At 37.8% G+C, this 56388-nt stretch overlaps 4 protein-coding genes across 14 annotated transcripts; 1 reads left to right on the top strand and 3 right to left on the bottom strand.

Annotated features, from left to right (window-relative positions):
- Nucleotides 1-486: 486 nt before the first annotated feature.
- LOC140631154 (olfactory receptor 6M1-like) lies at nt 487-43401 on the bottom strand. Of its 6 annotated transcripts, XR_012028801.1 has the most exons (5): nt 43263-43401; nt 41848-42034; nt 39631-39757; nt 38750-38987; nt 30193-33089 (listed from the first exon to the last, which is right to left on the bottom strand). XR_012028801.1 is itself a non-coding variant. In XM_072822461.1 (4 exons), exon 4 carries the CDS (start codon nt 1603-1605, stop codon nt 658-660), a length of 948 nt encoding a protein of 315 aa, XP_072678562.1. In that variant the 5' UTR covers nt 1606-1635; nt 1852-1963; nt 16785-16984; nt 39631-39757; the 3' UTR covers nt 487-657. The 6 variants fall into 6 exon arrangements, 5 of the variants coding, with proteins under 5 accessions (XP_072678562.1, XP_072678561.1, XP_072678564.1 ...); XM_072822461.1 differs by lacking the exons at nt 30193-33089; nt 38750-38987; nt 41848-42034; nt 43263-43401 and adding exons at nt 487-1635; nt 1852-1963; nt 16785-16984; XM_072822460.1 differs by lacking the exons at nt 30193-33089; nt 39631-39757; nt 41848-42034; nt 43263-43401 and adding exons at nt 487-1635; nt 1852-1963; nt 16785-16984 and having other exon boundaries at nt 38750-38846.
- On the bottom strand, nt 18533-19989 carry LOC140625323 (olfactory receptor 6M1-like). Its single transcript, XM_072812602.1, has one exon. The coding sequence runs from the start codon at nt 19911-19913 to the stop codon at nt 18966-18968; it is 948 nt and encodes a 315-aa protein (XP_072668703.1). The 5' UTR covers nt 19914-19989; the 3' UTR covers nt 18533-18965.
- Nucleotides 28484-39761, bottom strand: OR8D4 (olfactory receptor family 8 subfamily D member 4). Of its 4 annotated transcripts, none has more exons than XM_072822467.1 (3): nt 38750-38886; nt 30106-30183; nt 28484-29673 (listed from the first exon to the last, which is right to left on the bottom strand). In XM_072822467.1, the coding sequence occupies exon 3, from the start codon at nt 29656-29658 to the stop codon at nt 28723-28725; it is 936 nt and encodes a 311-aa protein (XP_072678568.1). In that variant the 5' UTR covers nt 29659-29673; nt 30106-30183; nt 38750-38886; the 3' UTR covers nt 28484-28722. The 4 variants fall into 4 exon arrangements, with proteins under 4 accessions (XP_072678568.1, XP_072678569.1, XP_072678570.1 ...); XM_072822468.1 differs by having other exon boundaries at nt 30106-30186; nt 38750-38851; XM_072822469.1 differs by lacking the exons at nt 30106-30183; nt 38750-38886 and adding an exon at nt 39631-39761 and having other exon boundaries at nt 28487-29673.
- TMEM225 (transmembrane protein 225) lies at nt 42619-46924 on the top strand. 3 transcript variants are annotated; one of them, XM_072822470.1, is made up of 4 exons: nt 42619-42919; nt 45185-45331; nt 45585-45719; nt 46451-46924. In XM_072822470.1, exons 1-4 carry the CDS (start codon nt 42688-42690, stop codon nt 46675-46677), a joined length of 741 nt encoding a protein of 246 aa, XP_072678571.1. In that variant the 5' UTR covers nt 42619-42687; the 3' UTR covers nt 46678-46924. The 3 variants fall into 3 exon arrangements, with proteins under 3 accessions (XP_072678571.1, XP_072678572.1, XP_072678573.1); XM_072822471.1 differs by lacking the exon at nt 42619-42919 and adding an exon at nt 44166-44576; XM_072822472.1 differs by lacking the exon at nt 42619-42919 and adding an exon at nt 44413-44576 and having other exon boundaries at nt 45168-45331.
- Nucleotides 46925-56388: the final 9464 nt, after the last annotated feature.

Raw genomic sequence — 56388 nt, forward strand, 5'->3', positions numbered from 1 at the left:
GGCAACTATATTAATCTTTATCTAACAATGACCTAAATAAAAACAAACATTGGATATGTTACTGCTCTTCCTTGTTTTGTTATTATTATTATTATTATTATTAGTAGTAGTAGTAGTAGCAGTAATAATAGAGTATTTTTTGTGGTATTTAGTTTTCTAGAATGAAGCCAATCATGTTGCATCATCATAATACCTAGAAGAAGCATTAACTTATAATTATCTGTGGCTGGATTTCTTAGACCATTTAGATTAAGCCTATAATAAGAAAAAGAGAAAGGAAAAGTGTAAAATATTTCCTACTTTGCCAATGAGAAAACAAAAGTTCAGATAGTGTAAATGTCATATGATAAAAAACTAGTATATCCAGGCATAAAATGCATGTTCTGTGTCTTTACTTAAGTATTTTAAATTAATTCATGATATTCTGTGTGTGATATGGTCCATTCATAGATTTAAAATGTATTATTTTCTCTATGCTTGAATTGCTTCCTCTGGATCTTGACTAAAATACTTTATATCTGATGCGGCATGAAGCCTTTTTATATCTTCCCACAAATTTTTTTTTTTTTCTTCTTCCCACAAATTTTATGGTCTTCAAGCATGCTGTTATTCACATGGAGTCCAGGGTTAAAAATAGCCTTTTTAGGAAAAAAACTTTCAAGTTCTCTTGTGCCATAAGGACATAATTTTGAAGATTGCTTCTCTCAAAACTTCCTTTACCTTTTCATTCCTTAGACTATAAATGAAGGGATTCAGAAGAGGGGTCACCATTATGGTCATGACAGCTGTCACTTTGTCAAACTCCAGTGAATGGCTCTGGCTGGGCCTCACATACATGAAGATGTTGCTCCCATAGGCAATGGACACAACCGTGATGTGAGAAGCACAGGTGGAAAAGGCCTTCTGACGTCCTTGGGCTGAGGGGATGCGCAGGATGGTAGAGATGATGTAGGTGTAGGACACAATGGTGAATACCAGTGAGGTCAGGAGGACAAAGGAGGACAAGAGGAAGTTTATCATCTCAATGAAATGAGTGTCTATGCAGGCTACCTGCAGTAAAGGGGCAATGTCACAGAAGAAATGACCAATTTCCCTATAACAGTAAGGCAGTCTGGAGACCACGATAATTGGGCACAGCACAGAAAAGAAAGCCCCTATCCAGCAGCCCAGAACCAGCAGGAGACAGACCCTGCTGTTCATGATAACGGTGTAGCGCAGAGGGTTACAGATGGCCACGTAGCGGTCAAAGGACATCACTGCCAGGAGGATAAACTCCACTGTCCCCAGGAAAAAAAAGAAGTATACTTGGGTCATGCAGCCAGCAAAAGATATGGTCTTCTTGTCCTCTAGGAGACAAGCTAACAGCTTTGGGGTAACTGAGGTAGTGTATAGAATGTCCAAAAATGACAAATTACTGAGAAAGAAGTACATTGGGGTTTGGAGGCGATTATCAGCCCATATTAAGGAAATGATGACAGTATTTCCTGTTAGAGTTAGCATGTAAGTAAACAGGAGGACCACAAAGAGGGAGATCTGAAGCTTCCGGATAACAGGGAAGGCAGTCAGTGTAAATTCAGTCACTCTGGTCTGATTTTGCACATCCATCACACGCAATAGCTACTGGGCAGCACGTCTCTGAAAAAAAAATTATAGAGATGAAAATGAGGTTCAGTAAGTTTTCAACTCTCCGATGTCAGTGCTGAAGATGAGGTAGTAAAACCTTTGGATGAAGAGTCAAGAGTGACTTCATGCTGCTACTCTCTCTCCTATACATAGGACCTTGGATAGATTACGTGACTTCCTCTAACCTCAGTATTCTCATTTTTAAAATTTTTGATTGAATGAAATTACCTCCACGGTCCCACTAAACTCTGCTCTTTGCAATGGTTTTTGTCTTTGAGCCAGTGCTTCTTCTCTTCTTTCTTTCTTCTCAATCTACTATTTTCCCAGCTAAGTTCTGTGCCTGAGAAGAGAGAATACTTAACTGAGAATCCAGCCAGTTGGTTTGCAAAATGGTGCAAGGGAATGTTAACAAAAGTTGAGTTCCTTTCCCCCCAAGTTATTTTGACCCTTCAGGTATTGTCCACATAAAAGAATAGAAACCAAGAAAGTCCAAAGAAAGGGAATCTGACCTGCATTTGTCTCCCCTCACTTTTATTATTGGGATTGTGTGAGTCTCAATGTGATATATGGCTGTACCCACATTGTTCGGATGTACTAATAATCAGTCTCTCATGAGGCTGGATAGGTTGTTCTTATTGCTTATACTGGTAAAAAGTTTTTGATGTCTACTCTGTTATGGAGCAAGTAGGTGTATGATGTTGGATCATAATTTACATAACCTATTTCATACATTTGAAAAACATCTTTTTGGAAAATAATCTTTGTTCCTTGCAATGTTGTGTGTATGGCAACATCCAGAAGAATAACAAATCTTTTCCCTCCCATTCCCTGATTGGGAATTCCTACAGATTCTCTTAAATAGGGCACTTTGCCTTATATTCTTTCAGCAATTTGGACATTTATTGTAAATGGTAGTCCAAGAAAGTGGATGCAGATGGATGGTGTTTGAAATGCTTCTCATGGAATACTGCTCAACTTTGGTGAATATCTACTACATGCCTGATTAATTCAATTGAAGTTCTGTCCTTTGGTATTTTATTTTGTGACTAATCTTTTAGTTTTATGTTAAAATGACTAATTTATGAACAAGAGCTAGGATCCCTACAGGCTTGGAGCCCGCGAGTTTCCTCTTGAAAGTAGGTCATTTACCTAATACTCTCTGAGAAAAGTAATTCATAGCAGCCTTTTTTGCCCTAAAGACTTTAAAAAAAAACTTCTCTGAATGGATTTCCATTTGAAAAGTTTGCTGTGACTTTTACGGTTCCCGTAGTTGCTCATTTTTTTTTTATTCATGATTCATTAATTCCAAAGATAAACTGCTTTTAAGTTATCGAAGGACCTCAAAAGGGTGATCTATTAAAATAGGGCCTTGGTACCAGTAGGTATGCTTCCATCATAAATATGATGATATTCACCCCTCCTCCCACTATCCTATACCCAGGTAATAAACCTCAAGACTAATTACTATAGCATAAAAAGGCATGACCATGTCTGGGTGGATACGTGTTAATGTTACTGAGATCTAACATAAAAATAGAATAGAGCATGATATGTGGACAAGTGGAAATGCTTTGAAATTCCCTTTCATTTTCCCCTCTCCCACCTTCCTTACTGACCATACTAGAGACTAGCAGGTGTTAAAGAGGACGAATGTGGATTCTCATGCAGCTGCCTGCCATCTATTCCAGTGTTGCTTCCATTTGTCTAGCCAATTGTTTCCCAACTTCCCTAAAGTCCTCCATTTTTCTTCTTGGGTATTTAGTTTCTGATTGTCCTGATAGGAGCTTGATTCCTTCCCGGTGTTGTAAAAGTTAGACAAGATGGGATCTGCAGAAGCACTGTGCCATTTTTCAGCAAGATTCCAAGATAGTTGAAGACAAATACAGTTACCGTTTGCCATGGTTGTCATTGGGTCACATATGAATGGGAAAAATGGCATCGAAAGCTTTCTATTCTGCTGTATTTGGGTCAAATAAACTCTGAGAAGAACTAGAGATGCAACATTGTTGTCTTTGGAGAGTCTCTTAACTTCATGATCCTGGAGAGCAAGCTGGCTTTGTGTTGGTCTTCTCCAGATGACCTCTCTAGAGCCCATCCTGTCCAGGGGGAAAGGTTCTGGATTATGACAATCTGTGTCTAAGAATTTAACTGTAACCTTGTCAAGTTAAGGCTTTCATTTTGCGGGAAGATTATTCTTCGTTACCATTTGTGGATCCTTGAAAAGTGGCATTAATGAGACTCCTAAACATCCTGTCCTAACCATCTGCTTTGTAAAATGCAGATAACGGCAGTGGCAGATTGAGGTCCTCAGCTCGGGCCTCTATATACCGTGATGTATGTATACTTAGTGTTTGGTACATGTTTGTTAAGAGCATTGAGATGGGGAAGGAGGAACAAAAAAGGACTAAGATGTGGTGGGGGTGGGGATAAGAGATAATTTGGGATCTTTGCCGCTGTCAGTAAAACGTGACAAAATTTAATTGCAACCAAAGTACATTAAGGACTTTCATTTACATACTTACAGTAAAGCTATCATACTTGACAGCTGCCATCACTGTCATTTCAGGGACATTAATTACACTTTAATTCATAAACTATACATGTAAACAAATTTAGGGAGACTCGGGCTGTTTAACATATAAATATGGATAATTGCATAATAAAGTATACTCACATCATACTGATTGTGGCACAGTTGGTATTTTCTCTATTCGAGTATGCGAGGAAACTGGAATGCTGGCTGTTTTTCCTGCTGCATTCCCTCTGTTATTCTTTCAATTCTGTGATGCTTCAGCCTTGAATTGTGTGTAAATCTCAGTCCTCATCTGAGACGGTTCCCCATGAGTAGCTAATCAAAACCACACCAAATGGTTATTCAGTTTTGGCTTCAGTGCTCCATCCTTCTTCCTCTGAATGAGAAATTGTCCTTCTTCATTACCTCTGTGGATTTTTCTCCATTCTTTTTGTATTTCCACAGGAAAAGCGAAGTCTCTATTTACACTAGGAATGAGTCCTAGTGTTATATTACCTTGTCATCTTTCATGTGACCGTGTATGTCAACCTGAGAATATTCCTCAGAGTTTCAAGTCCTATGGATTCTGGAGCACATTCTTGTTAAGAGGGACAGAATCGGGGGGGGGGGGGTTTGGTGGTGAATGCAGCAGTCACACACCTGTATCTAGCTAGAGCAGGTCCTCTGACTTCTATTTTGGATCTCTGCCAAAAGTGGCCCGGACTTCCCAAATCTCAGCTGGGTTTTTTTCTTTTTTTTAGTTGTGGGAATGTGACTTCTTATCTATTCAGTAAATTTCCATTTCTTCTGTGGATCCATCCTGATTGTCAGAAGATTTCATTTTTGCATTCCTTGAAACATCTGTCTAAACTCTCACCCTTGGTGAGAATTTTATTTACCTGGGTCACCCCTGTTCATTTATCAGGTATACTGTGACTTGATTTTACATATAACCGCCTTTATTTACTCTCTTCAGATAATAACATTACCCTGCCTATATTAAAATGATTACAATGGGATAAACTGAAATTTAATGAGATTTTGTGTTCTTCTTCAGAGATTTGGTTTACAATGGCACCTGGGACTATGGCATAAGAAAAGGTTAATTATTATTATTGCAATCACAGAACATTAGATTGGAAGTAACTAATCACATTATAAAAGTTAGGGTCTCCTGGGACATTCTCTTGGTTGTTTATTTTATTTATTTAAAGAGAAACTTAGAGAGCTGCTTTGAAGCCTCAGGGAACTAGAAACTTGGAAAACTTAAAACATGTTTTTTTCTGAAATAATCATTATGTATTAAAGTAAGCTTTAAGGTGATTTCCAGAGATTATTTACATAGATTTATATGTCTATGTACCTATTTTAAATCCATCTCTTTGATGTACGATGTATGGATAATATACAATTTAATTGTACAGTCGGTTGAGTTTCGACACATGGATCTGTTCACGAAGCCCCCAGCATCACTGTGATGGTTTATAATATTTCCATCATCTTAGAAACTGTCCTGTGCCCTTTTGAAGCAAATGCTCTCCTCTCCTTATCTCAGTCTCTGATAACCACTGAGGTGTTTTCCATCAGGGCAATTTGAATTTTGTAGAATTTTATATAAATGCTGTCTTACTGCATGTAGTATTTTGTGTTTTTTTTTTTTCACTTACTCAGATGCTTTGAAATTAATCCAAGTGTTTCAGGTATCAGTTATTTTTTCCTTTGTATCACTGAGGATTATCTATTATGCAGATTGTGCAGATCACAGTTTGTTTATTCATCAGATGATAGACACTTGAGTTGTTTTCAGTATTTGGCTCTTATGAATACAGTTCCTATGAACAGTTGAGTTCATGTTTTTATGTGAATATTTGTTTTCTTTTCTCTTGGATACATTCCTAGGAGTAGAATTACTATGTTTTATGGTAAGTATACGTTTAACTGTATAAGAAACAGTCATGGTATTTTCCAAATTTATTTTCATTTTTTTTCATCTTATTGTTTTTTGATTTTTTTATGGTTCCCTTACATCTTTCTTCCTCCCTTGTTGTCTTAATTTGTGAATTGATGATTTTCCACAGCAGTATGCTTTGATTCCCTTGTCTTTGTCTTTTGGATATCTACTGTTGGTTTTTGCTTTGCAGTTACCATGAATGAATTGCCCATAAAATCTTTTGTAGTTAGATCAGTCCATTTCATGCTGATAACAACTTAACTTTTATCACATACAAAAACTATCCTTCTATTCCCTGCTCATTCTCCCCACCTACATTTTATGGTTTTGATGTTGTAATGTACAATTGACCCTTGAACAACATGGGAGTTAGGGGCACTGGCCTCTTGCACAGTTAAAAGTTCATGCAAAACTTTTGACTCTCTCAAAACAGAAGTCTTCCCAATAGAGAGTTAATTACCACATATTTTCTTATGTATTATATACTGTAATGTCACAATAAACTAGAGGAAACCAAATGTTATTAAGAAAATCATAAGGGAGAGAAAATATGTTTACAGTACTGTATTTATGGAAAACTGTGTGTAAATGGACCTGTGTAGTTCAAACTTGGGTTGTTTGAGGGTTAACTTTATACTCCTTTTTATTGTATATCCATTAATAAGTTATTGTAGCTATAGGTTTTTTAAAAAAGTTTTTTTTGAAGATTTTATTTATTCATGATAGACACAGAGAGAGAGAGAGAGAGAGAGAGATAGAGAGGCAGAGACAGGCAGAGGGAGAGGCAGGCTCCATGTAGGGAGCCTGATTTGGGACTCCATCCTGGGACTCCAGAATCACGCTCTGGGCCGAACACAGGCGCTTAACCACTGAGCCACCCAGAGATCCCCTTAAAAAAGATTTTATTTATTTATTTGAGAGAGAGAGAGAAAGAGAGAGTGACTGCACAAGTGAGGGTAGAGGCAGAGGGAGGGAATCTCAAGCAGACACTGCACCAATGTGGAGTGAGGCTAGATTGCAAGATGCAAAAATCACAACCTGAGCTAAAACCATGAGTCAGAGGCTTGACCAACTGAGCCACCTGGGTGCCTCACTAAAGTTAGTTTTAATATTTTTTTTCTTTAACTTTTATACTCAAGTTCCAGTGATTAACTGGCCACCATATTTTAGTAACATTGCTTCCGTTTTCCTCCTGAACATGTCAAACTCATTCCCTTCTAAGATCTTTGGCTTTAGGTGTTACCTCATTTTGGAGGTCCTGAATTCTTTTTTCCAGATTTTTCCATGGCTAACTTGTCATTAAAGTTAAATGTTAGTATCTCAGAGGTGTTTTCTCTAACCGTTCAATCTGAAGCATCAGTCACTTTCAATCTGTTCACTCTGGTTCAATTCTCTGTGTAGCATTAATCACCACTTGATATTTTCTAATTTATTTGTGTAAGTCATCTAATTACTAGAATGCAAGCTTATTGAGAATGGACTGTTTCTTGTGTTCCCTGCTGAACCCCCAGTGCCTGGGAGCGTGCCTGGCACATTTAATGCTAAATGAATGTTTATTGATAGGATGATTGAATACATGTTCATTAAATGTAGCTAATTGATGTTCAGAACTAATGATACTGCAACACATTCAAGGAAATATCCACCTTCATGTAGTTCACAGGTGGATGATGAGAAGACTCAAGGACTATTGTGGGATTGATAGAGGGAGGAAAGTTTTATGGGATTGTTGGACAAGAATGGCAATGCAGAGGAGGTAACAACTCTTGAAGGACAAGGAATATATTTTTAGACAGACTAGTGGTAGTAGTGCTGGAGGGAAATATTTATGTCCAAATAAATAGAATTTTATAAAATTCTTTTATAAAAATTTTTATAAAGGACTGAAGGGCATGGAGCATCTGGGGACTTCAAGTTATTTGGTAAGTTAGGCACTTGGGAGGAGGAGCAATTGGTGAGGCTGACACAGGTGAGGGACAGATATGATGGTCTCATATGACATATTGGTTTTTTAAAAGATTTTATTTTTTTATGAGAGAGAGAGAGAGAGACAGAGAGAGAGAATGCACACAAGTAGGGAGAGCAGCAGAGGGAGATGGAGAGGGAGAAGCAGGCTCCCTGCTGAGCAGGGATCCTGAGGCAGGGCTTGATCTTAGGACCCTGGGCTCATGACCTGAGCTAAAGGTAGTGGTTTAACCCACTGAACCACCCACGCACCCTGCATATGGACATATTGTGAGAGGTCATTCAGAATCATTGAGAGAATGCTATTTGATCATCTTTGTATCTTAGAATGTTACTCTGGCAAACATATGGAGGGTTAATCTGATGGAGATAAGGCTAGAGATAGGGACATTGGTTAACCTGCCTTCCCAATAATCCCCTGATGCATAATAAGGCCTTGATTTTTGAAATGTAAGAATGATGAAGAGGAGAAATAGATATGAAGGCTAGGAAGCAGAATAAAGGGCTGACCAGTCCTTATGGGCACTGAGGAAGGAGTCTCTAATTTATTCCACTTTCTGACATGGATGGCCAGATAGCTTTTGGTGGCTTTTAAAATTATTCAGAAATTCTTGGTTAAACACACAATATGTCATATAGCTTCAAATTCTCTCTTGATGTGCTTCTTTTCACACAGAACCAAAATACATCAGATTGGGCTTTATAAATAATCACAAATAACAAATTCTTTCAAAAGTTTATGTCAATCACTACTGTCATTTGAGGAGAGGTGGTACTCTGAATCATGATCTTTCAAGAGGAGTTAGATTATGAGTTTTTAAAATGAATTTCACTTCTTCCCCCCTAAAGCTATGATTTATTTACATTGGGCATGGGACCTAGAGTCCCAGATTAATTACTGTATTCTTTAGTCACTATGATCATTTAGGAATGTTACCACTAACTTGCTACCGGTGGAAGAAGTTTGAAAATAGTAAATGTTGCAATCAACTCACTTTGGCTCAATACATTTCCATCTAGATTAATCTTCAAACTTTCACTAAAGGAAAAATAAATTCCATAGGACATTTAACTATACTAATAAAACAAAAGAAACAACTGGATTTTTAAAAAGGACAAATTTTAGGTATTTATTCCTATGCCTAAAATGGATATCTAATTTAAGAATATGAATTATGAGAGTTTAAAATGGATTGAATAAAGTAATTTCATATTTATACACCAAGAAGGGGGATCACTTCTTAGATACCTGTGCATCAGTATGGAAATAAATTTAACCTCTTCAAAAAAGTGCCCATCCAAATGTTATTAAATTAACATTTTTGCATCCTGAGCACAGAAAATCTAGGAAATGTAGAAAAGTAGAGTGTGTATTTCCTAACGGCAAAAATGGGTGGAGAGGAGTGGGAGGTGCAGGCTTCCAGTTAGAGAATAAATGAGGTAAGAGAATGAAAGGTGGAGCATAGGGAATATGGTCACTGGTAAAGTAATAGTGTTGTATGGTGACAGATGGTAGCTACACTTGTGGTGAACAGAGCATAACCTATAGATTTCTTAAATCACTATGTTGTACACCTGAAACTAATGTAACATTGTGTGTCAACTGTACTTCAATTAAAACAAAAGTCACCTAAAATATCAGATTAACCAGCATTGACCATTTGGAACATTTCCTTTTAGCCTTTAAGAGATTCTAAACTGTTAAATAACTATGAATAAATTAAGAATTTTTGAAAATCCCTTTTCTAGCTATTTACATATTTACCCTTACAGGCTTTCCTTGTAAGCGTTTCACCTCTTATGTGAACATCATTTCCCCTCCTCTCGACTTCCATTGTGTAAGCTGAATAGAATGTAAGTTTTCTTAAAGCAAATACAACCATCCCGGACATTTAAATACTTGACTCAAATCAAGTTACTGCTACTTGAATCCAATCTTTACGAGGATGTCACACTCATGTGCATAAATAGCAAAAACCTATTAACATATAAATAATTTCAACTTAGCTGTTTAGTGTATAGGATTTAAGCTCTTATTTAAAGAACTTCTCCAAGAGATTTGGGGGTGGTTGTCTGACAGCCTGCTCTCTCATAAACTAATGATAGTGATGGAAAGTGGAAAGAAATCATAAAAAGAAAAAGACATTCCAAAAGTGGTAATTGATCTTATAATTGGCAATTTAGGTAAAATTTTGTCTTTCCTTTTTTTTTAATGTTTCAAATTTATTTTTATTTTTTAAATTAATTAATTAATTAATTGATTAATTAATTTAATAATAAATTTATTTTTTATTGGTATTCAATTTGCCAACATACAGAATAACACCCAGTGCTCATCCCGTCAAGTGCTCCCCTCAGTGCCCGTCACCCATTCACCCCCAACCCCCCCTCCTCCCCTTCCACCACCCCTAGTTCTGTTTCCCAGAGTTAGGCGTCTTTATATTCTGTCTCCCTTTCTGATATTTCCTACCCATTTCTTCTCCCTTCCCTTCTATTCCCTTTCACTATTATTTATATTCCCCAAACGAATGAGAACATATAATGTTTGTCCTTCTCCGACTGACTTACTTCACTCAGCATAATACCCTCCAGTTCCATCCACGTTGAAGCAAATGGTGGGTATTTGTCATTTCTAATGGCTGAGGAATATTCCATTGTATACATAAACCACATCTTTATTCATTCATCTTTCGATGGACACCGAGGCTCCTTCCACAGTTTGGCTATTGTGGACATTGCTGCTAGAAACATCGGGGTGCAGGTGTCCCGGCATTTCATTGCATCTGTATCTTTGGGGTAAATCCCCAACAGTGCAATTGCTGGGTCATAGGGCAGGTCTTTTTTTAACTCTTTGAGGAACCTCCACACAGTATTCCAGAGTGGCTGCACCAGTTCACATTCCCACCAACAGTGTAAGAGGGTTCCCTTTTCTCCACATCCTCTCCAACATTTGTGGTTTCCTGCCTTGTTAATTTTCCCCATTCTCACTGGTGTGAGGTGGTATCTCATTGTGGTTTTGATTTGTATTTCCCTGATGGCAAGTGATGCAGAGCATTTTCTCATGTGCGTGTTCGCCATGTCTATGTCTTCCTCTGTGAGATTTCTGTTCATGTCTTTTGCCCATTTAATGATTGGATTGTTTGTTTCTTTGGTGTTGAGTTTAATAAGTTCTTTATTGTGAAAATGTCAATGTTACCCAGGGCAATTTACACGTTTAATGCAATCCCTATCAAAATACCATGGACTTTCTTCAGAGAGTTAGAACAAATTATTTTAAGATTTGTGTGGAATCAGAAAAGACCCCGAATAGCCAGGGGAATTTTAAAAAAGAAAACCATATCTGGGGGCATCACAATGCCAGATTTCAGGTTGTACTACAAAGCTGTGGTCATCAAGACAGTGTGGTACTGGCACAAAAACAGACACATAGATCAGTGGAACAGAATAGAGAACCCAGAAGTGGACCCTGAACTTTATGGTCAACTAATATTCAATAAAGGAGGAAAGACTATCCACTGGAAGAAAGACAGTCTCTTCAATAAATGGTGCTGGGAAAATTGGACATCCACATGCAGAAGAATGAAACTAGACCACTCTCTTTCACCATACACAAAGATAAATTCAAAATGGATGAAAGATCTAAGTGTGAGACAAGATTCCATCATAATCCTAGAGGAGAACACAGGCAACACCCTTTTTGAACTCGGCCACAGTAATTTCTTGCAAGATACATCCACGAAGGCAAAAGAAACAAAAGCAAAAATGAACTATTGGGACTTGATCAAGATAAGAAGCTTTTGCACAGCAAAGGATGCAGTCAACAAAACTAAAAGACAACCTACAGAATAGGAGAAGATATTTGCAAATGACGTATCAGATAAAGGGCTAGTTTCCAAGATCTATGTTTCAAATTTTTATTTAAATCCTAGTTAACATACAGTGTAATATTAGTTTCAGGAGTGGAATGTAATGATTCATCACTTATATACAGCACCCCGTGCTCATCACAAGTGCCCTTCTTAATCCTCATCACCCATTTAATTCCCCCCACCATGCCCACCTTCCCTCCTGAGACCCTGTTTGTTCTCTATAGTTAAGAGTCTGTCTTATGGTTTGCCTCCTTCTCTCTTTTTTTCCTTTTCCCTATGTTCATCTGTTTTGTTTCTGAAATTCCACATATGAGTGATATCACGTTTTTCTCTGACTGACTTAATTTCGCTCAGCATAATACACTAACTCCATCCATGTCTTTGCAAATGACAAGATTTCATTCTTTTTTATAGCTGAATACTATTCAATTTCATCTATACCTCCTCTTCTTTATCCAGTCATCTGTTGATGGGCACCTGGGCTCTTTCCATAGTTTGGCTATTGTGGACATTGCTACTATAAACATCAGGGTTCATGTGCCCTTTCAAATCTGTATTTTTGTATCTTTTGGGTAAACCCCTAGTTGTGCAATTGCTGGGTCATAGTGTAGTTTTATTTTTAACTTTTTAAGGAACTGCTATGCTGTTTTCCAGAGCAGCTGTACCAGTTTGCATTCCCACCAGCAGTGTTACAAGGGTTCCCCTTTCTTGGCATCCTCACCAACATCTCTTGTTTCCTGTGTTGTTATTTTTGATCACTCAACCGATTTCTGTACATTGATTTTGTATCCTGCAGCTTCATTGAATTTGTGTACCAGTTCTAGCAATTTTTTGGTCAGGGTCTTTTGGGTTTTATACATCGAGTAGCATGTTGTCTGCAAGTAGTGAAGGTCTGACTTCTTCCTTATTAATTTGGATGTCTTTTATTCTTTTTGTTGTCTGATTGCTGAGGCTAGGACTTCCAGTACTATGTTAAATAACAGTGGGGAGAGTGGACATCCCTGCTTTGTTCCTGACTATAGAGGAAAAGGTCTCAGTTTTTCCCCATTGAGGATGATATTTGCTGGGGGCCTTTCATATATGACCTTTATGATGTTGAGGTATACTCCCTTTATTCCTACTTTGTTGAGGGTTTTTTTTTTTTTTATCAAGAATGGATACTATACTTTGTCAAATGTTTCTTTTTTCTGCGTCTATAGAGAGGACCATATGGTTCTTATCCTTTCTTTTGTTAATATGGTGTATGGATCACACTGATTAATTTGCAAATATTGAACTACTCCTACAACCAAGGAATGAGTCCCACTTGATGGTGGCGAATGACTCTTTTAATGTACTGTTGGATTCAATTGGCTAGTATCCTGTTGAGAATTTTTGCATCCATGTTCATCAAGGATATTCGCCTGTAATTCTTTTTTTAGTGGGGTCTTTGTCTGGTTTTGGAGTCAAGGTAATGCTGGCTTTGTAGAATGAGTTTGAAGTTTTCCTTACATTTCTATTTTTTTGGAACAGTTTAAGAAGAATAAGTATCAACTCTTCTTTAAATGTTGGTAGAATTCCTCTGGGAAGCCATCTCGCCCTGGGCTTTTGTTTGTTGGGGGATTTTTGATTTACTGATTCAATTTCTTTGGTGTTTGTTCAGATTTTCTATTTCTTCCTGTTTCAGTTTTGGTAGTTTACATGTTTCTAGGAATTTATCTATTTTTTCCAGATTGTCCAATTTGTTGGCATATAATTTTTCATAATATTCTCTTATAATTATATTTCTGTAGTGTTGGTTGTAATCTCTCCTCTTTTATTCATGATTTTATTTATTTGGGTCCTTTCTCTTTTCTTTTTGTTAAGTCTGGCTAGGGGTTTTTCAATTTTATTAATCCTTTCAAAGAACAAGTTCCTAGTTTCATTGATCTGTTTCTACTGTCTTCTGTTTGTTTGTTTCTATAACATTTGTTTCTGCTCTAATCTTTATTTCCCTTCTGATGGCTTCAAGTTTTATTTGCTGTGCTTTTCTAGCTCATTTAGGTGTAAGGTTAGGTTGCATATTTGAGATTTTTCTTGCTTTTAAAGTGGGCCTGTATTGCTATATACTTCCCTCTTATAGCTACTTTTCCCACATACCAAAGGTTTTCGACTGTCTTGTTTTCATTTTCATTTGGTTCCATGTATCTTTAAATTTCTTCTTTAATTTCCTGGTTAACCTATTCATTCTTTAGTGGACTGTGTTTTAACCTCCATGTATCTGTGGTCTTTCCAAATTTTTTCTTGTGGTTGACCTCAAGTTTCTTAGCATTGTGGTTGGAAAATATACATGATATAATCTCAATCTTTTTATATTTGTTAAGGCCTGATTCGTGACCCAGTATGTGATCTACTCTGGAGAATGTCCCATGTGCAATCGAGAAGAATGTATATTCTGCTGCTTTAGTATGAAATGTACTGAATATATCAGTTAAGTCTAGTGTGTCATTCAAAGCCATTGTCTCCTTGTTGATTTTCTGCTTAGATGATCTGTCCATTGATGTAAGTGGGGTATTAAAAATCTGCTACTGTTATTGTATTATTATCAATGAATTCCTTTATGTTTGTTATTATATATTTGGTGACTCCCAAGTTGGAGGCATAAATGTTTATAATAATTAGATCTTCTTGTTGGATAGACACTTTATTATGATATAGTGCCCTTCTTCATCTCTTGTTACAGTCTTTGGTTTAAGATCTAGTATTTCTGAGATAAGTATGGCTACTCTGGCTTTCTTTTGACATCCATTAGCATGATAGATGATTTTCCATCCCCTCACTTTCAACCTCAGGTGTCTTTAGGTCTCTTGAGGTGACATATAGATGGGTCTTGTTTTTTATGCATTCTGATACCATTTGTCTTTCAACTGGAGCATTTAGTCCATTTACATTCAGAGTGATGACTGATAGATGTGAATTTAGTGCCATTGTCTTACCTGTAAAGTTGTTATTTCTGGAGATTTTCTCTGATCCCTTCTAGTCTTTGTTGCTTTTGATCTTTCTTTCCCACTTAAGAGTCTCTTTTAATATTTCTTGCAGGGCTGGTTGAGTGGTCACAAACTCCTTTAGTTTTTGTTTGTCTGGGAAACTTTATCTCTCCATCTCTTCTGAATGGTAGTGTTACTGGATAACATATTCTTGGCTGCATATTTTTCCCACTCAACACATTGAATATATCATTCCAGTCCTTTCTGGCCTGGCAAGTAGAGTGGATAGATCTGCTGCTTACTCTATTTGTCTTTCCTTATAAGTTAGGGATTTCTTTTCCCTTGCTGCTTTTAGGATTGTTTCCTTAGCTCTGTATTTTGCAAATTTTACTATAATATACCTTGGTGTTGGCTTGCTTTTGTTGATTTTGATGGGAGCTTTCTGTGTCTCCTGGATTTGGATGTCTATTTCCTTTGCCGGTTTAGGGAAGTTTTCAGCTATAATTTCTCAAATCAACCTTCTGCCTCTTTTCCCCTCTCTTTTTCTTCTTGGACTCCTACGATACAAATGTTATTACAGTTTATGGGGTGGCTGAGTTCCCTAAGTCTACATTCTTGGTCCAATATTTTTCTCTCCTTCTTTTTAGCTTAACTATTTTCCAAAATTTTATCTTCTATCTCACTGATTCATTCCTCTACTTCTTCCATCCTGTGGTCATTACCTCCAGGTTGTTTTGCATCTCAGTTATAGCATTTTTTCATTTTGGCCTGACTAGATTTTAGGGCTTTTATCTCTGTAGTAAGGGACACCCTGGTGTCTTCCATGCTTTCCTCAAGCCCAATTAGTATCCTTATGATTGTTGTTTTAAATTCTGATCCAGAATTCTGACAGTGTCAGAATTTAAAACATATTACTTATATCAGTTTTGATTAGATCTCTGGCCATGACCCTCTCTTTCTTTTGGGATGAATTCCTCCATCTTGGCATTTTGTCTAGGTCTCTGTCTTCCGTGTGAGGTCTGATCCTATTTTCACTAGAGCTGAAGCTTTTCAACAGTCTATGGTGAGTAGGTTTGGTGTGTGCATAGGTGGGGTGGGAGGATGTTGTGCTGGTCCTCTGGTGTAGGGACCCACTGCCACTCTGACTCTCAAGCACACTTGCGCTAGTACAGAACACCTGCACAATACAGTCAGTGGGGGCTTGGCATAAGTGGCTCAAGTCTCCATTGTGGACACTATGTTGCTCACTGAAGGTAGTCCATGATGATAGGTGGAGGGAGAAAAATGATGTCAGCCTCTCTGTCCTCCCCAGAGAGGGACATCCACACCTATGCTGTCCTGGAAGCTCTCACAGAAGAGAGAACAATCTTCCCTCTTATATCCCAAATGCCCCACAGATTGTCACATTCGCCCTGTCTGTGTCTAGGCTATCTGCCCATCTGGCAGCTCAGTGCACCTGTATTTTACCTTAGGCATCCAGGCTAAGCTTCAAAAGTCCAAATTTTAGGGACCCGGCATGGCACAGACCGATGCTGGTCCTCTTAGAAAGGGTCTTGCAGATTTGTCCCATAAAGGCAGTTACATCAATGTGTAGAAGCTTGGATTTTAGAGTAAAGTGCAGCAAAAAGCTGGTGTCCAGGTTAGCTGCCCTCAGCAGGTGTCTCTGCTTCTATGTAATTAACAGGGCAGTTCAATAGCACCCTCTGGCTCTTTTGTCCCCCGAGAGATAATGTCACCTCTCCCAAATGAACTGCAAGAAGAGGAATTGTCTCTTCCAGTGGGACCCAGGGAATCCTAAGACAACACTGCCCTCCTTCTCCACAGGAGCACTGCTACACCTGCCAGGCTCCACACTGGCCATGGTGAGGACTTCTCCCCTCTGTAGCACTCCCCCCAAAGTACATCTCTGTCCCTCCTACCTTCTACCATGCTGTCTCTTCTCTCCCTCTAGTTGTACAGTTTGTTCTCTGTATCCTCAGATCAATTTCTTGAGTGTTCAGAATGATTTGATATTGTTCTAGCTGTGTTCGAGGGATGAAGCAAGATCCGCTTCTTACTCTGCCATCTTAACTCCTCTTGTAACAATATTTTCAACTATCACAAAATTGTATGAGAAAATCTAGTAAAAGAGAGCAATTTTAGTAAATTGGATTCATAAATTAATCCAAGCAGATTTCTTTGGATGTAGGGTCTGAAACTGTGAGCAAAAGACAGTAGGATTTTAAAAGTGGGCAGTTCCAAAGGAAAAAAATCAAATTCAAAATAGGATTTGAGGAAGATATAATCAAAGGAAGGCTCTTCTGATTGCGAAGTGTTACATGAACAGATCTACCTGCAATTCTTTATGGGGTCATTCCTTATGCATCCTGGCTGGGTTACAAGTGTTCCCATAACTGATGCCCTCATAGGCCTCTGGCACTAAACTCATAGACAAATATTAGTTGTGCTCACTTACATTTAGATGTTTTGCATGAACAATATCTGAATGGAGTTCTTTAACCCAGGGATTTAGTAACATAGGTATTATTGATAACTGAGAGAACAAGACCAAGAACCCACACTATGGAGAGAGTGGATTGTTTCACTAAGACAGTACCTAGTATAGGATTTAGTCTTTCTTTGGGAACTTTTGGGGAGGGTCTATGGCAGTAGGGGGTTATACTGGATTGAGTGCTCTCAGAAGGGTGGGGACAGTGTCAGATAAAGCTGAAATTAGTAAAGAGGTAACAGCCATTCAATTTGGCAAAGTAGGGGAATGTTTGGTGTTTTGTGTTGAATGGCGACCTTGTGTGAAAGGAATGCTGTGTGAAACTGTTTATGTCCAGTGGGAGGAAAACATGACTTATGTACAAGCATCACATCAGTTTGTAATAATACCAAGAAATATCTGTGAACATAAGATCAGTTCTGGATGTCAGGGACTCCCTTCTTTGGACTGAATCCTACTTCATTTCTTCGGATCGTAGTTAGTTGTTGAACACCTCATTCCCCTTTGAGGTAAGTCAGGCTTTCTTATCCTTTAAGGCAGCAAGATCTGAATTTCCATGATTACTTTCCTCTGTAGTCTTGCTTCCTAACAGCCCTTTCTCCCCTATCCCTTCCTGGCTACACTGAGCATACTGCCCAGTTGCCCATTCTCACCGAAAGACTCATCAGAATATTAAAGTTTGAAGAACAGCGCTATGCACATTGCTATGAAAAATGATGATAACATTAAAAGAGAATTCTATCTTTTAGACATATTCCTTGTAAGAAGACCATATTATGCTGATAAATTCAGCACATTTCTACTTATCAACACAATGAATCTGAGGTCAGATTCACATTAATCAAAAATAGAACAGTAATTAATTTACAGAGACACTACTTTATGGCTAGACAACTTTTGCTTTGACCAGAGTATTTTTTCCAAAAAGCAAGCTATATGGGAAAGAAAAAATAGATATAAAGGTGCTTGGTGAATCTAGAGTCAGAACAAGGAAAATTAGTAACCCAAATAAAATATGTAATGGACTCAGGAAAAGATAAAGATAACCTGAGGCTGCCAATTCCACAACAGGCACATACCTGACTTGTGTGCAGGATAGACCTTCTTCCTAGAAGTAGAATTTGATTGATCTTTTAATTTGTTAGTATGTTAAACTCCCCCCGCACCACCACCATATTGACTGGTAGAATTAAAACTCTTGCCTCTTAATCTAGTCAAAATCATCAAAGGAGGAGCATCTCAGGGCTGGTAAAAACATCTCACTTTGTACTTATGCATTCTTTATGTGTGATGACAATATTACTTTTATAAAATGACCTCTTTTATAGCCACAAGGGCCATTGAAATTTGTGCCTAAACAAATACTGGATATTAGCTCTCATGACTCAATCCTATGTTACTATGTGCAAAATATTTCCAGGACTGAGGGGACATGGGATTCTTTTATTCTTTTCTGGTTTTTCATGCTTCACTATTGATGATGTGTTTGGTTTTCCATGCTTCATCTCGCCAATGGATTCTGAGAGCTCAGTCCACTATGGTGTCACTCTTCATACAGCTCCAGGTATCATGTAGAGAAGGCATAGCTCAGATTCCCTGAAATTGCTTACTGTCAAGTGCCCTTGGAATATGGTAGAACTATCCTGCTAATTGACTCTCTCAAGATTTCCTTTACTTTTTCATTCCTTAAGCTGTAAATGAAGGGGTTCAGAAGAGGGGTTACCATTGTGGTAAGGACAGCTGTCACCTTGTCAAACTCCAGTGAATGACTCTGGCTGGGCCTCATGTACATGAAAATGTTGCTCCCATAGGCAATGGACACAACCGTGATGTGAGAAGCACAGGTGGAAAAGGCCTTCTGACGTCCTTGAGCTGAGGGGATGCGCAGGATGGTAGAGATGATGTAGGTGTAGGACACGATGGTAAATACCAGTGAGGTCAGGAGGACAAAGGAAGACAAGAGGAAGTTTATCATCTCAATGAAATGAGTGTCTATGCAGGCCACCTGCAGTAAAGGGGCAATGTCACAGAAGAAATGACTAATTTCTTTAGTGCAGTAAGGCAGTCTGGAGACCACAATAGTTGGGCACAGCACTGAGAGGAAGGCTCCCACCCAGCAGCCCAGAACCAGCAGGAGACAAACCCTGCTGTTCATAATGATGGTGTAGCGCAGAGGGTTACAGATGGCCACGTAGCGGTCAAAGGACATCACTGCCAGGAGGATAAACTCCACTGTCCCCAGAAAGAAGTAGAAATAAATTTGAGTGATGCACCCAGCAAAGGATATCGTTTTCTTCTTTTCTAAGAGACAAGCTAGCAACTTTGGGGCAATAGTGGTTGTGAACAAAATGTCCAAAAATGACAGATTACTAAGGAAGAAATACATTGGTGTTTGGAGACGATTATCAGTCCATATTAAGGAAATGATGACAATGTTTCCTGTTATGGTAAGTATATAAACCATCAGGAGAATGACAAACAGCAAGATTTGAAGCTCTTGAATGACAGGAAAGGAGACCAACGTAAATTCAGTCAAAGTACTCTGGTTTCTCATAGCCATGTCTACTGGAGGGGTGAAGAAAAATAGAATAGTATAAGATGTCTTTCAAATTTTGCTAGAGAGAACATTCAAGAGGGCGAGGATCTAGTCCTGTCTCTGACTGTATTATATAGCTTCAGGCAAATCAAATTATCTTGCTTGGCCTCTGTTCCCATCCTTATAGTTGATGGGTTGGAAAAATATTTCTGTGGTTCCTTTAAACTTCAACTTTTTGATTTCTATTACATGAATATATTTCTTCTCTTTATTTCCTTCCTTTAATCCAAATCCAAATCCAGGTTAGCTGATAACCTCATATCAGACTTTGATGAGGAAAGACAAGTCATCAGACAAAAATTCAATTTTTCCTCCTGTATTGAGGCTGACCAGACTATTAGGATCTGAAGGATTCTCTTAAACTGCAATAAGAATTGGATGGGACACAGTCCCTGAGAGGTGTCTGGATCCATTTTCTAAATAACAAAGAACAAACAGGAGCTGAACTTAGAGTAGAGGGGACTGAAGCCAGGCAGTCAGGTGTCAAAGCTTCAGGGGCTGGTGTAGGAGCATAAAGACCTGGTAGCCAAGATTAGGGTGGCTAGGACTTACACCAGCCATGACAGAGAATAAGTGAGGGAAACAGAGAGAACCAAAGGAGCAGGGAACCAAAGCAGAAGATTTGACTTGTACCAACAAGCATCAGTGAGAAGCAGGGTGACCCTGTGATCATACTGTTATGGAGACCTTGCTATGAAACTTCCAGTGCTGGAACATCAGTGAAGCTAGAAAGCAAATTCTGAGACCATCTCTCAACCACATCTTGGAGAGAAGTGTCCCTCGGTGAGGAATGCCAAGCAATGGGAAGAGAAGCAAATCCCTTCCAGAAGAAAAATTCCCCAAATTAGGCCCCCGAGAACTCCCAGACATTAAGAAGAAGCAAAGAACTTTTGGACAAAGATTTCCAAACAGGCTGACAATTGCACTACCATAAATTGAGAGTATAAAAAAGAAATAAAGAATAAGATATTTTGCACAAGGACAACAGAGTTTGGAACCATCAGATATATTATATAGTACATTTATATATGGAATATTTCAAGAAATAAAGGTTGTAATTTTAAAAGTGAGAATGCCACAAAAAATATCAGTGCTTTTTAAAACTACCAAGTTTACTTCTAAAAAGACCCAATGGGGGCAGCCGGGGTGGCTCAGTGGTTTAGAGCCGCCTTGAGCCCAGGGCGTGATCCTGGAGACCCAGGATCGAGTCCCGCATCGGGCTCTCTGCATGGAGCCTGCTTCTCCTTCTGCCTGTGTCTCTGCCTCTCTGTGTGTGTGTCTCTCATGAATAAATAAATAAAATCTTTAAAAAAATAAATAAATAAAAAGACCCAATGGAATGTACAGAATTTTAAAAAAAGAAAAAGAGTATGGTTGAAGTAATAACTCAATTGTTTCAAGTAAGGTGAGATGGGATGAACAATGGATTAGATATAATTTAAAATACCATGTTGGGAGTGCCTGGGTGGTGTAGTCAGTGAAATGTCCAATTCTTGGTTCAGGTCATGACCTCAGGGTTCTAGGATTGAACCCTGTGTTGGACTCCATGCTCAGCATAGAATCTGCCTGGGATTCTCTCTCCCCTCTCCCTCTGCCCCTCCCACCCCACACTTTCTCTCTGTCTCTCAAATAAATAAATAAATAAATAAATAAATAAATAAATCTTTTAAAAAAGATTTTTTTTTCAGGTGTACCATATGGTACTAAAGTAATATTGTGTGCCAACTACACTCAAAAACAAAACAAAAATACCCTCCTGGTAATTTATCTCATCTGATCCGGAAAAACAAAACCCCAAAAACCCAACTAGATTAGCAAATAGGAAGATGTATCAAAGGAATTTCTCTTTAATGAAAGAAAGAGAGGTATACTTGCAAAATATGAGTGTTCGAAGGAATGGAATTTTGCTTAAAATATAAAACAAAACAAAATGGTGGAATGGGAACATTTATGTGTATAGTCTGTTGTGTCCTGCAGGAGGGAGCACAGAAAGCGAAGGTGGACAGCATTTACAGAGAAACAGAGTCAGAGCACCAAAGAGAGGATGTGGAGAACAAGAAAGGGCAGGTCACTTACGTGGGAAAACAGAGTGACTGTCGGCTTCTCTACAGCAACTGTGAAACTAAAAATTAGTTAAATAATATCTTAAAGTGTGGCAGAAAATAAACTGCCAACTCACAATGAGAAATCCAGTAAGGCTATCTTCTGTTGTAAAATAAGTATATTTCAGGTAAAAACTTCAGAAATCTGCTACCAAGGGATGAATTACAAAGTAACTTCTAAATATAATTCAAGCATAAGGAAAATAATGGAGATGATTTAAGGTATAAAGAGGAATGAGAAATAAATAAAATGGTAAACACATATAGAAGTCTAAATAGAAATTCTCCATGAAAAGTAATAATAGTGTTGAATTTGTGGAGTTAAGCTAGAATTGGTATAAGGATGATAACAGGATAAAAGTGTGGAGAGGACAATTGGAGCTAAGGCCTTCATTTGAGAGGGGATGAATCATTGTTTTCTTTTAGGTTTTAAGTTAAATAAGCCTCTTAAATTTTCTAGAGTACTCACTGAAAGAATGAAAATACAGTAGATAATTTCCAAATCCGTAGAAAGGAAAAAATGGCATAAGGAAGTCAAAACTCCACTACAACAAAGATGCAGATAAATACCAATGGTTAAAGCAATCCGTTAATTAAAAAATTGGGACAAAGGAAAAGATAAAGTAAGTTGTAGAAACCAGTTCCAATTTATTAATTATCACAATAAAGGAAAACTGAACTAAATTCTTTAAAGACAGACATTGTAATATTATATTAAAAAAACAATTCATAAAAAAAAAATTCATGTTGTATTCTATTTATAAGAGACATACATAAAAGATAAATAGAAAAATTGAAAATGAAAGGATTTTTAGAAAAGATTTGTTAGGGTCACCTGAGTGGCTCAGTCAGTTGAGCGCCTGACTCTTGGTTTAGGTTCAGGTGGTGATCTCAAGGTCCTGGGATCAAGCCCCAAAGCAACTTTGTGCTCAGCAAGGCGTCTGCTTGAGATTCTTTCCCTTGGTCCCTCCCTACCCTGTAAAATAAATAAATAAATCCTAAAAAAAAAGATTTGTCAAACATACACTAATCCCAAAGAAAGTTAATGTGTCCATGCAAGTGTCCCTTCCTTTTTGAAAGTTCCCATTTTGCCACTTCATTTTCAAGGCCAACATACTATTGGTATCTGTTTTTGCTATCTTATAGAAATCCAGAAACCCCATGAGAATCTTTGTGTGTGTTTTGTACTTGTAGAGCCATTGAAGAGGCAGCACCCATGCGGAGCAGAAAGTGGCGTCACCAAGCTTTTTCCCAGGGAGCTACACTCAGCATCTCAGCATTGAACTCTGCTTTGAACTGTCTGCCAGTATCTGTTCTTTACCTCCATTTATTTTGTGCATCTATTAGCAAGAGATGTCCTAAAGGTATGGAGAAGAGAAGTTATTTTTGGCATCCAGGAATGCTTAAAGAATTTTCCATATATATTAATGGTAATTTTTTTTTCACTTTATCCCATCTTGGTTTACCAAAGTTTTCATAGCAATGCTATACTTTTAGATAGTGGGGAACTTATATTAATAACTGGCAAAATAGGGCAGCCTGGGTGGCCCCGTGGTTTAGCTCAGCCTTTGGCCCAGGGCATGATCCTGGAGACCCAGGATTGGGTCCCCATCAGGCTCCCTGCATGGAGCCTGCTTCTTTCTCTACCTCTCTCTCTCTCTCTCTCTCTCTCTCTGTCTCTCATGAATAAATAAATAAATAAAATCTTAAAAAAAAAACAATAACTGGCAAAATAGGCAGTAAGGCAAAATTAGGGATTGACAGGGCCACTCTTTGATTTTAAAAGTTTCAATTCATCATGAACTTATTACAGTTCTAAATATATCTTTACCTAATAAAGAACTTCAACACCTATAAGGAAAAGAAAAATCATAGAATCATAGGAGCAAAGTATCATTGTAGGGGAAGATTTCAACAAATACACTGATTAATATTTTAAATCCTAAAATATTTGTGTGTATGGAACAAGATCAACAAGTCACTGTTTGTATGAACAATTCATTAAATATGCAAATAATTTGATATGATTTCTCTTGCTAGTTACTAAGGCACAGCTCTTACAAAGTTTATCCAAGGTTTCTGTGCATGTGTCCATATTCCTTGTCGCCAAATAAACTTGTTCCCTGCTAAGTGGACCACAGATGAAAGAGGTAACCGAACTTAAGCTGCGTAAAATCTGCAAATAATTAAATATTTTCTCTCTTACCAATCTCTTTTAAAATCCAGGTCTTAGTCTCCTTACTAAGATTTATATCTCCCTTCATTTCCATTGGTCAACTCCTATAAATACAAATTACTCTGGAATCCTTTCATAAGCCCTAACTCTGAAATTGTGGATGAGTCTTTAAAAAAAACCAAATAATTTCTCACTTCAAGTTTTATGAGTAAGTGGAGCCATATAGTATAGTGGTAAGTATGTTTGCAGTTGGAAAGCTGTAGTAGGAGTTCCACTGCTGTGATTCCTAGATGTGACTTTAATTTTCTCACTGGAAATACCATAAATATCTTCTGCTTAGGATGATAGTAAGGATTGGAATGACACAAGATTCTTATCAGCAAACAACTAACAGTACCTGACACAGTACCTGTTGGCTAAGAAAGCAAACAACATAAACAGGAGTAGGAGCAGTGGATGGAAGGGAAGGAGGCACCTATAAGGATAAAACAAGAAAAAAATACTGTCAATTCCATCTCCATGAATAATAAAAATGTAAAAATATTAATATTCAGTGGAGATGTGGTAACACAGATCTCTATGGAACCTGGACTTCCATCCACAACAAAATCTGTGTGAGGATCCTAAAACGATTTGACCTTGTAAACCACACTGCTTTCTGCATGTGCGTGGTTTAGCATATGCTGTTCTCATAGCAATAAAATGGAAGCTATTGGGACGCCTGGGTGGCTCAGTGGTTGAGTGTCTGCCTTTGACCCAGGGCGTGATCCTGGAGTCCTGGGATCGAGTCCCACATCAGGCTCCCAGAGGGAGCCTGCTTCTCCCTCTGCCTGTGTTTCTGCCTCTCTGTGTCTCTCATGAATAAATAGATAAAATCTAAAAAAAAAAAAAAAAAAAAAAAAAAAAGGAAGCTATTCTTATACCCTGCAGACAACTCAAAACTGATACTATAAGCATGTATTTTTGTATTTAAATATAAAAAGAAATATAATTTTTCACAATTGTATTTGTTTGATTCCTTGAATGATGAAATGGTGTATTTTTTTCCCCTTCTGATTTGGATTTCTTGGAAGACTCATTACTGGTTGTCCAGGAGTCATTGTACAAACTTACTGCTTCTTCTTTTTTTTTTTTTTTTAAAGTGCTCTTTAACAGCAATTTTTTAAAAAATTTATTTATGATAGTCACACAGAGAGAGAGAGAGGCAGAGACATAGGCAGAGGGAGAAGCAGGCTCCATGCACCAGGAGCCCGACTTGGGATTCGATCCCGGGTCTCCAGGATTGCGCCCTGGGCCAAAGGCAAGCGCCAAACCGCTGCGCCACCCAGGGATCCCTTACTGCTTCTTCTTCAGCAGAAGTCAAACCATCTATGTTTAGAATCTTTCAGTTGTGGGAAATTCACTACTAATTCTTTTATCTTATTCCATATTTGGTTATTTCTGACCCTTTGAAAGTTCCTTATTTGCTCAAGGTATTACCTTTTTTTCCCCTAGTAGTTATTTCTACCAATTGTCCCAGTACTGGCCTGAAGCTTTTTCAAGTCACAATTCTCATCTTCTCAAAAGGTCTTGATGTCTACATTTAGGCTTCAAGTCATAGTTGTGATATGAGCTAGCATACTTTGAGTTTTTGGTATTATGTGCCAGACATTCTGTTAACATATTAAAAATTTAGATGGCTAAAAAATAAAAAAAAATAAAAAAAATTTAGATGGCATCAGAAGAGAATGTGTATCATCCATATCTTATATGCAATATTTTCTTGCCAATTTTTAGATTTGCAGCTTTGTTTCCATACAACCTTTTTGTTTTGAGCTGTTTCTGATAGGCAAATATTAAATCATCCTTATGATTGATTCTGAGTTTGTCATATTCTCCTGTCAGTTGTTTTAATTTATTCGAGGCTCTGCTATTCCTATGAATAAATTCAATGACCTTCTGAAGTAGGAAGTAGGTATTGTTGTGATCTACATTTTGCACACACAAAAACCCCCTGAAATTTGTAGAGGTTGAATCACTTACCCAAAGTCCCATAGATAGTGTGTGGCAGAGCCAGATTCAAGTACATTTCTGTTTGACTCCAAAGACTACATTCTTTAGAGATAAGCATTATATAGATTCCTATCTCCACTTTTGTAGAGAAGAGAGACAAGGTCATAGAAGCTCCAGTTATGGTCCAAATGAGTGACAAGATACACAAAGCTAAATCGACTCAGTTTTCTAGTTTAGCCAGACAGAAATGTTACTGTCACCTTGTTTTCCAAGTCTGGAAATGCTGGTTTTGCTAATTTGAGTAATTGAATAGCCAGAGCATTTTAGATTCAGAATAATCTCAGGATTGGAAGGGATATTTAGGATCATGTAGTTCTATCGAGGTCTAAAAATCAGTAACCTTCCCAATATTTCTCTACCCTGAGAGACTTATTATAGATGGCCTGTTGTATCTGTACAGCTTTGTCACAAAATCCATCAAGCTGATTACCACTTGTTTTCTGTATTTATTCTGAAAACTCTGAATCCTTTATAGATAAATGGAACTTTGAATCTCTACCTTTTTTTTTCCTGTATGTGGGATGTGATGTGTCCTTTCCTCTATGAAAATAGGCCATGAATAAACAGTAATATTTGAAGCTCTTGCTCGCTCTCAAGGTTTTAATTGAGAATAGCTCTTGGGAATATGAGGTGAGAGAGGTTAATTACTATTTTGTAATCAAAGAATTTTAGCCCTGAAAAAACAATCACAAAGTTTAGTTAGAGATGCCAAATAGACACATTCAGGACTCCAGGGGAATTATCACAGGTGTTTTGTTTTATTCAGTTAATAAAAGCTTGGTGGCCTGCCTTAGAACTTTAGGGAAATTGAAACCTAGGAAACTTTTGATGTTCCCCAATAATTGACAAAATGATGTCAGTTTTCCTTTCCCAGGGATGCTGGCAATAATAATCCTGTCACTGCTCTGAAAATGATAAACTTTCCTTTTTTTCCCCTCTGTTAAAATGAAGAAAAATTCTCCTATTTTTGCCAAAACCTACAAAAGGTGAATTTCTCTTCATTTATTATATTAGACTATACTTGGTCCTCCTATTGGCCTAAAAATCCTTAGGTTGGTGAATTGGAGTGATGATTAAGTGCCAATAAGTGAATACAGACATTTTCTAAATTGACTGAATGTAATCTCCAAAAGATACGGGGTTGAGACCCTTCCAAAAGAGAAGATATGTAATGGAGAAGTGTCCAACTGGCATTACTCTCTGACAGTGTCCTTTCATGTGTGTTCTTTGCATTGTGGCTTTTGTCTATTGTGTTTCATTCTATATCACAATATCACTTAGTTTCTGGGACCCATTGGTTCATCCAATCAAAGCCTTGAAACTTTGACATTTCTATTAAAAGTCAGAAACTGTTGGATTAGGTTAAAAAAAATCAAACTATATCTGGATACTGGAGACAAATCTAAATCAGAAGCAGAAATAGCTGAAAAAAATAAAAGGATAGAAAAAAGATATATATGGCAAATATTAACCAACTTTGGTTGATTACATTATCATTCCCAATTCTTATGCACTTTTCTTTTTTTCAAAATTTTTTTTTTACTGAAATATAGTTTACACACAAGGTTACATTAGTTTCAGGTATACAACATAGTGATTCAACAAATCTATATGTTGTGCTATACTTACTGCAAGTGTAGCTACCATCTGTCACCATACAATGCTATTAAGTTAACCACAATGCAATAAAATAAAACTGAGATTTCAGTTTTATTGCGTTGTGGTTAACGACTTGTCTGCTACTTGAATTTATTGACTTTTCGTCCTTAAAATTATATCTTTTTTAAAGATTATATTTATTTATTTGAAAGAGAGCGAGATTGTGAGTTCAGGAGCTGGAGGTGGGTGCAGAGGGAAAGGGAGAAGCAGACTTCCTGCTGAGCAGGGAGCCTGACACAGGGCTGGATCCCAGGACCCTGGGATCATGACCTGAGCTGAAGGCAGACACTTAACCAACTGAGCCATTCAAGTGCCCCTAAATCTATTTTATACATCGTGGATGGAAACAAAGAGGGATTCTCTGGAGAGTACAAATGTTAATAAATATATATTAATTACATTTTAGATATTACAAATTTATGCTATGTATATACTAATATATAAAATTATGTATATAATTTTATCCTACCTCAAATGACTTTTATTTTTATTTTTTATTTTTTTTTTTAAATTTTTTATTATTTATTTATGATAGTCATACAGAGAGAGAGAGAGAGAGGCAGAGACACAGGCAGAGGGAGAAGCAGGCTCCATGCACCGGGAGCCTGACGTGGGACTCGATCTCGGGTCTCCAGGATCCCGCCCTGGGCCAAAGGCAGGCGCCAAACCGCTGCGCCACCCAGGGATCCCCTCAAATGACTTTTAAAGAGTCAGGGTATAAACATGTATACATGCATATGATGATTATAAAAACATAAATAAATCTTACTAAAGAACATATTCATTATAAAGATACTTTTCTTTTTAAGAGTTTCATGAGTGCATTTTTTACTTCCTTATTCCTCAGACTGTATATCAAGGGATTCAACATGGGAATCACAGTGGTATAAAATACCGAGGACACTTTCTCCTGGATGAGTGACCTGCTGGAAGCAGGTTTGAGATACATGGACATGAGAGTCCCATAAAATATTAGAACAGCTGTCAAGTGGGAGCTGCAGGTGCTGAAGGCTTTGGACCTGCCCTGCATAGAGTGGATGTGGAGGATTTTGGAGAGGATGAAACCATAAGAAATGATGATCGTCAGGCTGGTGGCTACCATGTTAAATCCGCCAATGACAAAAATCAAAAGCTCATCAATATAAGTGCTTGAACAAGAGAGTTGAATAAGTGGAATGATGTCACAGAAATAATGTTTAATGATGTTTGGGCCACAGAAAGTCAGCCTTAATATACAACCTCCATGGATCATAGCATCAATCAAGCCTACTGAGAAGCCAGCAGCTACCAGCAGAGAACAAGCCCGAGGAGACATGATGACATGGTACAGCAGGGGGCTGCAGATGGCGACATAGCGATCATAGGCCATGGCAGCTAACATGTAGCACTCAGAAATGACAAAAATGCAAAAAAAAAAAAGCTGAGTCATGCAACCAGAATAGGAGATGGCTTTATCGTTGCATAAAAAGTCTGCCAACATTCTGGGGGTAATAACAGAAGAATAGCATACATCTAAAAAAGACAAACTACTGAGGAAATGGTACATGGGGGTGTGAAGTTGAGAACTCAACCCAATTATTGAGATCATTCCGAGATTTCCCGCCACTGTAACTGCATAAATCCCTGAGAAGAGGCAGAAAAGAGGCAGCTGAAGCTCAGGTTGGTCGGTTAGTCCTGAAAGAAGAAACCCAGTCACTGCAGATTGATTTCTTAGGCCCATTCTCTTCTGAGAAATCTGTAGAGATAAGAGGAAAAGAGCCAAATCAGGCAGTCAGAATCCTAGCCTGTCTCCGATTCCCTGTAGCCCAGGTACTTCTGGCATGAAAATGTGCAACTAAGGTTATCTTATCACCTTGGCACCACGCTTGTGCCTCCATTGATGTGCAGGGATTTTGAACCCCACACCCCCCAAGGCAGAACTTTGATAACATAGTAAGTAAGCATCTATTTAACTGTAGGTTTTAGGAACTAGAAATGAACTTTAGCAGGCTCTCCGGCGTGTCAAATTCTTTTAGCCAAGTATGAAATGCTTAACTCTAGAGCCAGAAAGAAGCCTAAAGACACAGGAGAGGCTTTCTAAAGCAAATCAGCCAAAGTTAAATAGGTTTCTTAACTAAAAAAATAATAATAATAATTAAAAAAAAATAAATTAATTAATTTTCTTAACTGCAAGATATTTAGGAATCTTCAAGAGAGCTAGGTAACACAATATTTTCCAAATTCATTTGATTGTAGAGTCTCCCACCTGCTTTTTAACGAAACATATTTTAGCACTAGTGTGCCTTGGAACCTTTTAAGAAACTGTGTTTTCATTTGCATGTTCGTTCTATTTTTAATCTAATCACAAGCGATTTCTAGGTAGGAAGTTTATTCTTCATACACTTCGGTAAAGTTGAATAACGGTAGAACAGCAAACCTCCTAAAATAACTTTTGCCTTCCAACTCTTGGGTGATCCTGTGGGCTAAGCCTACCCCTCTCACCAAGGCCTCTGAGCATGATTGAATGCTCTATAGTCAGCACTGCTGTTTTTGGCAATGCAAACAACCCGGATATTTGTGCTTCCACTGGAGGCTCCCATGTACTGTGTCCTATCTTTCACTCACACTTCTCTCACGAGGGGACAAAGATGGCACACGACCTGGAGTTACCTGCTTGGGGGCCAACCCAGCCCTTATCTCTGAAAAACTTTAAATTTTTCTTTCAGTGTTGGGCTGTCATAGAGGACTGTCTAGACTCATGTTCACCCAGAGTTTATACAGAGCCCTGCTCAGACACCCGGTTTAGCATTTTCTCAACCTGCCCAGCCTAGGACCTATCTTTCTGCCTGGCTCTTCAAGGAGCCGTTCATGTCCTCCTACTTTCAATCTATTACTGTCACATTAGGACGAAGCACACTTCCTTTGGCCACTTGCATTCTCAAGGATGCAGGTGCCTCCTCCCGATTTCCCAAATCAGTTGAAAACAAAGAAGCTTCATAACACTGAACGGCTGTTCTCCGAAGAATTCTAGAAATGCATGACTTTTGCATTTGCTCTTCTTCTCCCATCCCGAGGGGTAACATAGGGGAACCACGTGCAAAAGAGAGATTGTCCAATTGCACTTAGTCTGATGCTGAATTATTCCAGGATCTTCCTTTCCCTTTATCCCTTACCAATCAGCATACACAAGAATAGTCTGGTCACAGAGACCACAGAGAGAGACAGATACCAAAGGATATTCAAGAAGATACATATACTCAGTTTTGGCCTTAAATCTCTTCTCATGTGTATCTTCAGACTGTCCTGAACAACACAAGCACACTGAGCAGTCTGGCTACGTTTCTAATTGTCCCACATTTCCTCTAATTCCTACTGGAATCAAATTCACATGTCTTCTGTCCTGCCTCTATTCCTTATTCCGTTCCAGGGCCCTGAACCCTTCTGCCTTCTACTGCAGTTAGTTATGATTTTCTCTCCTGTATTTCCTGCTTTTCACACATTTCAGTGCTTTAGGTCCTTGCTACTCATTGTGCAGTCCACAGACCCAGCACCAGCATTATTTGGAAATTTGTAAGATCTGCAAATTTATGTACCATCTCAAAACCTAACCCATACCAATTAAGTCAGGATCTACATTTTGGCAAGATTCCCATAGGATCTGTGTGTATATTAAAGTGTGAGAAGCACTGTTTTAGATTATTGTCTCCTGGAGCTGAAATCATCATTCTTCATTCTTGTTATCTTCCTCTGAACCTCTTTGTTTGCTTCTTCTCTGCACCAGAAAGTGTTCTGGGAAAGATGGGAAGCCCATCTTTGGAAACAGCTTCTCAAGAATAACTTTCTTGGATGGAAGATAAAACTGTATTTTGCATTTCAGTATTTTGCCACCTATGTAGACTCAGAGACTTCAGACAGTGAAAGCTGCAGGTCTGATAGCTTATTTCAACAAATTGTATTATGCCTTTGTGTTGGCAGGAAAGAAATGTTATAAAGTCATACCTTAATCCACGTAGACATGAACAATGCTAACAGAGTGTACATGTTAGCATTGTTAACAATGTGAGCTCGCAATGCTAACATTGCCAAAAAAAAAAAATGTATTTACTTTATCTAATCGTCTACCAAATAGTAAGTTTCAGCTTTTAGGAGTTAAAACTTTTTAGGTTGTATATGGCCACTTTCCAAAATGATCTACTATACTGACTCAGACCTGATTCAGATCTCAAATACTTTCAGGAACTCAAAAGTAATTTAATAGCTTACAACGTGTTTTTAAACATTTGAATGCCCCACACAGTGCTATTAAAACTATCACAATCAAAAGTATTTTACAGCTTGGGCAGCAATGCCAGGTCAGCATTGCCCAATAGGAATACATGCAGTCATATGGGTAATTGGAAATTTCAGAAGTCCCCTTTTTAAAAAAAAAGTGAAAACGAAGAGGTGGAAGTCAGTTTTACTACTTCAGTTTATTTAACTTGATATATGTAAAATTTTCTCATTTCAACATGTAATGATATAAAAATTCCTTCTTTAAGGATCTATGTATTATGTTATAAAAATTCTAATGAACTATTTTATCTTATTTTTTGGTACAGACCTTTGAAGTTCTTAATGTGTTTTATACTTACAGCACTTCTAAAATCACACTAGCCACATTTGAAATGCTCAGTAGCCACATGTGGCTAGAGGCTACAGTATTGGGCATCACAGATCCAGAATTTTTTTTCTAAGTCTGACTTGTCAAATTTCCGTGACCCCTTTTTAACTAAGGAAATCATTAGCTCAGAGCTGGCAAAAAGAGCACTGAGCTATGAGTCATAAGATTTAGTTCAACCACTGCCCTGAGACTTACGGTGTAATATTTGACTCATAAATTCTCTTACGGGTTCATATTTTAATCTGTAAAAAATAAGTAATACTTTTAAAATTGTGCAAATTAAATAAGACATAAGGGTAAATACATTCTGTGCACTGTTAGGAGTATATATTTATAAAACTCATATTTTAGATGCTGGTGATTTCACAGATTAATTCACAGATTAGAAACAAGTCTTCTTAGATGAGGTAGGTGAGGAGGCAATGCACAGCTGAATACAAGATGAATGCCCATGTCTTCTGCCCTTTGTTCCTGGGCTCAGTGGCATGCAAACATCAGAACCTCTAGAGCTCCTGAAGATAATCAGCAGTCAATGTTAGAACATGTTTTAGTACCTATGCAATATGAACATTATAACTGTGAAACTCACTTTCCTCCTCTGAAGCCTTGTGCTGAGTGCCTCTTCTTTTTCCTATCCTTTTACATTAGGGATAGAGATGGGATAATTATACCTTTTTCTCCTTAAGTGTGTAAACAGCCACAGCAAACAAAGAGCAAGTTTAAATGAATTTGTGACTTCTAATCTCAGTTCAAGTATTATATGTCTGGAAAGATAAAGTAATCCTCTTGGGTTTCTTACCTCCTGAGGTTTAGCATATTTGTCTATTTGTAAGAACTGTCTCTGCACTGGCCTATCATCCTCTTTTCACATAAGTAAACTTAGCCATTTGATGTGGTCTAGAGTAATGCAATTAGTATGGCCCAACATTAGGAATTATTTAGAATATAATGCTAAAGAAATGGAATAGATTTTTTAAAAAGGTTATTATTTTCTCACAGAAATTCTTTTAATAGAAATATATACAGAAGTAGACTTTTAGTTTATATATATATATATATATATATATATATATATATATATATATATAAATATATGTGTGTGTGTGTGTCATATATAAAAGATTTATTTATCTGAGAAAGAGTGCTTATAAGTGGGGGAAGGGGTGCAGAGAGAGACTCTTTCAAGCCGAGCCCAATGTGTGGCTCTATTTCATGACCCATGAGATCACGACCCAAGTCAAAACCAAGAGTTGGATGCTTAACCAGCTGAACCACTCAGGTGCCCCTGGAACTGTATTTTAGGCATAACACTTCAAGTGTTGTAAAGATACCTGTTAACAGCCCATGAATCATGCATATTGTGAATGTTTAGTAAAATAAATCTCAGATAATCCTATTATGATGTGCTGTGTGTGGAGAGAGAGAGAGAAAGAGAGAGAGAGAGAGAGAGAGAGAGACTGCCTCACCATGAAAGTAGTTTATTTTTGGAAAAAAACTATTTGTTGAGCACCTGGCTGGTTGATGCAACTCTTGATCTTAGAGTTGTAAGTTTGAGCCCCATGTTGAGTGTAGAGATTACTTAAAAATAAAATCTTAAAAAAAAAGCTATTTGTAACTTGTTATACAAATATGTGGAGATGCCTGATTGCAAAATGCGCATGAATAAACATAACCCAAAGGCAAAGAGAAATGTTCAGATTATCTGCTATTCTTCTTTGTAATGTGGATAAGTCAAAGCTGACTCAGGAAAAGCAGTGTCTTTATAGTTAGAGCAGGAGTCCCTTCCAATGTGGAATGTGATCATCTAGGTGATTAACTGTGTGTTCTACTTTTTCACTGTTGAATCAAAGCTGAGCTGAGGCCTTATATATAACCAACCGTTATTTGACTTAGAGTAATCATTCCTGATTCATCAACATCTTTCTCTGATGAGCCCAGCAAATCATTGATCCTCATTTCCATACACGTAATTATATTATTTATTTTCCATCATTGGCATGTGGAATCAACTGGAATGATGCTACTGGGTACAGGTTACCCTAGGAGAGCATTGTCTTTAATTCTTAGGCAAAGGATACAGGATTTGGGGTATTGGGATCAAGTAAAATAACTAATGTGATAACCAATTTAGATGTTCCTTTGGAGATAAAATTGTAGATTTAGCTGACTGTGTACCCAATTACTCTCCCTTGCCTCCTCTGGGGAAGTTTCTATAATGAAATAAAACATGGAGATCAAGAAGCCACACAGAAATGTAAGTGTAAAGACAGAGAATGATTTGGATGCATTTCTATTATTCCTTTTCTCACTCTCCTATGGTTAAACACTAATATTCAGGGCGTTGTCACAACCCAGAGAAATGAGAAAATTATAAAGTCAGATGAGCTAGAATAAAGCCAGGACACTAGAGGTTGTTTTGTTACTTTTTGGTTTTGTTGTTGTATGATTTTTTGTTTTGCTTTTTAAACCCTTCTAAGCTAGAGTTCTTTTTAAAATGATTTTAAAAAGCATTTTATTTTATTTTTTTTAGAGGGAGAGTGCATGAGGTGGGTAGCAGAGGGAGAGAGAGGAGCAGAGGGAGAATGAGAAAAAGAATCCCAAGCAGGCTCCATGCCCAGTCAAAGCCCTATGTGGGGCTTCAACTCACAACCCTGAGGATATAACCTGAGGCAAAATCAGGAGTTGGTAGCTTAACTGACTAAGCCACTCAGGTGCCCTAAAGCTAGAGCCTTCTGAGGCATTTAGTTAGGGCACTTAGGTTCGGGCAGAACCACAGGACCCACTCACAGCCTTATACACTCTTGCTATCATTATCATTAGCATTAGAAATACCCTAATTGGGAGAGTTCCTGCCCCACCACTACCCAACAGTGGGAGCAGCCTCCACCAGGCATTGCTACTCCAGCTCTAACAGAGTTAAGGTCAGGGGGTGAAGACGTATTTTAACACTTTGCACGTTGTACTTTGCCAGGTGTTGATCCAAGAAATGCTAATGGTGCAGCAAGGTCTCACAGAGAGCTGTACTAAAATTAGATTTTTGGGTTTTGCTCCCTCCGATATCATAAAAGGAGATGGCCCAGAGTCAAATTTCACCGACCGCTCCATACTTCAGATTTTATACCTCTCTGAGGGTGGATAGAGCTTATTTTACTGGGTCAAACTCATCAAATAAAGTTTGTGCTTTTTCTCCATTTGAATTCTTCAAGAATTCTTGGTCTTGATATAAATACAAACTTGAAGATGGCCCCCATTATATCATCTTATGCGTCCAGATGTGTCTGCACTGCCCATTGCCCACAGACATTTGATGCAAGTACACACACACACACACACACACACACACGAAGTGAAGAAAAGGTGAATGGACTTGATATTTGTTGATTACCTATCCAGACATTTGGTAAACATTATCCCATTTGCTAGCAGTAAGTAGTCAATGAACTCCATATTATCCTTGAGACTACAAAGCTCAGCATGATTGTGAAATTTGCTCAAGGCCACACAGCTGGTAAGTGGCAGATCCACAAAGAAGCAAATCCACAAAGCCTTATCCCAGAGCCCATGTCTAGAAGGTGGCTGCTTATATTTGGATTTAGATAAAGAGAACTTTTAGTGTCTCCTAGAGGATTTAGCCACATCATTGTACTCGAAAAGCAAACCGGAAAAAATAAGAAAGAAAAGCAAACCGATGTGGAGCAAAGATTCCCCTCAGTAATAAAGCTGGCACACGTGGCTAGAAAAATATCTGCTAATCTTTTTTCTCAATGACCTCTTTAAAAAATACACCAGACTCATTATCTGCATAAATATTCAGGCAATTCATGAAAAAGAAGCCCCAGAAGTAAAGCCCCTCTCATTTTAGGATTCCTGGACAGGTAGGTTTCTTGTACTCCATCTCAAAGACTGATCTCTGTGGAAAGGGGCCAGAAGGATAAGGAACACATCTGAAGACCGGGTACCGCAACATTCCCAGGCAGTCAGTGCTATGACTACAAGAAATTCTTAAATGTTAGTCTGTTGAAGAATCTTTCTGGAACTTGGCAAAATGGGTCCGCTCCCCGCCCCCTACACTTCTGATTCCATAGATCTGGGGTTGAAAAAAATAATCTTTGATTTCAATAAGCATTCCAGAGGGGCACAGAATCAAGAGATCCTGGGCTTTTTCTCCATTTGAAAATGTCAAAAAGTCATCACCCACTTCTGTACTTCAGAGGATCCTGTCCTGGAAGCCCAGGCCCAACCCAAACTCAGGAGGACATCCCAGTGAAGAAGAGAATAGGGCAGCTGAGCAACAGGAAAAAATCATCTGAGTGGAAGTTTAGACACAGACCATAAACAAGTGCTGTGTAGATAATATCTGCTCATAAACACCACAATCACTACCATCAGGGCCAACAGGTAGAAGGGGAAATCCCACTTTTATACATGTGCTCCAGGGTTTCATATGGATTCTCTATGTCTTTCCCTTTAGGAAGATGTCAGGAATTGCTGTTTCAGCACAGGGAATAGCATACAGTGTTGCCTTGAATACATGTTCCTAGGACAGGCATCAGACAAGCCAGGTCCTCAGGATATGAGGCCCGTTAGCATATGGTCTCTCAATTCCAAACTGCAGTATTTCTGGTGGAGTTCGGGGAAGTAGCCACCTTTCCCTTTAAAGTGAAGGAAAACTCTTTATCCAGCTGAGAGTCCCAGAACAGTATAAAGAATTGCCCATTAATTCTTGGTCCTGGGAGACTGAGGCTCACAATGCTCTTGTTCTCGAAATTCTTGTTTGGATCATGGAGATGCCTAATCAAGCTAATAAGTGACATAGACACTGATTTAGATACATAGTTATTCCATTTTCCCTTATAGTCTCTGGAGTTCATTTTGTTTAGGAAAAGTTTTAATTGCCCCAGATGGGACTATGTTCAATTATTTACAAGTGAATACTGTAATCATGAATGCTACAATATTATACTTTCTACTTTCTAGGATACCTTCATGTGAGAGAACATTTGTGCACAGGTACACAGTCCCCAAAGGATTCCAATTTTTTAAATTATAACTGGACCTTACATTATTATCTGTCTTATGAGTGACATGATTCATGATTTGTGCCATATGTTTCTTTTGTGGACGCTTCTAATTTGATGGCTAATATGCATGGAGTGGATATTCAGAGAAAGAGAAAACTCACGTGGGCTCATTTTGAAGATATTTTAAGATCCATTCCTGTTATTGACTAGCTGCTATGTGGCCTTTGTGCAAGTTATCTAAGTAAGAGTTCTTATTGATAAGACAGACATAATTCTAATATGTTCTATCTGAATTTTAACTTTTTTTGAAGGTCGAATAATATACACAAAATTGTTTTATAAAATATAAAGAGATTATACTAATATATCTATTGAGTATTTTGGGAGGAATAATGAGGGCAAGGAATAAGGAGGGCACCACTGTGCCAAAGGCAATCAGGTGCATGATCCCTTAACTCCTCTGATTCCACCCATTTTTCAAGATGGGTGCCAGTATAATCCATGAAAACAAACTATGACAGGAGAATGTTATCACATACTTTTGTATATCAACACAATGGACTACTGTGCATTCATTTAAATTATCATTTTACAGAGTTTCTAAGTGCTCATGCTATTAGCTGCATATAGTACATTTTGTTTGCAACCATTTAGAACCATGTTGAACATGTGTCACTTAACCAGAAACTAGAAGGTAACAAGCATAAGGAAATTAGTTGCTGTAGTAAGATAATAACATTTACGGATTTTTTTTCCCTACATATTCTTTCACATGTTGCTCTCTTTTCTTTTTTGATTTCAATTTTTCCTTTCTTTTTAGTAATAATTCAAAATACTTTGTTTCTCACAATTTAGATGTCTTTGCCTTTCAAAAAATATTTATTTATTTGAGAGAGGAGGGAGGGGTCGAGGGAGAGAGAGAAAGACAGGATCCTAAAGCAGATTGCCCATTGAGAGCAGAGCTTCACACCAGGCTGGATCTCAAGGACCCTAAGATTGTGACCTGAGCAGAAATCAAGAGTTGGCCTCTCACCTGACTGAGCCACTTAGATGCCCCTCTTTGCATTTTTTTTTTTTTTTGCATTTTTTTTTTAAACAAACTTCTTTTCTAAAGTTTCTAAGTTATCAGAGACTAAAAAGTTTTGCTTTACCAAGATCTATGTTTTTAACTTGCTCTTGCAGTTAGAGAAGTAGAAGGGAATCGCACTTGATTGTCATACACATCCGTGGTTAGAGAGGATTCTTTCCCCATTGGGTCCTCTGATACATTTCATCTGCAGCAACAGTCTGCCAAAGAAAGACCAGTTTCTCATCCCTCAAGAGAACCAAATGATGGCAAAAAAATCACAGTGGAGGGGTTGAGATGGAAGAGAGAAGACAGTGGATGAACTGTGGAAGACAGAATTTGTATTAACAACTGAGGGGAGAAAACATCTAATAGGTAAAACGTAAAAATGCACTGGTGATTATATAAATAGAAATCATGTATCTGGGGGTAGAGATGAAGAACATAAACAGCTAAGTCCTCCTTTTCCAATACGTTTCTAACACCATAGGTCAGATCTTGGAGGTACTGCTTCCTTACTCACATGTCCCCCTCCCAGGACACTTCAGGGTGGAGAAAGGTGGAAGCTAGGGTATGTCTAATCAATGTCAGGGCATCATGAATTTCAGTGGAAATTCATCTCCCTGACAAATCTTGAATACTGTGTGACAGGTACTATTCCAAACACTGAGGATTCTATTAGTGACAAAAAAAAATATGTCTTATAGGAACTTATGGTCTAGGAAAAATACACATATATACAAAATATTTTAACATTATGTGACAAATAATTCCAAAAGTATTCACAGGGTGGAGCAGAAGTACAGAAAGGAGACATTAATTGTTATGTATAATATGTATTCAAAGGCTTATTTCTATTAAAAAAAATGAGACCCGAATGTGAATGATTGAATGAATGATAAGATTCCCTTCCAATACCAACACCACAAAGATATTGTCCAGTCTAGTGAGAAAGAAGGTACTTACCTACTCTTTGGTCAGATTTCAGCCATGCAAATCCTAATTACTGAATGAAGACACAGATCTTCTCATTTCCTTTCTCTACAGTTTTCATATCCCACACAGAGATTTACTATCCCAAACATGAAGGTTACTGCTTGAGACATGGAGCAAGAACAAATAAAATCATCTCATTTAAACTTAAAGTTCAAAAGAAGAAAGTTAATTTCCCACTAAAAAAAAATGGCCAGTTACTGAGGGTCGCTGGAAGAGATGGAGGTGGGGGGATGGGGTAACTGGGTGATAGACATTAAAGAGGGCACATGATGGAATGGCCACTGGGTGTTATATAAGACTGATGAATCACTGACCTCTACCTCTGAAACCAATAATACATTATATTTAGTTAATTGAATTTAAATAACATAAAATAGGGACGCTTGGGTGGCTCAGTGGTTGAGTGTCTGCCTTTGGCTCAGGTCCCAGTCCCAGGGTCCTAGGATTGAGTGTCACTTTGGGCTCCCTGCGAGGAGCCTGCTTCTCCCTCTGCCTGTGTCTCTGCCTTTTTTTCTGTGTCTCTCATGAATAAATAAATAAAATCTTAAAAAATAATAATATAAAAGATTAAATTAAAGAAAAAATGGTCAGGATACAGTGACCTTTTAAATAAATAAATAAATAAATAAATAAATAAATAAATAAAAGGCCCATTAGGGGCAGAATGGGAAGTAGAGTGCAGGTCTTTTTTTCCTGCTTTATAGCATCCTTTGCTATAAGGATGTGCTTTGATTCACACAGACTATTCAAGAGGTTCCTCTTTCATTCTTCTCCATAATTTACATATTACAAAGAACTAATTCCATAGTGATGTAACAGAAAACTTGGTAGAATTTCTTTTAAAAAATATTTTAGGGATCCCTGGGTGGCGCAGCAGTTTAGCGCCTGCCTTTAGCCCAGGGCCCGATCCTGGAGACCCGGGATCGAATCCCACATCGGGCTCCCGGTGCATGGAGCCTGCTTCTCCCTCTGCCTGTGTCTCTGCCTCTCTCTCTCTCTCTCTGTGACTATCATAAATAAATAAAAATTTAAAAAATATATATTTTATTTATTTATTCATAAGAGACAGACAGAGAGAGGCAAAGACACAGGCAGAGGGAGAAGCAGGCTCCATGCAGGGAGCCTGATTCAGGACTCGATCCCAGGACCCCGGGGTCATGCCCTGAGGTGAAGGCAGATGCTCAACCACTGAGCCCCCCAGGCGTCCCCCTGGTAGAATTTCTAAAGTTTTCTCTCTGAAGAGAACAAAGGGAAGATATGCATGGAAATGTTTTACATTTTTCATTATTATTCATAGATGTATCTTAGAGGCTATTATATTCTCAAAGGCCCTAAAACTGCTTGAGCATTCAGAAACTGCTTAAGTAATACAGGTAGTGACAAATCACCTTTGTTCCATAATTCTTCACTTTGAGAATGTTTCACACACTACATTGCTCAACATTTCTGTACTTTCTTCAATTTCTTGATGACAAATAAGTTTGACCACTTATATATATATATAAATATATATATTTAGTGACCGTTTGGATAGTCTCTTTGTGACGTGTCTGTTTCATATGTTTAACACATTTTCCTACTGGAAAACTTTTCTTTCTCATATTTATTTATAGCAGTTCCTTATGTACGCTGGATATTAGTCCCATGTCAGGGATGTGTATTTTCAAATGTCTTCTTTTATCCAGCAATAGGCTTTCTCTTTGATATGAATATAACTAAGGCTCTCTAGTGGAATGAGAGTATAAATGCTTCTGGAGGTCATGAAGGGAACTTCTTTAGTATAATAGCCCACAAATGCAGGAACAGAATTCTGCTGTGGTTTCTTGTCAGAAGGAAATAACAAAATAGCAGTCTAACAAAAAGTGAAATTACAAGGGTGGTGAGAAAAAGCCATATCACTCAAGTTTGAGTACTTAGATCCCTCTGAGCAGAAACTGAAAGAGGTATAGACAGGTCAAAAAGGAAAGACCACCACAAATGAGGCAAAATTCTGAGTCCAGGTCTCTGATTGTCACACGAAGTGGGGATTATAAATTCAATTTTGCAAATCTTTGCCTTCAGTCATCTCCTCACCAATTCTGAGAAGCCTGGTTTGAGGTCTAGAGTAGGTTACATAGGGTCCAATGGACCTGGGGTCTTTCAATGGATACACTTTTATATGTGTGCTTCAAGTTTGGTAATACTTGCCTTTAATAACATTTTTTTTTGCAGCTTATTGTAACTTATTATAGCAATGGTAAAGCATATTGCCTTGTGATACTGGAATTTCTACATCAGTAGTCAATCCTCTTGGAGGAACATGAATGACAGTGGTTAGAGCTCCCCATTGGAAGGGAAGAAGCTCCTTTCTGCGTAGGCAATCCTGAGAAGAGGTCTGATGGAGGAAAAGTGATATGAAAATGTGAGAAACATAGCCAACAGTTAACCCTTCTTTTGTCACATCCCTGTCTAGGGATATGCACACCCATGTTTCAATGGTCATCCCCAGGCTGGTAACCCCTAATCTGTCTTCAAGTTCCAGAACTAAATTCTATCTATTTTATGTGCCATAGATTCCTTAAACTGAACCCAAACCAGTTTTTACTTACTAGCTTCTTCCTCACCAGACTTGTGCTTCCACACACATTTTACACCTTACTTAACGGCATCATTGACTACTGTTGTCCCTAGCTGGGCACATGATTTCTTCTTTGATTTGTATCTCACAAATCCATCACATCTCACAAGTTTCTCTAATCTGGCTACATCTTTATATCTTTGTGTCATTACCTATTAAAGTTTAAAAGAGATATAAACATTTCAGCCCAGAATCTGACTCATAAGGATCTATTACATTGATATAAAAGCATCAATATGTAAGAATACAATAATATAAATTATCATGGATGCCAGTAACCCTCTTGGTCTTTCTGCTACACTGGTCCCCAAAGGTCAAAGGTCAACCCATAGTTGATTCCATGGCAGTTGGCAGCCCTAAAAGCAAGCTGGCCCTGATATAGGAGTGGGCAGGGATAGGAGCTTATTCCCATGCTCACCAGAAGTGATGGAACTGAGGCTTGCAGTTTCGAGAGAAAGGAATTGTCCTGGACACAGAACGGAGATACCAGCCCAGGGACAGCCTGCATTGCATGGCAAACTGATGACTCCAGAAATCTGCTCCAGATCCAGAGCTCCTGTGGTGGTTGGCTAATGTTTCTTTTGTTGCAACTACATCTCAGTTCAAATTCTGCTCAAATCTACTTCCCACAAACACTGGCAGGTGTGACTGCTAGGTATACTCCCCAATAAACTGTCTACACACAATTCTTTGCCTTAAGAGTTGTTGTCCCAGGGAGACTAAATTAATGCTATGGTAATTGCTTACATATCATTTGTCATGCCAAGAACTCTTCTTAAGTGCTTTACATCTCTGAACTCCTATAATCTACAAACTTCTTATGTAGTAGGACAAATTATTATCTGTAAGATCACAAAGCTGTTTGGTGGTAGAGCTAGGATTTAGAGCTAGGATCGTGAGTCCATTTTCTTTTCTTTTTTTGAGAGAAAGAATGTGAGTGGAGGGGCAGAGGGAAAGGGAGAGAGAGAATTTCAAGTAGACTCACCTCTGAGCATGGAGACTGATAAGAAGCTTGATCTCACAACCCTGAGATCATGATGTGAGTTGAAATCAAGAGTTTGCTGCTCATCCAACTTAGCCACTCAGGTGACCCTTGAGTCCATTTTCTTAACTACAAAGTGCCCCTTGTAAAATTAAGTATATTGAGCATTGTTTTTAAAAAATTTTAAATAAATTTAAAAATATACCAAGATATGTACAGAGGTCTAGAAGAAAGATGGCATAGCATGTTTGAGGCAATGAAAGAAAGCCAGTTTGTAGACTGCAATAAGGTCAAATAGGCAAAGAGAGGCCATTAGGTATAACTTTTATCTTAGTTCAGTAAAAAGCTTTTTTTAGGGAGGATTTTAATATAAGTCTTTTGACTCTGAGCTTACTGCATACCATGGTTTTCTACACAAGAAATCAGTAAATGTTTTCTCTGTCACGTTACAGATTAAATAGTCAAGAAATAATAGTCTGTGCCTTATAAATGATATTAGACTGCAATGCTTCAGTGTTCCAAGCCACTTCTTGTGGCTTTGAGGCACTGGTCTATTTCCCAGAGGCCCACCTAACTAGACTTCTTTAGGCTCTCCAAATGAGGACACAAGTTTCTCCAAAACATCCTAAGTTTTGAGTGGTCATTCCCTTTTGTGATGCTAGCTGGCTGATTACTCCTTCAATGATCTTGAATTCCTTCTGCTCTTCACTGATCCCTGGCTCTAAAATTGGGCCTCTTCAGTCAGGCATGTTTAACTTCTTTCAAGGCCTCTAGTTATCACCATATCTGGCAGCTCTGTCTAATATGTGATATTATATCTTGCTCTATAAAGGACAACTCACTCAGGACCTGTAGTCCCCTTGGTCTTTCCACTGTACTAGTCACCAGGGTCAAGGGTCAAGCCAATAGATGATTCCATGGCAGTTGGCTACCTGACAGCAGCCTGGCCCAGATACAGGAGTAGTGGGGAGTGGGATTTATCTTCTCTGTTTTATAGGCTACATCAGCTCCACCACTTCCAGTGCCTCAGCAATTACTAAGAGTTTAGACTTTGTTCTTCCCTTGTGAAGAAGTAATCAAATAAGAGAAGAGAGATGTGAAATATTGGTGGTGGTCTCAGCTTGAAATCCCCACTCGCAATGGCAAAAGTATCACTCAGAGGTATCCAGGCCACCAACATGTTCTTCTCCTCATGGGCCTTAATCTTCTTGACGCTAGGAATCCTCAGAGAAGAATGGGTTGAACTGACATTGGAAACAAAGAAAAATACAATAAGCCACAGTCCTTGGATATGTTGCACTACTCTTTGGCCAGAAGGTCAGAACCATCCTAGAAAGAGATGGGTGGAATGGGAGGGTTCATCTTTCCTTGACTTCCATTGGTCACATCAGCTTACTCATTGTTCTCTGGGGCAAATTCCTCAGGGTGCACTGTGCCCAGTTCCATAATCAATAGTTAAGACCAACTCCAAAATCTCACCATTTCGCATATTTTTGGGAAAAGTTTAGAAGTTCACAGACTTAATTGCTGGACATTTGAGAAGTGTTGGCAGTAGCAGCAGGGTGGGTCAGCACATCTAGGACATGAAGGCATAAAACAAAGGTAACTGGCGACAAGGAAACTATCTTGTATTGCCACTAGAGGAGGACAGGATGAATTATATTTAACAAGAAATCTGTTCTGACAAAAGAATAGAAGGAAAAGAAGCATATAGAGACAGCAAGATAGAGAGCAGTTTCCTCTGGTTCTCTCATTCAGTTTAAGGATCCCTGCCTTTTAATTCTTTCCCCTTGTCCCTCTTTTTTATTTAATCAAATCTTTTTACCCCATTCCAATTTTTACCTAGAAATTTGTGGTCCTCAGGTGGAAAAGAGCCTAGAAGAAATGTCTGTCCTTCTCTCAACACAGCTTCTGCTTTCCAACAGATGGCCTGGAAGTGGTCAGGATCATGATGATTTTGTGTCTCAGCCTTTCCTTTGTCCATAACTTGTTCCTGGGTTTGGAATTTACCTATTTCATTCCTCAAACTAAATATGTCTTCTTCATCACTGTCTTCCTCAGTTTCTTCACAGGTAACTTCCTGGTTCCCCTAACACAGGCTTGGGGACAGACTTGGTTTATGGGTCCAGACTGTAGTCTTCCTAGCTCTTTGACTCAGATATGCAGCTTCTGAATTGGATCTACCACTGAATGGGATTGGTTTTTGGACAAGGTGCAGGTGTACAGGGTGGAAGCTTGGAAGTCAGGCATATTTGGGGTTGAGACTTGAATAGAAGAGCCAAAGTTTCTCAGAAGGGACTTTTTTTTCCCCTCCTTTTATGAAAGGTATCCTTTTGCTCTGTGCACTCATACTGTATCAGCTAAAGCTAAAGCAAGGTCAATCCGTGTACTACTCTACTTACAAGATCACCTGGATCATTTTCACTGCCTACTTAAGTGTTTCCTTCTTTATGGCCTCTGGTGAGTATATTCAGGGCCTCCGGTGGGTAATAAGAACCAGTCCATACCTGATAGAGAGGAGAGTCAAAAAGGATGGGCAAGGGGCATGGGGAAAAGGTGCCAACCTTGTGTTTTAAAGGGCTAAAGTTCAAGTGGACTCACTCTTTGGGGACAGTCCCTCCAAGGGTAGAGGTGGAGATTAGAGCTGTGTGGAATGTTCAATAAGTTTGCTCCTAGGGCAGCTCTAATTTCTGCTGTTTCTACTGTCTTTCACACTTTTCTCCCTTCAGGGCAGAGATAATCATCAAAGTCAGGATGAAGGAGAGTGGCTGATATGGAATGTTTACTGATGTGGAGAGGGACAGGGTACCTTGGGTGTCCAGTGTGGTGCCAAGGCACTTTGAGGTCAGAGACAAGCAATTTTTGATGTTAAATGGCCATGTGCCAACACTGGAGACCTTTCTTTTCTTCAAAAGTCTTTAAAATGTCATTTGGAAAACACAAATTCAGAAGCATGTCTCCTTTCAACATGAGTCCTCGGTGCTGTTGACATGTACAGCATTTAAGCTCTTCTGCATACACTTCCCATCTCTTCTACTAACCACCCCGCTCACCCCGCCCCATGACTTGGGGCAGTTCAAAGGCGACCCACTGGGCTTTGGGTTGGAGTCTTTCCGCTGACACAGAGGGAAATGTTTCTGTAACTTTCCATTGTTTCTTCATCACTCTCACTGGCTTCTCTTTTTCCCCAGGAATTCTCTCTCTCCTAGAGTGTAAAAAGTCCACCAGTGCTTGTGCCTGCGCGACCCTCATCCATACACCTGAAAGAGAAAGTGAGGACATAGAGGAATCTGAGAGTTCTGTAAAAATTGTTTCCTTACCAGAAAATGCAGCAGCGCCTCGTAGTATTGTTCATACAAGGGAAGGTTCTCCAAACAGACCACAACTCCAAACTCGTCGTGTAACCTGGGCTCTATGATTTGACAATTGATCTTTCAGCATATGCTTATCTTAATGGAAACAGCTTTGCGTGTTATGTGCTGTGTGTCTCTCTACAACTGTATTGTCTTTGTTTGGCATTATTTAATGACTATGCCTGGGTCAGGGTGTATAAGAAAATCCAGAAGGTGGCTTTTAAAAAAAAAAAAAAACAGTTTCTTCTATTTGTTCACACGATTTAATAACATTTGTTATTCATATAATAATAAATATTATCCTATAACTAATACTTGCCGTATTATTAACTCTATACATCACAAAGATCTAAATAATGTAAAATATCTTTTGTACTTTATTTTATTGTGAAACATTTCAAACATTCAGAAAGAGTACAAAAAATATGACAAACACCTGCACATACATCACTCAACTTTACAAAATTTTAACATTATGCCCTATTTGCTTTAGATGTTTTCAAGTTAAATTTATAGATAAAAGTGATATTCAACTGAAAAAGTTCCCTAATCCCATTTCCCTCCCTTGCGCTTATTCACAAAATGATTTTAATGATGCATTGTTGATCATTTTATACTCATGTTATTTTTACCACTGTACACATCTTTAAAAATTATATAGATTAGCTTTCCAAGCGTGCAGAGATTATTAAAAGTCAGACCGTACAGATCATTTTTTGCAACTTGCTTTGTCTTCACTCAACTGTATGTAAAGGTTTTGTGATTCATTAAGTTTTGTTTTACTTCATTAAAACTACCGTTAAGCTTTCTATTGTAGAGATACAATGTAAAATACTCATTCTCCAGTTGCAGAAAGTCTAGGTTTTTATTATTATTATTATTATTCTGTTACAATAGTGCTGCTATGAGCCTTCTTATACACACCTGTCCATGAGCTGGAGTTTCTCTAGGGTATTTATCTAGGACCAGAATAGCTGAATCAATAAGTGTCTTCATTTTCAACTTACCTAAATGTTGACAGGATGATGTCAAACATGGCTGTTAAAATTTATACTTCAGCCAGCAGTGTATGAGATGAGAGTTCTAGTCTCTTTATGCTTTCCCAACACTTATGTAATTAGTCTTTTTTTTGTCTCTATTTGAACTATCATGGAGTTTTCTCACCTTCTCATTTCATTATTGAGCTTTTGGATTTCCTCTTCAGTGAATTAGTGATCATTTTTTAAATGAATTGCCTATTTCTTACTGATTTGTAGTTCTTATATATTGGAAACTAATATTAACTTATTGTGCCTTGGCTTTTAATTTTGTTTACAATGTCTTTTTTGTTTTACAGAGGCATTCAAATGAAATATATCAACTTTTCCCTTTTAGTGGGTGCTTTATGGCATCTTATTTAAGAAATCCTTCTTTACTCTTTACTCTTGCTGGGAATAATATTTGTGAATGATATAGGGCATAGATCCAGTTTTATCTACTTTCCACATGGATAACTATTTATTTGGAACATTTTTATGGCTTAATTTCTTGTCTTACTGATTTGTTACACCAGTATATTCATACATCAGATATATACAGAAGGGAGTCTGTTTCTGATCTCTACAGCATGTTCCATTGGTCTATTTTTATATCCCTGCATGGTACAACAATCTTAATCACAATTGGAAAAGAAAGTGTTGATATTTAATATGTCCAAGTCCTTGTTCTTGTTCAAAATAATAAAAAAAAATTATCTCGATTTGTTCTTGGCCTTTTGGTCTCCAAATAAATAGGATTAGCTTGTATAGTTCCACAAAAATCCTACTTATGATTTGATTCAGAATTATATTAATTTATTAGCTAATTTGGGAAGAATTAACAATGCTAATAATATTTATCCATCTAATCCAAAAATATGGTAATATTTATGTAGGGCTTCTTTCATGTCCTTCAACAATGTTCCGTGATTTTTTTTTTCCACAGAGATCTTTTATAGGTAACTAGCAGTTTTGTGCTTTTGTGAGTTGAAATATTTTATAATATTTTCTAGTTGCCTCTTATTGGTGTAAAGTTGCTGATTTTGTATCTAGAAACCTAACTAAATCCTTATTTTAATTCTTATAATTTATCTATATACACTTTCATGTTATCCTTGGAGGAAAACACAGTGGCTGTGGAAAAGATGTTTATTTCCTTCCAATACTTATATCACTTATTTCTTTTTTATTGTGTTGTCTCATTCTTTGGCACAGACTTCCAAGATAAGGTTGAATGGGAAGAAGATTATAAGCATCCTTTCTGTATTCTTTATCTTAATCAAAATGCCTCTCTAATCCTAATAGTTGTTATTATATGCACTGAGAATTTGGCATATTTGCCTCATCAAATTAAAGGACTTCTTATATATCTAATTTGCAGAGTGACTTTACCAAAAGTAAATTTATTGAAATTTTATGCATCTATTGAAATATCAGTTGAATTTTTTTTATTCCAAAAATAGGATGTACTTTTATGTAAATTATAATTTTTGGAAAATTTTGTTTTATGTATTTTATTGTGAAATATTTCAAACATACAGAACAAAGTAGAAAACAATGTAACAACCACCTTTGTCTTATTGCCTGGACTTATAAAACCTTAACGTTATGCCCCATTTGTTTTGGATTGTTTTAAATTTTTTTTTTTTTTGGATTGTTTTAAATTAAATTTGCAGACTCCTCTGATATTCCCGTATAAATTTTCCCAAACTAGTTTTCTTCTCCTGTTTCTCATTACTAAACGCTTTGCATGCCTGGGAAATCCCTTTTTAGTCATGTTACATTTGTTTTAATAAACTGCTGAAATAAATTTTCTAATTAAGAATTCTTGAATCTGTCTTTATTTTTTATTTATTTATTTATTTATTTTGGTTGAATCTGTCTTTATAAGGAAAATTTGGCTATAATTTCTCTTTTTGTGCTCTCCTTGCCCAGTTTGTTTTATTTTTATGTGTTATCTTGTTACTTTTGCTTTGTTTTATTTCGGAGGATAGTTTGAATAACCGTTTTTGAAGTATAACACGCATACACAAAAGATCACAAATGAGAAGTGTGTATATAGCTCTTTAAATGTTCACAAAGAGAACAGGCCTGTGTAATGAGCACTCAAATAAAGAAACAATATTAACAGCACTCTAAAATCTCCCTGATGCCATTTGAATACAATATTTCACATTATCATAAATTTTTATTATAAATATATTTTAAACTTCACAAAATAACCATCACAGAAGAAAACACAGGAGAAAGTCTTTATAACTTTGGAGACAGTCATGATTTCTTAGTTATGACACCAAAAGTATAGGAAACAACAGAAAAAATAACTGACTTCATCAAAATTAAAAACTTTTATAGTCAAAGAACACGATCATGGATACTGTGTGTAAGCTACTATTTTAAGTGCTGGAATATTATGACTAAGTAGATATACAAGGTCTCTACTTTTGGTGGGTAGGGAGTGGCAGGTAATAACAGAAATAATTAAAAGAACAAACATGATAATTCCAGGTATAGACACATGCTTAGAAAAGGCAAAGGGACTAATAACTTAAAGAGAATTAAATGACATAAGACTTTGCCAACACAACTTGTAGATCAAGTCATGAAGCAACATTTCAAAAAAGGGTGAAAAAAGAGCTAAAATGATGACTTTATAACCAGCCAAGCATTCCTTCAAAAATCAAGGCTATTGAAAACAGTTTTAAGCATGTGACATGCTCAAGGAATTCTACATAAACTCTTTTTGGGAAATATACTACAATATGAACTTCCATCTTGGAACAACATTTAAAAAACAAAAGAAGCGGTCTTTACACAATAAATAATAGATATTTAAACAGTTTATATAATAATAAATACACAAATAATATTTAAATATTAACATTTAAATGCAAGGCTACCTACTTACATATAAATGTACATGCTTGTGAACGTGCATATGAATATGGAAATGAGTGCTTATTTATATGTAGCTACAGCTTCTCAAGAAGTAATGCAAAAATAAGATAAAGTCGGGATAGCCCCGGTGGCGCAGCGGTTTAGCGCCGCCTGCAGCCCAGGACGTGATCCTGGAGACCTGGGATCGAGTCCCACGTCAGGCTCTCTGCAAGGGGCCTGCTTCTCCCTCTGCCTGTGTCTCTGCCTCTCTCTCTGTGTGTGTCTCTATGCATAAAAAAAAAAAAAAAAAAAAGATAAAGTCTACAAAAACAAATAATGCATGGGAAGTCTGGGCAAAGAACAGAAAAGATACTAATATCAACTTGAAAGCTTGGAAGAATTTTGAAAAGACAAAAAAAATATTTATCTTCGGGCAGCTCGGTGGCTCAGCAATTTAGCGCTGCCTTCAGCCCAAAACATGATTTTGGAGACCGCGGATCGAGTCCCTCATCAGGCTCCTGCATGGAGCCTGCTTTTCCCTCTTCCTGTGTCTCTGCCTCTCTCTCTATGTCTCTCATGAATAAATAAATAAAATCTTAAAAAAAAATGTATCTTCAATAATAAGTTATATTTTCAGGAAATTCTACCAAATATGACGTAAAAATGGATTATATCTATTGGTGGCAAGAATGTGGTGTGATTGGATCTCACATAACTGAATTGGAATAAATTTTCTGGAAATTAATATTCAACAGGCATTCTGTAAACTAAGTATCTCCGAGGGATATGTTCTAAGGTGTCAACAAATTGAGAATTTTGTGTAGTATATAATTTCCCACATGAATATATGTACAAGTATTATCAAATATATAAATGATCTTTTTTTAAAAAAGATTGTATTTATTTGAGAGACAGAGCAAGAGAGTGTGACGAGTGTACAGGAGCGGGGGCAGAGGAAGAAAGAGAAGCAGACTCTCCACTGAGCAGGGAACCCAATATGGGGCTGGATCCCAGGACTCTGGGATCATGAGCTTAGCAGAAGGCAGACACTTAACAGAGTGAGCCACCCAGGGGGCCGCTGTAAGTGATCTTTTAAATCTTCAACAAGAATAATTGTGCAAAAAGCAGTTAGCAGAGGATAATAAAGTCAGGTTGAAGTACAGGTCCAAGGTGGTTTTCCCAACTCTTACTTTCTCAGTGAACTTTTCATTAGTTTACTTTTTTGCATTTAAATCTTTGATCTGGGGATCAGATCAAATCTGATCAGATCAGATCTGACTCAGCAGTTGAGTGTCTGCCTTAGGTCAGGGCGTGATCCCAGGGTCCTGGGATCAAGTCCTGCATTGAGCTCCCTGCAGGGGGCCTGCTTCTCCCTCTGCCGATGTCTCTACCTCTCTGTCTGTATCTCTCATGAATAAAATAAATAATTTAAATCTTTGATCCATATAGTACTGCGGCATGGCTGTAAAACAGGATGCAAGATGAAGATGGGAAAAGGAAATTTTGGAGATGAATATTTACAAATTTGATCTTTGAATTGTGGGGCTGGGATACGATATAGAAACATCTCCAAACTAGAGGGACAGCAGTTAATTTATCCTACAGGGATGGTTTACTTGAGTCATTGCCCTTCTCAAGCTCTGGTCCTTTATGTGGTCCCCAGTGACATTTGGCTTGGGAGAGCACCTGGCAGGTTTGCCTACCCCACGCCTGGTATTTACCTCCTGCTCTTGTCAATAATCCCTTTGCACTAAAACTAGCAACTTCCATTCCCCAAAGCCCTGTCAGAGGCCTGAAGGAATCTTTTGTAGTCTTAAATATTTTGACCTGAATTTATATATCGATGATTACTATAGGGATATCCTAAATGGAAAGCTCCAGGTAAGTGCATCATGGCTATGCTCATGTATTTCTCAGGTTTTTCTTCAATCATTTGGAAATGGTTAATCCTGAAATTATCCATTGGAGAAACATGGCACCGAGATTAGTTCATGACTCTGCCACTTGCTAACATTGAGAACTCAGCAAATTATTTCACCTCTCGGGGTCTCTAATTTGAATGACTTGGTGTTAAAATCTAAGACCATTTTTCCTGCTGTGGTCTCTCCACTTTCAGAATGAGGAATAAGATTTAAAATTAGACTAAGTGGTTCCTATTTATTTATTTTAAAACACAACTTTTTTGCTTTTTTTTTTTTTTAATTCATGAGTGACACACAGAGAGAGGCAGAGACACAGGCAGAGGGAGAAGCAGGCTCCATGCAGGGAGCCTGACGTGGGACTCGATTCCTGGTCTCTAGGATCAGGCCCTGGGCTGAAGGCAGACGCTAAAACCGCTGAGCCACCTGGGCTGCCCAAGTGGTTCCTTTTTAAAAAGCAACACATGTTCACTTAAATAGCCTCTGTGATTCTCTTAGCCAGAGAGAATTCACAAACCTTAAATCATTCCTTAAATTGGATGCTGGAATGGCACAGCTGGACAGTAATAGGGCCTACATTTGATTTTCTCACTCCCCTGTTCATAAACTTGAAAAAAGGAACTCTTTAACCTGACATTTACCTGAAGGTGACGTCACAGTCAGCCTTCTATCTACTTTTCCGATATTATCTCTTACCACTATTTCTAGTTCAAGCTAGACATTTTCACTTTACCCAGACATTCCCTTCACTGTCTTTTCTCCACATATTTTCTTCATCTGTCTCTTAGCTCTGAAATGTGTCATTTCTCTTCCACCCTATTTCTGACAGTTAAAAATCCTTTCCAAATTTCATGATACAGCTACCATTTATTTATATGTAAGATAGGGCTACCTAGTACCCTTCCGGCCGTTGAGCTAAAAGGTTTCTATACATGATCTCATTTCATACTTAACCCAAAACTCTACAGGTTAAGTGTCATTATGCTCATTTTACAACATAGAAAACTGCAAGGTAGGCATCGTTGCCCACATTATACAGAATAGATTTAGAACAAGTAGGAGTTGCCTGGGTGCTCACAGTTAATGGGTGCCAAAGCCAGGGTCTATGCAGAGGTGCTAGGTACCTGCCATCTCCTTTGTCAAAGTTTGTTGGTATAGTGTTAGCAAATGTGAAAGTTACTGAGCACCTGTTTGGTGCCTGCAAGTACAGATCCTCAAATGAATGAAACATACTCCTTTTTTTTTTTTTTTTAAGATTATAAAAAAAATTCTTTTTTTAATCAAGGCTTTTAAACATGGAACAGATTCCTTGAATAAAATGAAAAGTCTCCAATATATTGAAACATAAACCACCATACATACAACACCTGGCAGGAAAAAAAAAACCCTGCCAGTTTACACAATCCCTGTGACAGCCATGGCCTATCGTCAGATGCTTCCTCTATGTACCAAGTGATGAAACATACTCCTGCCCTTAGCGTTCCTCGGTCTTCCAAACAGAAGGAATATTTTCCTCCCAATATTTCCTCCCAATATAATCTTTTAGGACATTTATCACATTTTAAATTTATTCTAAATTTTTAATTTATTTTTAAGTAAACTCTATGCCACACATAGGACTGGAACTCACAACCTCGAGATCAAGAGTCTCATACTCTACCCACTGAGCCAGCCAAGCACCCCAAATTTATTCTTAATTTACAAAGTGATTATTTCCTTGTCTTTTCATCTGAAATAATATACACAACATATACATGATAATAAATAACATTTTAATAAATAACTAATGCACTATGTTTTAGTTGCTGATACTCTGCTTCAAATGAAAAATTCTGAGAGTAAATCATCACTGAATTGGATGGAAGAGAAAACTCATACTTGTATGTACAGAATTATACCTAACAATGTGTGTTGAAGACCGACTATGCCAGTTAAAAATCTGAAATCTACATTTACATTTTTAGTTATAAGATCTATTGCAGTGAAGATCCCATAAAATATGAGGAAGGTTTCATATGTGATGATGAACTGGAGTAAAATCTTCCCCATCTTGGCTCATCTGTAGCAGTACGTCTGCTTAAAATTAGTTTGGAAAAAAAATCATATCTTCTTTAGGATATTAATCATACCTTATTTAAATATGATATTTTTATATCATACTTAGAATGCCTCACTGAGGCAAATTTGGCATATTTTTATCATTTTCATTTTACTGACAAACTAAAGTTGAGAGACGTTAACTTTGCCAAGATCACATACATATATTAGTGCAAAACTAGAATTAGAATCTAGACTCTCTGATACGGTTTCCATAAGAGTACAGGCTTTTGTCAGGTTGTTCATAGGATCTTGGATTCAAACTAGTGTATTCTCTATTGGTCCAAACAGAACATCTTGTCTAATTCTTTAAGGTTTTGTGGCTAGTCTTACAAAATATTTCATATCAGGAACGAGATTTTTTGAAGGTATTACTTATATCACAATTTCCTAAATAGCTGTTGACTGTGTGGGAGATATTGATAGAGAATTCAAAAGTGGCACCAAATCATTGTAACACAATTAACCTTGAAGGTTATTGCTTGATTTTCATTAATGTCATTAATGAAAGTTATTTAAAGGTCAAAATGGAGCTTTTCTTTCTTTCTTTCTTTGTAAGTACTGTTCACCAGAACTTTCTGTGATGATAGAAATATTCTAATCTGTATTCTTCAATATGTTAGCCCCTAGCCACATGGAGCTATTGAGAGTGCTAGAAATGTGGCTGGTAAAATTTAAAAACTGATCTTTCAATTTAAATTAATTTAATTTGGACAGCCTGGGTGTCTTAGCAGTTTAGTGCCGCCTTCAGGCCAGATCCTGGGTGTGAGACCCAGGATCGAGTCCCACGTCAGGCTCCCTGCATGGAGTCTGCTTCTCCCTCTGCCTGTGTCTCTGCCTCTCTTTCTCTCTCTCTCTGTCTCTCATGAATAAAAAATAAAATCTTTAAAGAAAAAATTAATTAATTTAATTTTAAGTTGTCACATGTGGCCAAGGGCTACTGTATTGGGCAGCACAAATTTAGATTATTCTCATTGGAGCTGAAGTGTTTCAGAAAGGTGGGAATTTGAGTAAACAATAAAAGGCTTTCCAGCTATTTTTTTTCTAGGTTTTCTGTCTATCCTGCATTTTTCTGGTGTTTTGTTTTATCCTTTTATTATAATATTTCTTTTAATTTTTTTTCAGGCATCATTGAAGTACACTTACAAAAAAAAAAAACATGTAATAGAGAGCACAGTTTTGTATAAAGTAGGCACTCAGGTTGTTGGATGTGGAGTTATCTTTAGACTCAGGCCACAAGGACTCTTGCCCAGGACCACTTACCCTCAGAGGGGCAAAGCAGCAGAGGTATCAAGGTGAAGTGCCCAGGGGTCCAGTTTACCCTTCCCTACCATGCTTTCCATACTTAGGACTTTGTTTAAATGGTCCTAATCCCACTTCCAGTTTTTTTGAGGATGGCATTCCCAAGGATGGGCTGTGAGAGGAGTAAACATCTCCCTATGCCTGAGAGATTGTCTGGGGGTGACTACTGTATTACTGGTGGTGGGGCAGGTGCACACACACACACATGATGAGGGCCTCTCCCGTGTGGGATGGAGCCATTCTGAAGACAAAGCAAGCAGGCTGGAGTTGTCTTTTCTCGTCCTGTCACATTTCAGAGCAGAATTCCTATGTGACCAAGACTTCCAAATTCAGACCTGGCTTTCTGGACCTTACAAAGGTATATTCAACAAGTGAGCAAGAATATATTTTATTTAACAGTTTACTAGCTTTAGATGTAACTTTAAATAACTGGACATTGATCTCAGGTCTCCATTTGTACTCTCGCTATGGGAGGGGGTGGGGGCAAACGACCCCACAGGCACTTCACCTTTGCCCCTCTAATGCTTTGCCCCTGTGAAGGTAAGTGGTCCTGGGCAAGAGTATT

Source organism: Canis lupus, chromosome 3, assembly GCF_048164855.1.
Source record: "Canis lupus baileyi chromosome 3, mCanLup2.hap1, whole genome shotgun sequence".
Classification (NCBI taxonomy): Eukaryota; Metazoa; Chordata; class Mammalia; order Carnivora; family Canidae; genus Canis; species Canis lupus.

Excerpts from the sequence above, each read along its gene's own strand:
- TMEM225 (XM_072822470.1), top strand. The coding sequence starts at position 42,688 with ATGCTCACCAGAAGTGATGGAACTGAGGCTTGCAGTTTCGAGAGAAAG. Across the intron at positions 42,920-45,184 it reads CTTCCCACAAACACTGGCAG|ATGGCCTGGAAGTGGTCAGG; the intron begins GTGTGACTGCTA and ends GCTTTCCAACAG. Across the intron at positions 45,720-46,450 it reads TTCCTTCTTTATGGCCTCTG|GAATTCTCTCTCTCCTAGAG; the intron begins GTGAGTATATTC and ends CTTTTTCCCCAG.
- LOC140625323 (XM_072812602.1), bottom strand. The coding sequence starts at position 19,913 with ATGGCTATGAGAAACCAGAGTACTTTGACTGAATTTACGTTGGTCTCC.
- LOC140631154 (XM_072822461.1), bottom strand. The coding sequence starts at position 1,605 with ATGGATGTGCAAAATCAGACCAGAGTGACTGAATTTACACTGACTGCC.
- OR8D4 (XM_072822467.1), bottom strand. The coding sequence starts at position 29,658 with ATGGGCCTAAGAAATCAATCTGCAGTGACTGGGTTTCTTCTTTCAGGA.